We start from the raw sequence: 62169 nt of genomic DNA on the forward strand, positions 1-62169 counted from the left end.
GGAGGCAGAATCGGGAACCGAGCATTTTGGTATCGAAACGACGACGTATAAGCTGGAAAGCGGAAAAAGAGAGAAAGAGTGAGAGAGAGAGAGAGAGAAGAAGAAGGTTGTTGAGATGAAATGCGATGAGAGGCGACAGAACAGGTTTAAGGTTTGAGGTTTGTGAGAGTGCAGTACATGTTATTATGTTTATTATTATTATCGCTTTCTTTATTGTTAATTGTTAATTAATTAATTAATTTAATCTGGTTTTAATTATGGTGGTGTAGATGGATAGGATGAGGCGAGCGACATGAGATTCTTATCGGTGCTAACTATGCTTTGCTTTGCTTTGCTTTTATGACACCCAATCATGCACCATCTTCTTACTCCTTCTTATTCATCTATCTACACAACATCTTCCAATTCATTTTCAATTCATAAATATATATATATATATACTGAAAATACCCTTTTCGAATTTAGAAGGACTCTATTAGTTACAAATATGCTACTTTTATTTTTATTTTTATCTTTTTAACTTTTTTCTGATTTATCAAGAATTTAATTGTTATGAAGTTGGATTTTATCGTAACAGGTGTCGTTTACCAACAAAGATATCTTGATGCTCATATTTTTCTGCTTCTTTCCGCAAGATAGCAAATAGTTTGGACAGCCAAATATCTTTTTTTGTTTCTTACCGTATTTTGAATAATAAGTATTAATATTAAAAAATAATTATATTAAGTACGGAAAATATTATTTATAATACTTTTATTTAAGAGTAAAGCAATATGTCTAAAAGTAATTTATATCCAATTTGAAAATTAAACTCCTAACTAAAGAATACAATTGTAAAATCATTTATATTATGAAATTTGATAATTCAGATTTATCTTTGATGCCAAGTACATGCCCCCAGAGCATATATATATATATATATATATATATATATATATATATATATATATATATAGTTAGGTTTGGTGGAAGAAAATTGATACTTGATATAGGGTAATAGGAAAAAGCATGTCTAGAGTTCCAAGAATAGATTCGATTTCATTGGCTATGCTCGAGGTACCTTAGGCTGCTATTCAGAATTTAATTAACATTTTCTAGCAAATAAAGCATGTCATTTCCCCCTCTTTTCATGAAAATATTCTTATAGAAGATTACTCATTATTCCCATCAAATTACTTTCAAGTTTCAAGTATCTTTTCAACTCATTTTCTTAAGACAACTTTCATGCCCAATGGATCAATATTATCCCATGTTCATAATTTCACTTCATTTTAATCCTAACTATTCACCGTCCCACCTTTTCATTCTCTAGGTAAAAAAGTCTTTTAATCGGTGGTAACAAAGTGAATGTAAAAAGAAACATACGAAACAAAAGAGGTGGGGCAAAAAAAATTGTCAAATTATGATAGATTTTTTAAAGTCGAACTTGACCTACTTTTCAAAAAAGCTATGGCTTAAGTTTCACCCGTTTATTTTATACAAGCCTTTTTATGGCTTATAAAATTTACTTTGTAATAAGCTTTTATGTAGGTAACTTTTTTAAAAAAATAGATTAATAGACCTAAACTAACATGTAAATTAACTAATAAATAAGCTAATAAACGTATAATATCAAATCATTTCAATAAAAATAATAATAATAACATCAACAATAATAATACTATATTATGTGTACATAATAATGGTAATTTATATAATATATAAAGCAAATATTTCTTTTCATAACTATATATGTTTAGTTTCCACAAATTTTGAACCATTACACCCTTAATTATAAAGAAAAGAGAAAAAAAATATATTTTTTAATTATTATTGACCAACTTTTTGAATAATGCTCAATCTATTATATTTTATTTTTTTAATCAAAAAATTTAATTTTAATATCAATTAATTATTAATCATTGATTTCGGTGATATTTTATTTCTTTATATAATTTATATATATATATTTAAATTTTTCTGGAGGTGAACCTATCAATCAATCATAAAACGGGTTGGATTAATAAATTGAAAGCAACTCATTTCGGCCTGAAATATATACGCTGTGACGTTAGAATTTGAAGCATGTTAGAATAGAGATGCATAAGAATTATTAGCTTCATGACAAACAGTACTACCCCGAAAGAATTTCAGGCACATGTGAAGAATGTAAAGATTCTCTTCAAACCTTGTGTTTCTTATTTCCACGTACTACTGAATTATTGGACCTTTGTTTCCCGTTCAAAAAATTAAATCACATTGTTGTAAATTTACTGCAAACTAATTATAAATTTTTTAATTTTTATACGTACTTTTTTTATCGTCTATTTTTATAGTGATTAAAAAATAGAATTTATAAAACTATAATTAAAGAGGCAAAACTAATATTTATAAAAATTAAAATTAAATATTTTTAATTATAAAGACTAAAATGTAAATTCTGTTAAAATAAAGATAATTAAACCAAACAACCTTTACTCATTAGTACAATTTTACAAAGTCAGAACTGACCTCAACAAGAGTCTTACCAATTGTTCTTATAAGCGAGTGAACAAAGCAAATTATGTTCTTAAAACCAAAGAATAGCGAATTTAGAAAATAATTTTATGGAAACATAAGAGAATGCTTCATTATCAGAAGCACATGAAGTCCAACTCATTAGTGGAAGACAGTCTAAATACAGAAAATCACAATCCACACAATCCACAAATCGGGTCGTTGACTGGTTGATGTCCTGGCAAAAAAATCTATTGTAGGATGATTGCGGAGACAGAGAACATCAGAACATGACCGAAACCTTCCAAAACAATTAAATCAAACTAAACAACTCATCAATGTAAACAAAGAAAAAAAAAATATAAAGTTGCTTAGAATAATACTACAATCGATTTTCTTAAATAAGTTCATTAATTCGAGTATTGTAAATAAAAAGAAAATAGCTAAGAGAAAATTTTCATTAAATGTGATCAGTCAAATTCTTTGACAAAAATTAATTATCAACAAAATTGGTGAATAAATTTTACTAATAACATGATTAAAAAAACACACAATGAAAAAATGGTTTAATTTTCAATGAAATGATTTTACTATCAACTAATTAAAAATTACTTTAACTACATAAGAATGACTTTTAAGCAATTATTAAAAAAGACGACAATTTTACCACATAGCAACATATATTATATGGTAGAATAAAAATATTTTACAGTGTCGGTATATAAATTTAATTAAAAAAATGTCAATGACAAAGGTACAAGTTTCTGTTACATTTGGTTGTTTCACAGACAGTGAAGAATGACATCTGCAAAAATAACATGAAAGAAATGTTCCTGTCATTTCATACACATGAAATTAAATTTAGACATCAACCAGAACAAATCTGAATATGATGCAACTTCCATCAGTGACTTACTCCTTTTGTGGAATTGATGATCCTTACGCATTTCTTGTTATTAATTATTTTAACATTACAAATTGGGTAGTTAGACAGTGATTAGGCGCAGATAATCACTATAATCCACATGAACATGAACAAAACTAGTGTTCAGGATATATTGTGTATAAAGCATATGTACATTATCATTATCAACCTCATTACAGTATGTATAATATCTTTTCTTTCTTCTACTTTCATCTCCTTACAATAGTAGGCAGTGACACAAGTATAAAAGGGCATACTACAAAGTACAAAGTACCTATCAAATTCATACTTGATTGATTTACACTGCCATTGGGTTTCCAAAAGCACGTGTCGACCTCTGGCCATGGAATTGCGCGGCGACTGTTGACCTACAATAAAATCCAAATAGTATATTACAAAAATGATTCAAGGCACCAACCAAAAACAACAAAAACATCCATAACAGTACCCAGGGAATGAAAGGGAAATACTTACGGCTGTTGGTGTCAGTTGAAATTTTGAAGAACATGAATGGGCAACAAATCTCTTCACCTCTGGCCTCCTAAGTCACAACACTTTGACTGGAAGGCAATAATGGGGACACCCATGACTAAAATCCTTCTTACATGATGAGCATGAGAAGCCAAATAGGTTTAACCGAGGATAACAAGGGTAAAATTAATCCTTTTTACAATCTTAGTAGATCTCCATGAGGGGATAAACTAAATATATTTGAAATGAGGACATTAAATCTCATCTTTCGTCGATTAAAAAACTACACCTCTTCCTCTGGTTCTGTTATTGGTACAACAAGGAAGCATACAGCTTCACTCCCAAATGTCTGGGTACCAGAGACAACCCCGTTTGTCATACATGTCAAAGACACCCTTGAGGCAGCTTTAACAACTTGATAATCACATATGTTTGGAAACTTTGACCAGAGTAGAGACAAAGGTCAAGTGGAGTTAAACCATCCTGAGACAAACAACAGAGAAATTGCCATTTACAAATCAACATAAAAGAAATGGCCATCATTAACCAAATAGACAATGAAATTGAACACTCAATCACTATTCCAAGGTTTCTCTACAAGAGTACAACAACTGAAATATTTGAAGATGCAAGCAAAGTACTCCCTCCGAACTCAGATATAAGCAAAAAACTAATTCATTCTAATTTTCCCAATGTCATTTAAAATTGAACTTCATTTCCTAAACTACCTTTCATGCTAATTGATGGAAGTATTCAAATTTATGAGAACTTGTTTCAAATGGAAATACTCTTTCTACATTTTGAATGCTATGTGGTTGATATCACAAGAATCAAAGGGGATATTGCAAATAAAAGCTGACTTAAATAAAAGGTATTTGGTGGATAATTTCATTAAATAGGGTTAAATAGTTAAAATTGCTTATATTTTAGACCACCATTTATGATTTTTTTTTTGCTTATATTAAAATCCTTAAGGAACATGTAACAACTAACAAGTTGCATGAAATTCTAAACATGGAGGACATTAAGCAAAATTAGAAATTCCTCAACTACAGCAGCAAAATTAATCATACCTTATCCTACTGAGGTTGACTACTTAACACATCACACTCAATAAAAAACCAAACTTTCAATTAAACCATTATTCCACCATGTAATAAAGATTTGACAAAACTTTGTGTTAACTTGATTCAGGCTAGGGACCAGCTACGTAAAGTTTAGCAAACAAACATTAGATTGCCAAAGTTTAACAATCCCTCAATTACTTTTGATAATTTTTCTTCAACAACTAATAAATTGTTAAAGGCTTTGGAAAGGTTTCCCTGGTATACAGGCCAATATTAAATTATCTCAATTTCTAAATTGAGAATCAGGGTTTGGATATCACAATAACCTTTATTCAAATCACCTAACTAGTTCATCTGGCAGGGACAATCGGTCTAAATAGCAACGGATGACAGCTGATATTTGTACCAATGATCCAGTAAGTTATAGCATCTATATTCAGGTAACATTATGCATAACATCAAGGTTCTTTCACATTTATGGATCAACGCAGTAAATCAGTAGACAGTTACCTTGTTTCTTAATGTCTTATTGGCACCTTTAAGCAGCAGAAGCCTTACTAAATTTGGTCTCTGAGTTTGAACAGCAAGATGTAATGGTGTCCAGCCATCCTTAAAATAGAGTAAATGAATTATCAATTATATTCTATAAAGGTACTGAAAAAGATTACATGGTAGATATGCTAAATATGAAAACAATTATCCATACATTGTCCTGAAGATTTATATCCACATTATTCAATAAGAGTAATTCAATTGTCTCAGTAGAAGCTGTTTGTACGGCATAGTGCATCAAGGTAGCCCCCTCCTGTTTCCAGACATAAACAGCAAATCAGACACATAAAAACATCAGCAAGAAGAACTTAAGCCAGTGATAATAACATGCTGTTAGATTATAATGGAATGATAACAGTGACAATTTCTCAATGGGAGCAGGAAGAGCAAAAAAAATAACTTAGAGAAGAAACACAGCAAGTAAAGGCTCACATATGCAACTAAAGCAATTAAGTAAGTTTTTACTCACTTTGTCCTGTACAAAGGGATTAGCTGAGTTTCTCAGGAGATAATTGGTTATGGCCTGCTTTTTGCCAATTGCTTTATGAAGGACAGTCAAACCATCCTGGAAACAAAGTAAATCACTATAGTTAAAATCAATGACCCCTTGCATTTTATTCTTCCATATGAAAATTTAGAATTAACACACCTTATCCACAGCATTGATATCAACATTATGCTTCAACAGAGAATGTAAAAGGTAAAATTCTCCGCATGCAGCAAGAGTGTGCAGAGGAAGCCAATTACCCTGAAAACAACATCAGTATTAGCCAAAACTATTCAGATTATTTCACCAAATGCTATAAGGAAGTAAATCAGAACACCTTTCCCTCCCAATAGTTCTACCATGGTTCTGAGACAGAAGGAAAATGCAACAAGGTTATTTAGTCTCATCAAATAAGACAAGCGACAATGACTAAGGGTCTGTTTGTATAAATTTCTCAACAAGTTCTTCTAAGAGAAGATAAAAAGAAGAAAAAAATGGAATTAACTTCTCCATAGGTTAAACTTATTAGCTTATACATAAGTTAAAAGACATATTTAGGAAAAACTAACGAAAAGCATATCCATAAGCTAATTTTAGCTTTTGAAGAAGCTCATTTCATTTTTTTTTTATTTGTTTTACTTAGAAGTACACATAGAGAAGTTTATCCCAAAATAATTTATATATAAGTGATTGCAATTTGTTCATTAGTCAGAGAAAACTCACTGAAGTAGCAGCAGCCAAGTCAGGCATTGGCTTGTTTAACAAGAACATCTCCTCCTTAGTAATAGTAAACAACTTGCGACGACCTATCCATTCAGTGCTCAAAAAAATTAGAACGAAAATGGAAACACTCAAAAAAGCCATATATTTGTAACAAACAAATGCAACAATCCGTGATTCAACAACAACAACAACAATAATAAGGCATGAAAATAGATAGGCACCTTCATGGGTGATGTTAGCACTGGGGTTGTAACTCCAACTATTGAAAAAATGAATAACATCCTCCAAACCCTTCCCATGAACAACCCCTCTTGGATTCTTAGGCTCTACACGCTCACCCTTGAAGTCAGGTTCCGGAACCTTATGTTCAACGGGAAACGTAGAAGGGTTTTTGAGAAGCAGAGGATTGAGCTGTTTCAATTTATCCTTTTTAGAAGCCTTGTATTCATCCCAATTTATATCCCTGAAGGGTTTCGACCCTTTTTTCCCCTTATTATAAAAATCGAATTTTTTGACGTCCCTTAAAGGAACCAAGTCTCTTCTCTTATTCTTGCGCCTCTCATTGACGGTGATGATGCTCTCTGCCTGCGCCCTTCTCCACTTGTCCGGAACCAAATTCTCGCGCGTATTCAGCACCGGTTTTTTCTTTGGTCTAGGTTTGGGTCTGTTATCGGTGTCGTTTGGGAAAACGGTGTCGTCTTCGAAAATGCCTTCCTCGAAAACGACGCTGTCGCCGATGTTTTGGGAGTGGGCGTTCCATTTTGTTGGGAATTTGAGGAAATGGCGAGGTGTGGTAGCGGAAGAGAAGAATTTGTGAGGAAAGAGAGTAACAGTGGAAAAAGGGAAGATGGTAACGGAGCCTTCTATCAGTTCCATTTCTTCGCTGCTGCTACTGCAAATGCTAACACGCAACGCTTTGGGTCTAATTTGATATAAGAAAAAAAAACAAAAAACTATAAGAGTTACTATTTTTTTTAATCCCTCGAAATCATAATAATATTCGAACTTAAAATTTAATTTTATCTTAACCCTCCAACTCTATGTCAATCCTAGTTGTACTTACAACCGGCACTATCTAAAACAATTGAATATCTACCTATATTTATTTAATTGAACATCAATTTATTCCTTAAATATTACTATCTGTCCTAAATGGTATCCAATGTAAAAAAGAAAAACACTACATAAGTAATCTTTCAAATATTTCCAAATATTAAAAACTCTTCGTATTTGAAAGATTACTTGTGCAATTAATTTGCCCAATTCATGTTCTTAGCCAATCTAAATAACTGTGGTTTTGGAAGAACAGAGTTTATACTTGATATAAAATAAAATAAAATTACTAGGCATGTTTGGTGCATTGTTCATTTGAAATTTAGATATTAAATCACATTATAATTTAATTATTCATTTGATCTTTATACTTGCACAATATTTACATTATAGACTTCTACTTTCTACACCTCGAAACTACTTGTTATAATTTTTAGACATTCATTATTTTTGTTTGCATCAAAAATATCCTTCAAACATTAGTTATAGAGATTGATTCTTTTCGAGACTTAGAGATAACACAAATAAATTTTAAATTTAATGCTTTAAATTTAATAGTGATGCATTATTAGCATAAAAAATTCCACACTATAAATTAATCACAAGTGATTGTTAATATAACTTATTTTTATTGTAAAAGTCAATAAACTTATATAAATTATGATTTGTAATTGAATAATAGTATTCATCACCATTAAATCCATAAATCTTCCCTCTCAACGAAGTCTTCTCTACACATATATAAAAACATCATGAAAACCGTGGATAGTATTTCAAGAAATTTCATTGGATATTCTTTTGATATATAACGCATTTGAAATTCAATTTTTAATTCACATTTTAAAAAAATGGCAGCCCAATTTTCTTTCTTTTTTCATGAAAGCATTCCTATTTTCCTATCATATTCAAAATATACATTTTAATATAGTACAATAGCGTAGTTGTCCCAAAAATTTCCATACGACGAAAGGATGCTAACTGTCATGCAAAACTTGGCAACGGCTAGTCATTTGTTGGTCCAAATCTCTCAAAAGTGGTATTGTTTCTTAGCCCCATTTGTCATACTGATACAAATCTAAGACTTCTTTGAGGCTTCTTAAACAACTTGATTAGCTCATATGTTCTGGCACTTTGACCATAGTAAAGGCAAAGCTCGAGTGCAGTTAATCCATCCTGAGATAAACAAAAGAGAAAATTCAATTTTAAAATCAATGTAAAGAAATGGGAAGCATTAAGCAGCTAGACAGCAGAAATTGAACACTTAATCAGTAATGCAAAGTTGCAAGAAAGAAACACAGGACATAGGAGATATACTAAGCATAAATTAAAAATTCCTGAATTACAGCAACAATAACAAAATGCTTATATGGATTACTGTTTGGAGCTGCATAACGCAATGTACATTGGCAGGAGCATACTATTTGTATCTTTTGCTCCATAAGTATGTTCAGGAGCTTTCAAGGTTACACAAACATGGTAAAAATCAATCATGATTTATCATACTATGGTCAGCTACTTGACAAATCACGCTCAACCAAAAACCAAATTTCAATGAAACCATTAATCCATGTCATAAAGATTCCACAAAACTTTGTTAGTTTGTCAAGCATCTAAATTCAGCTAAAATTATGCAAGACACAAGGTTCTTTCGCATTGATAGATTAAAGTAGGGAATCAAAAGAAAATTACTTTGTTTCTTAATGTCTTGTCAGCACCTTTAATCAGCAGAAGCTTCACTAAATCTGTTCTCTGAGCCTGAACAGCAAGATGTAATGGTGTCCAACCATTCTAAGACAGAGCAAATGAATTATGTTCTCAAACAGCTCATCAGAAAAGAATCAAAGGAAGACAAAGTAACCAAGAGAAGAATTAATCATACATTGTCCTGGAGATTTATATCCACGTTATATAGTAAGAGTAGTTTAATTGTCTGGGTAGAAGCTGTTAGTACAGCATAGTGCATCAATGTGGCTCCCTCCTGTTTTAGGTACATAAACAACAAAATAGATGGATAAACATATCAGCAACAGGCAGCTAAGGCTAATGAGAACAATATGCTGTAAGATTAAGATAGAATGACAACAGTGACGATTTTTCAATGGGGGCAGGAAGAGCTTAAAAAATCAGCAAGTAAAGGCTCACTTTATCCTGTACAAAGGGATTAGCTGAGTTTCTCAGGAGATAATTGGTTATGGCCTGCTTTTTTCCAATTATTGCTCTGTGAAGGGCAGTCAAACCATCCTGGAAACAAAGTAAATCAGTAAAGTAAATAGAGGACACATGCATTTCAATCTCCGAGAAAAGTTAGAATTGAAATACCGTATCCACAGCATTGATATCAACATTATGCTTCAACAGAGAATCTAAAAGGTAAAATTCTCCACATGCAGCAAGAGTGTGCAGAGGAAGCCATTTATCCTGAAAATAATATTAGGATAGACCATTAAAAGAGACATTTAGCATATTCACCAAAGGCTACGCACAAGTAAGTGAATCAGAACCCTTTTCCCTCCCTACACCTTTATCATCATTCTCACACACACACACAAAATGCAACAAGGTTTCTTAGATCCAAGTATACAGTCCAGGAAGACCGAAAACATCAGCATCAACTGGGAATACTGGATTACTCAACAACATCATTGGCGGAAAGCAAAATCACAACGAAACCCGATGATGGAGAGCAAGCGTTTTTCTTTTCCAACAATTATAAGCATTCAACAATGTTTACAGATAAAACTTACTGAAGTAGCAACTTCCAAGTCCGGCACTCGCTTATTCATCAAAACCTTCTCCTCCTTAGTAAACAACTTCCGCTTACCTATTCATGCAGCCAAAAAAGAATTAGGACGACAACCCCAACACTCAAAAAAGCCACATACACACCATGAGACAAACACAACAATCAGGGAACAAAATAATTTATTAGATCATGACGTAGCTCCTCAGCCCACGTTGCCATTCATTAACTACCACAAGATGAAGCAATAGTGCACCAACCAGATAGTTTTCAATGCATTATCTCATGTTTCAATTATCAAAGAAGCCCAAGTTGCCTGTTTGTTTGGAATTTCATTCTTGAACAAAAAGCCAATAGACTTATTTGAGGGAGGGTTCCATAGGTGTTCATCCGGTAGGAATTGAACCTTCGAATTCGCCAATTATGAGTTGGAAACTTTGACCATTCAGCCATGAACGCTTAGTAGCAATCCTCTTACAAGGTTAATAACCAAATTTCAAGTAAAATCTTTCAAATAAATCAATGCAATTTAGAAGGATTCAATGAAGGGCATCAATTCAAATTTCAGAAGCACTTATAAGAGAAGAAAATAGAAAGTTAAAATAATATTAGTTTTATCATAAGCTAAAATTAACTTAGTTTATGTATAACTACTTTATAAAAGTTATCTTATATCAGTTTTTCCAAAAAAAAAAAAAAGTTTTTTTTTTCTTATTTTCTTCCTCGCAAGTGTTTTCTAGAAATTTATCCAAACACATCGTATAACACAACAATCATATCAATCATCAACATCCACATAAGTAAAAATACAATGGCAAACGAAAATGGAGACAAAAGGGCATAAATGAAAAGAAACAAAAAATCCATGTTACCCTGAGGAGTGTTAGAAGAAGGGTCATAGTTGTCACTATTGAAAAACTCAGTGACATCCTCCAAACCCCTTCCATACACAGCCCACCTTGGATTCTTGGGCTCTACACGTTCACCGCCGTTCAATTCAGGTTCAACCCAAGGAACCACTTCACCATGGTTCAATTGAGGTTGAGTCTCAGGTACCTCTTGGTTCTGGATAAAAGTAGAAGCGTGAGGGAGAAGTTTCATCTGCGCCAATTTGGCCTCCTTAAAAGCCTTGTAGTCATCTAAGTTCATATCCCTAAGAGGAATCAAGCCTCTTCTCTTCTTATCAACGGTTCTGTTGAACTCGATTTCCCTCGCTATCTTGCGCCTCTCCCTCTTCGTGATGTTTATCTCTGCCTGAATCTCTCGCCACTTGTCCGGAACCAAATTCTCGCCCCCAGTCACCTCCACTTTTTTCTTCCAACTGGGCCTGGGCCTGGGCCTGGGCCTGGGCTTGGGCTTGGATGTGGGCTCATTGACGGAGAGAGTGTCGGAATTATGGAAAAGGGGGTCGTCGAAAACGCCGTCCTCGAAAACGAGGCAGTCGCCGATGACGTGTTCGTCGGAATCGTGGTAGTGCGGCGGTGGCGAGAGGGAGGGGAGAGTGGGGAAATGGAGAGAGAGTGAGCGATGGAGGTTGCGGGAAGAAGGGAAGTGGAAAATGTGAGGTTGGGGATTAAGCAAAGCAATGGGAGAAACATGAAACATGGTCATGCTTCCTTTGCTGCTTCCAACACTCTATTACCTCCTGCTTCTCTCTTTTATAATTTTATTCCTCACATATATATATATTATCATGTTTTTGGTGGAATTATCCACACTTGGAAATCAATCACAATATTAGACAAATAAATATTAAACAATTTTTATTTTATAAGTCAAATTTGTAAAATTAAATTAAATTTTAATTAAATTCTTTGAGATAATACCATAATGTATCATAGATCTATCGATTATTAATTATTAATAAATTTATTAGATCATTTATCATCAAATTATTATTATATTATTTATAAATATTTAATCTTATAAATTTTACACTTACTAACTTAAAATGTGAGGTATTATATCTTTGTGTATAATTTTAAACTATATTTTAAATAGTTAATCAACACCATTATGATTTTTCGGTGTGTAAACTATAGAGTGGCAATAGCCCTTAAATTATGGAGTTTTAAATAAAAATATAAAATTTACATTTTTTTTAATTCACATACATGTTCGGGTAAAAATATCAATTTCAGCTATTTAAGTGCATAAATTATCCAGTTTTTTATTATTTTGGTCTTTAAATATATCTCAAGTCACATTTTTGTTTAATTTTGAATAAAATTGTTCAATGACTTATTTTAAAAAATATTTTTAGAGACTAACAAGAAAGTATTATACACTTTCAAGAAATAGCATGATAGTTTATTTATATTTTAACTCTCCGCTTTTGTTAATAATAGTATAAAAAAAATTAGATTTAAAATGTGTTGTTTATTTTCTTTTACACATGTGTTGTTTAATGTTTGTACGATAATTAAAAAAATTAAAAGATGGAGAACAATCAGACAAGCAAGTTTTTCTTGTATCCGATAACAAGGGATTTGAACATTAGTTATGTCCCAAGTTTTTATATTTTTTTATGAATAAAATAGTAGACAAGAGATTTCACTTTAAGATTATCAACTACAGAGCCGATGACATTCTTCTAGTGCAAAATGATTTTTTTGAATAAATATATCTATTAAAATAATATTTTAATGATAATTATCAAACTCGCATCATGTGAAATTTAAACTTATATAATGTATTAACTTTCTATAAATATTTAGAAGAGTTTATTGATAATATACTGATTTTATTTTTTTTAAAGGGACTAAATTTATGTTATTAATCAATAAATTTATCATATATAATAATTTATGATAAAAATGATATAAAATTATTTTATATTGTGACAATGTATAGCCTATTTTCACTAATTAGAAAGTTTGATAAATTTAGTTGATAATGATAAATTTATAATATATAAAATTAAGATCTTGTTTGGGGGTGTTTTTTATTTTTTATTTTTTAAAATGCATTTGCCAATACAGAACTGATATATTTTCGGCTCAATTTCAAAACACGTTTATATTCATTACTAAAACCAAGAAGAAGAAAAAATGTTCATCAAGTTTGATAGGGAGTTAAAAACATAATAGCTAGAAAAGACAAAAAAATGTACTCAAAAAGAATATTATTTTAACATTTTTTTTTACAAATTCTATTTATTTCTATTACGTCAAAAACCTTTAATATGCTAGCAACTATTGATATATGTTCTACTTATTTAATGTCACATTATCTCTAACATTAAGTTAACTTCATAAATACAAAAATATATTTTATTAACTGATTTTACACGAAAATAGTTAAATATTACGAAACATATGGCATAGAGAGAGTTCTTCGTATCCATGAAATCCAAAGTTAAAAATATTAAATTTTCATGTTTAGTTTGTTATTTAAAAATTAATCAACATTCTAAGAAACAATCTTTCCTAGCAATATATTTTAATACAAGTTTCTCACAAAATTTGATAAGAAACTAATATACACAAATTATAAATAAAATTTTAATACAATAAAAATGTCACATTAACTTTATTTATTTACTCAACGCTAAAATCTTTGAACCCCAAATTTCCAAACAACATTTATAAATATTTTCAAAAAAGTTTATAATTAACCACATTTTAATCGTTCCTAAATCATTATTTTTAAGATTTGTGATCCTTATAAATCATGATTCTCACACATGAAATAAAACTTGGTGTACCAAACACCCCCCCTTAAATTAATGATCAAATTTTAACTTAACAAGATTCAATATAGTAATCAAATCATAAACAAAAGTAGATCACACGAGCATTGAAATTTAAATTTTTAACAAAGCCAAACTTAAACTTAGAATTTTACTCATTTAATAAATGATCCAAACTTGGGCAATGTTTTCTTTCTTTTCTAAAAGTCAAGCTTGATCATCAAATGCTGACTTGATCACCATCTAATTTTACACCCCTAAACTCCCTACCCCTTGCGATATTAGAAAACGTATAGAACTGTAATTTACTCAACATTTAGTTTAGTTTGCAATTTGCACCTGTTCATTTATCAGTACTAAGAAACGAACTTAAAAAAAGATCAGAGACAAACGGGAGCTCTACCAGAGTACTAATACGGGGTCTTGTAGAACCATTTGACCATTAGATTATGAATTGTACAAATACGGAATAAATACAAGTATATAAGAGTGCAGACTACTTCCAAAACACGGATACAAACTGATACATACTATGACAGAAGTACAGTTTTTACCTTTCCACAACTTCAAAGATGAAAGCGAGCTAACAAAAGACATCACCTAGATCCACGAGCATACCTTCTATCTGGGCTACCATATGGAGAATAAGGAATTGACCTCGACCTCTCTCTCCTAGACCGTCCACCATAAGGTGAGTGCCTTGGTGAATAATCTCTACCACCTCGATATGGTGAGCGCCTTGGTGGAGACCTACGGTATCCATAATCATCACGACCAGATCCACCTCCTCGATACCTTCCACGGTCGCCACGATATCCTTGAGACAAACAAGTGGAGTTCAGTAAATGATTTCATAAAACAAACACAGAAACACTAAAGACTAGAATCACCCCATTCAAAAGACACTGTCCCAAAACTAACTTACCGTAGTCTCTAGTACTTTTCAGACCAAGATAGTGTCCGGGTGTAGGAGTTCTTGGTCGCTTTCTTCTTGACTGAAATAGAAAACAGAAGCCCACAATCCTTAGAATTGATTTGATAAGAAACAAATTGCATATATCATCCATGTACCACTGGAAGCAAAACAGCTTGAATCTCATGATATCATTCTTGCCATGGTAAATTGTATTAAGACTTGCACATGATTAATGTTTCATCAAGATAAACAGCCTAGCTTATGAGAGAAGAAAGTTATATCCACAATTATGACTGATGCAAGGCGTGAGATACCATAAAAGCCAGATTAGAAAGTTGTTGATAATGTCCGTTGATTAGTTGAGTTGAAAGTGAATGCTGAGATTGTAAAGTTGTTGGACAATATAGTTGCTATGTTTAGTTGATCAGAAGCATTTGATTAGCTGTTTAAGCTTGCCATTGATCAAGCTGTATCACTAAAGTTGACATGTATGAACTGATCATCTTTGATTGCTGCCAAAATAGCTGATGCAATGTATATTCTGAATATGACCACAAAACCTTCAAGTTAAGAAGGAAGAAAAAGAACAAGTATTTGTAGCAACTACTAATAAACAGAAAAACAAATTACCCGCTCAACAGTGATGTAGCGTCCCTCTAAAACTGATTGATTGAGATATTTGATGCAGCGGTTTGCATCCTCGACAGTATCCATTGTAATAAAAGCAAAACCACGAGAAATTCGTGTCCGAGGCTCCACCACAAGAAAACATGAAGCAACCTAACAAAGATGACAATTATTGACATATCCATTCCAAGATATGGGGCTCGCCAATGAGTAAAACTGACAATTCAATGAAAAAGGAGAGAAAATCAAATATGATACTCACCTTTCCCTCCTTAGAGAAATGCTCCTCTAGGTCTCTCTCAGTGACCCTTGAAGATAGGCCAGTCACATAAAGTGTAATCCCACCATTTCTAGACTCAGACCTGGAACATTAATTGAAGACATTATAAGAACCTGACCCATCATTAAACCAGAAAACTTGTTCCCTTCAGAAATACTGCAAAAATAGAAATTATCTTTCAATGAAAACACCATGACCAGATACAAACAAAATGGAAAGTGACTAACCTTTCGTTGCTTCTTGATCTTGATCTGAACATGACAAAATCATTCAGTTCAAAACATAGTAAAAAGAGGAGACACAAAAAGAAGTATTAGGCCCATCAAAAAGTATATAATGTGAAAGAAAAAGGGTTGCACAGTCAACAGTCCCGACTCTTGAAAGATACTATGTTTGGCACTAACCTGCCATGACTTCTGGAACGGGATCTTGGTCTTTGCTTTTCAAAAGATCTTGACCTGGACCTAGACCTATGCCTAGACCGTGACCTGGACCTTGACTGCTCCCTCCACGGAGAAGGGGACCTTGAATTCCTGAAATATTCAAGCATCACCAAAGGGTCAAATGGCTTCATTAAACAATAATCTTAGAGTAAACTCCACATTCTTTAAACCGTGAGTTTGGACTCAGTATCTTAAAAAATATTATCTCGTGTACAACAGTACAAATGAATTCTAGTGTGAAACTATTTCTGGATGACCCAATTAAGAAATTTAATTATTGACCCTCTTGCATTTGGGCCAGCCGAGCATCTGAGCTAGACCTCATGTCACCCCAATAATTTCTCCACAGTCCTTTCGACTATGGCTTGGAACTAGGAGGGCTATGGACCAACCCAAATTTGGGCTAAGTGTCAAAGTTTGATCGGAATTCTGCGATCCTTAGAGAATCTCCAGTGATCATCCTCGAGTTCTCGCCGAGAGTGACGAGATCAAACTCCAAATCAACAGCCTAGGGCAATACTATCACAAGGTCAAATAGCTAGGGTAAACACCGAACACAACAGGACTAAATGCTTCAGTCATAGCCTAGCTTCGGGACCTACCTCCTGAGGTTAAACTTTGACTCTAAACAATTCATTAACAAGTAATTTCTAATGTTTAATTTCATTGTGACTAATAATTACAAACACATGAACACAAACGAAGATGTAGTCAAATGCGAAACGATGATCGTGCACCAAAAATATTCGATTAACACGATCACCGTAATCCAAGAGAGTTATGGAGTTTACCTTCTCGGCGGAGAATCGGCCTGCAATATAATTGAAAATAAATTTAAAAAAAAAAGGGGAAAAAAAGAGCATTAGAATATCTTGGTGAAGTCGTAGAGAATAATCTTAGTGACGGGAATGGATTAAGACAGAGAACTTGCCATTTCCACGAGCGACGATCTTCGAGTGTTGACTTTGTAACGGAGATGGAGAATCAAGAATAAAACGACCCAGGGTAAGGGTTTTTGTCGAGTCCAATCGCTTAAACGAATTGACCCTCGATTTCATATAGCGACCTGTCATAAGGGTCGGGTCGGGTCATTAGGCCCATCTAATAAAGATTTTTGGTCTACAATGGACAAAAATATTTACGGATCCATATTTATAGGGCCAAAAGCCCAAAAGCTAACACTCCTTCCCGGAGTTGCGGGTTCATGATATAATCCCACAAATACTAATACTAATGAAAAAAAAAATTATTAAGAAAATATAAAGGTTCATTGCAATGTTTTTTTCAGTGAATATAAAATAATCAATCACGTGGCTATTACTCCACACAATACTATTATCCTATCTCCACGTACAAGCTTCTCAAATCCTCCCAAAATTGTTTATATTCTCATATATTTTTCCAATTTTGTCAGCCTATGTGAAAAAAAGAAACGGTAAATTTCTTGTCCTATGATAAAGTTATTTCTTCTTGATTCCCTTTATTCAATTCCTAAACTCATCCTCTCCTTGAACCACGATAAGGATGAAAAATGAACTCGAGTGAGTTATTATGGCACAAGAAGGAGTTTTGGTAAAGGTTCTAAGTTGACATCTGAGACTACCAAAAATAAAATATTCATAGAAAAAGACTATTAAAAATAAAATTACTTCTGGCTAAAGTAGAGAAACAAATGGGAGAGGCAATCCAAATTAGATATTTAGATTTCATAAGATTAACTACTACAACAAACTACCTTGTTTTGATACCCAGTATTTTTGGTAAAATACAAGATTTTTTTGCTTAGTCCTTTATTTAGTCCACGTCCTCTTTATTTTGTCTTTGTTCCTAATTAGCATAAAATGATTTTATTAGGTTATAATTATATTGTTTTGTTATATTGAAATTGTTCAAAGTTCAATCACATCAAAATGGTTCCAAAGAAAGTATAATAATCTCACACAAACGAGGGAACAGGATGGCATAACCAGAACGTAAGCAAGCTATCAGGTGTTTGGGGAGGGATAATGTTAGTAATGGTAGAGTCTAGTGATTCTTTTAGTTAAAAACTAATCTAATCTAGTAATTTTTATCCAACAACTACATTAAACCATTAAGTGTTCTGATTTTATAATAATAACTGGTGCTCGAGTTTGTATAATACACAATAAATATTTATTTAATCTTTTGTAATAAATAAATTAAGATCCGTAAAAGTACATAAATACTTTGAACATATAAATTAACTTTTAAATTTATAATGAACAATTTATATTTATATTATAACAAAATTATAAAATTATCATTAATTATTAAAAATGTTAAAAGATATAAAAATAAAGTTTAATACAGTATATTGAAAAAAAAAGCTTAAAAAATTCTTAACTACACTCTTCAAAAAAAATTTTTAAATAACTCTTCAATTCCCTAAAATCTTTGTCTTTAAAAATGTTTTTTTTTTTTTTTATCTATAAGAATTAAACTTGGTACTAGATTTATAACACACCTTATTTAATCAACTGAATTAGACTCTTATGTCTTTAAAATATACATTCTCGTGTCTCTATGCATGTACTAATACTCATGAGGAGATTTTGCTACTTTATAGAAGGGAATATAATTCAAAGGAAAAGAATAACAATCTATGAATGTAGACTAGATTAAAAAAACAATAATAAAGGACAAGTAATGGACACTAACAATCTATAAACTGGCGATCCTATCAAAATATGAATCAATATCGTGTGAAAGATTTACAAATGAACTAAACAATCATTTATAATTACAGAAAGCTACATAACTTCACCCCCGATTTTTTTTCTGTCCTCTTTCTCAGGAAGGTGCAGGCAAGACATCACACAACAACATGAATCCAGGAGTTTAAGTTGTTAGGATATCTGGAATTGTTGTGGAGTGAGCCCCCAATATCTTACCGCCAGCATCGGGGAAATTCTCACATTCAGGTAGGGATCTAATCTTCCCATCGGAATCTACCTGTACAGGATACTTGAGAAGATGTCCTTGCAGAAGTGAGAAATCTTCAGATGCAAACAATTTCCAATTATTGTCTGCAATTGTATTCACTTTATGCACACATTCCAATGTCTCGGGTTCCTCAAAAATTTCATCTACCATGTCAAGATGCTCTGCCCAAAGGGACATTCTGTAACCATAAATCTGCAGGAACAAAAACCATCAAATGTAATTGTAATAAATACAATATCACACCGTATATTGGCACATAACAGCTAAGAGGTTCACACCATTAAGGCGTTGATAATTTTCTCCCAACAGACATGGTACATGAAGGTACAAGGGATACTGAGACACACAGGTGGAAAGTCACACTATCAATGATTTTTATTTGGTTACTTATCCAAGAGATCATCTAGTAATTCAATAATTTGGGAGGAAGTCATTCACATTCAGTAGGAGATAAGGGTGATTTCCAGGTCTACTTGTGCCTATCATCCAGTAATTTGATATATCTGATAAAATATAGTCAATTAAGATAAGATACATGGTTTCCAACTCATTAGAGAGCCCAAGTTGTAATATCACATATCATTTGCGGCTGGACAAAAAGAGATTTACAAATAGAAAAATTACTATAAGAATTAACAGCAGGAGAAATACAAACCTGGCCACGTGGATGTCTTTTCTTTGTTGACCATGTGTAATGGGGTTGATATGCACCCATAGCTATCTCAGTATCTTTAGTACCAGCCATAGATCTTTGGTTTATATTAGCAGATCCAATTATAACATACTCATCATCAACGATCATCCCCTTAGCATGCACATAAATCATAAATCGGCGATATTTATATGCTCCTGAGACCTGACAAGAAAAATAGACTCATAAGCAACCATGTATATATGGTGTTAATATGTTAATAAACTACATTTTAAAGAAGCTCAAAAGAAAAAAAAAAACTATGATATACTGAAGGTGTAAACATGTTAAAAGATGGATATACTACATTAGAAAATCACCTGTGCACCATTCGTGCCTGAACTTTCTTCATTAAAGTGTTCCCGATTACCAAGGCAATAAAAATTGAGGTAATCTTGTGGGTGCACATCAGTAAGTTGCATTGATTTCAATTCTCTAGCAACAACATCATACATCATTTGCATCGTCTGGCCCTGTATACAGAAAACAGAATTGAGAATAAATATTTTCTTTTTTTTTTGGGTAACATTCATGATCTTTTGAAGCCAGTTGCAAACCTAACTGTATTTCAGGGGGTGCAGCTGCACTCCCAACTTTAAGGATAATACAAGTATGTGTCTTATATTATGTTTTTTTTGCTCTCCTAAATTTATAATTTGTAGCCAGTGCTCTAAATTTCTAAATTATTGTTATTTTTTATCCTTTATTGGTTAGTTTTTTATTTTATTTTATAGTTCGGTCATTTTTCGACTCAATTTTCATTCCAAATGAATGTTTCCTCCTTTTTCATGTAAAATTTATGATTTTATTTTCATATATATATATAGAGAGAGAGAAGAGAGATCCACTTACTCCAAGAGTAAGTTTACTTAAAATTATTCCACTTAAGAACTCATATTCTATATTAAATTTCAACGATCTAACTACTGAATTAAAAGTCCTAAATACATAGATTAAATCTATAAATTTTAAAAAAATTTAAAAATTATTTAATACTCTATTTCATTAATTCAAATCAATGTATAAAATGTTTTTATGATTATCCGTCAATTTGAATTAATGAAACAGAATATCAAATAGCTTTCAAATTTTTTAAACTTTACAAACTTAATCTATGCATTAAAATTTTTTAATTCAACAGTTCGATCATTAAAATTTGATGTAAAACATAAGTTATTAATTAAAGTAAGTCTAAGTAAACTTTCTCTTGGAATAAATGAATCTCTCCTTGTACATACATACATATATATATATATATTAATGGTTATTATTTAAAATAAATTGCCTCTACCGACTCAAGGTCTTATGTCCGCCACTGTTTGAAGCACTAAACTCTAGAAAGATCCTCTAGCGTGGGGGGTGCACTTTAGAGAGTAAAGTGCAGGTATGTTAACCATAGATGAAAAAAAAAAGATTGATATAGATAAGATACAACCACATGGAAAAACAGGCCAGTATTTGACAGGCCCATCAGTGAGGTTTAATTTAGTAGGAAAAGAAAGAGGTTACAAGGAATGGAAAATGGGCCAAAGGATGTAGGATCACGAGTGAATGAGAGGAGGGAACATATCGCACGGGGGAAATAGTGGGAGTGAGGATAGAAAGAAATAACAGAATTGACATGTGGCAAAGAGCAGGGCAGAAGGGGATACGGGAATCAGAAAGAGGGAGAGAATGATTATAAAATGTGTGTGGTAACCAAATAGGGGGTTTGAGGAAATTGGTATTAATATTGGCTAGGCTGGGCGAAGAAGCTGGTTCTAATTTCTGTTTTTGTTTTCTACTGTTCATCATACCCTAGTTTTCATTTTATATTTTCTGGGATTGCAGCATTGTAACCGAGGTTTATACTTCATAGTTTATACCTCTAAATAGTTCTAATTCAATACTAGTATTACGATAGTTTTATTATTCCTATTCTGGTTCCTAATGGTATTTGTGAGAACTCACTCCCTTGATTTGCTCATCAACAATTATTTACCCTGTAATCTTTAAAGTGCACTTTAGAGAAGCAGAATCCTTAGACTTCATATTCATTTTTACTTTTTTTGACAGAAAGACTTCATATTCATAAATTGTAAATTTCCAATTGGACAATAAACTTCAAAACATTAGACAATCAGATACCTGCCAAAAGAGGATTTCTTGCATGGCCCCAGTTTTAGGATCACCTTCTGGCCACATTGGTAAAACAATATAGACAGCAAATCTCTCCTTAGCTCTGATTTTACTAGCAATTTTCAGTGCCAACTCCATTGGAATGAGATTATCAGCCCCTGAGCACACAACACAAATGAGATATCTCATCATCTTTAATTTTTTTATTAGGGGTGTACATGGATTGAATTTTTGAAAAATCCAAACCAAATGGAACAAGTCCATTTTATAAAAGTGAATAGATTAACTGGTCCATTTTTTTTATAAAGTGAACTAGTTTAGTTTTTTCAAAAGGTTTAGTACAATGCAATTATCTGTTTTTCAAAAAAATCAAACCGAACCAATCTATTTTATAAAAATGAGTTGGGTAACCAAATTGGTTTTATAAAGTGGATCGATTCAAATTTTTTTCTCAAAATAGATCGGATTTTTTAATATGGACCGGATCGATTTGATTTTTTTGCATACCCCTATTTTTTATTCTTTTTCTTGTGCAAACAAAAGATGTACAGACCAAGGAGTTTGAAAGTATATCTTATGAACAAAGATAGCAACAAGTCAACTAGTTACTAGAGCAAATAAAAAAAATACTATAAAATGTTATATATTTTTAATAAAATAGGTTTTTAAAGACAAAGAGAAGAAGAATAGAAAGAGTTGGGAGAATAAGAGTTCTTTCTGACTAAATTAAAATAAATACAATAACATTATTATCATTTAATCAGTTTTGAACCTAATTCACACCATACCAACAATTCTTTTCTCTACCTGATAAACTTCTGAAAAGGGATATACATTTTAAAGACATACGCATTCAATTTTTTTTTTCTTTTCCCTAAGATCAATGTAATCAAATTTTACAGAATATCCTTTTTTGGAGAACAGAGAAAACCACCTCACTAAAATATAGACAACTATCTTGCTTTTCAAAACCATGAATTTAAGCCTAACCTGCATCTTTATAAGATGGCCAAGCATAGGAAGATCCAATGAAGTATTGGTTTTCAATATAAATAAAGTGTTGAGCAGATCTGATCGCTTGGATGTATGCAGTTTGAATGCTTTTGTCTATAACCAAACTTTTAGCACAGATAAGATTCTGCATCCAAAACTATGTTAATTAGAAAATGCAGAATATGATTCCAATCAATTCAGTATATAAGATTATAAACTCTTTATACTGTAGATAGGTTTGGTTTGCAAGCAAGTAGTACAGAGTTCACTCAACATAGTTTGAAAGTGTTCTGTACAGATGAAATAGGATGAACAAGAAAGTAAAACGCTAGTTGTTAAACCTGAGAAAGAGCAACATCAACACGTTTGGGAAATCCTTTCAAGGATCCTGAGTCAATGGAGCGGAAGATCTGTAAGAGATGGAAAACAATGTAACGCAAGGAATTATCTCCAAAATCAAGAAAGAATAGCAGGCAAGAAACATTTGCTCAGAACTAATCTTGCATTGTCCAACCTGAACATGCCAGTTTTCAGGATCATCTTCATCAGAAACCCTTACTGAAGGGTCATCCTCTGGAACAACAGTATAATTATCCTTTGATGTAGAAGTGCGAGGACTTAATATCCATGAGATGCGTTCTATTCTTATTAAAGCATCATCATGCCATTGAGAGGATTTTTTGAAAAGGATTGCAAACTCTTTCCACTTAGTTGCTTTTCTCCACCGCTGCTCAAAATTAATGAGAACATCAAATGCAGCAGGTCCATCTATTCTGCAGTGTAAATCATGCCATGGTTGTCTAGGAACCCTTGTTCCAGCCTAACACAAAAAAAAATAAAAAATACAACAGTGGTAAGAAGTGAGAACTAACAATAAATCTGATGATCTATCAATTTTTTGGTTGGAAAAACAGGAGAGAAAGAGAGAGAGAGAGAAAGAACAGCCAAAGTGTTACAAACAACATTGTAATAAAACAAATATTTCCTACAACATGAAGATAGCAAAACATAATTGGCTTTCACACTCAATAATCCATAAATATGCAATCTACAATAAAGAGAATTACCCTATCCTGCAATAATGATGTAAGACAACTCAGCCCAGTAACTTGAGGCTTTCACCAAGACATTATCAATAATATTAAATATTAAATATTACATAATATAAATTCCATTCAGAGGCTACTATGTAAATAGAGGATCCACACAGCAGTTTTCATTCCAACTGAGGGCTCCATCAAGACTTGACAGATAATATAACCAAAAAAATCCCATTGAAAATAGTTAAAACAGGACAGTCCTGATTGCTAACAAAATGGAAGAATAAGCGCGAAGCTTAACAAAAAATAATATGCCTAACTGGGCTGAAACTTACAGCAAATGTAGGATTGTGGAAATCACCAGAAAATACAGTGTCAAGATCACGAAACAGACGATGCTCAGGTGTGTCATACCGGCCATCACATAGATCAAGACCTCCTATAAAAGCAGTTATCTTTCGATTATTACCAGCAGCCTGTGTGTCCACAATCACACATTTCTGGTGGTGTGTGAAGACTGTCCCAACAACCTGTACAATACCATATCAGAAACAATTTCATGACACTGTTTATCTCAAAAGACAGGACATCATCAACATTAATGAATAATGTTACAGGCATAAGTGTGAGAAAAGAATGAATAAATGGAACTGTGTCTGCTAACTTCAAACAGAGAAATCAATAAAAGGTATATCTCCCATACTAAATTTTGCACCTACAAAATACATACCCACTGTTTAGAGCTTAGGCCACAAAACACAAGGCATTTCACATTTGACTCCACTGAAAACTAGCTCACAAAGAATCCTATCTCCTGACAACATACAGGAGGGACGTATCAAGCCTATGCAACAACAAAATACAAATCCACTAGAGAGCAAGAGAAAAAACACAAGGCAATAAGAATTGACTACATTATTACTACATTATCTAAGACCTTGTTTGGATACAAGCTTGAAAGAACTTTTAAGAGCTGTTTGACACTAAATGTAAAAAACTTTTTTTGGTAGAGAAACTCAAAAACTCTTTTTAAGTTTATATCTAAACAGACTCTAAATCTAACAAGCAGCCACCATCAAGTCAACATTCACAGATTGCCAAACTAAAAATTGAGGCCTAGTTTGTTTCCTAATTGCAAAAACAGTTTTCTGTTTCCTAACATTTGGAAGCGTTAGTTCCTACTTCCTAGTACAGTTCTATTTTCTAAAAGTTTGTCCACTGTGCACCTCGGAAACAATTTTCAAAATTTAATAGATTTTAAATGAGAAATACATTAATTGTTTTCAAGTGAAACGCGAATCAAACCCTGAATCACCCCCAACACTTGCCTGTTGCTTCAAGAAGCTCATCTTGCTGCTAGCATACCGAGGCGCCAGAACACACATTACAGAAGAATGCTTAAAAAACTTCCTGGTTTCCTCATCATGAGTCTGCATCACTCCAGTCTGCACCAAAAACAGCACCCATCAAAGATGATCATCGATTACAATATGCAAAAAGCCAAGTAGAGAGTAAGCAAACCCCCACTCACCGTCTTCAAGAAAACCTTATCATGCGAAGTCTTGTCATCCCAAACCAGCAACAACACTCTCACACCTTCTTCAGACTTATACTTAAGCAACTCACCAAGAGTCAAATCGCCACCTCGAGGCAATTCCCTAGTAGCCTCTCTAACAAGCCTCACCTTGTGGTAAATCGACCAACCCACCAAATACACCATGTGATGAGCCTCGGAAATAGCGTAGCAAATATCCTCCCAACACTTCTCATGCCTGTAAACCCTTCCACCGTCAAGCTCAATCTCCGGCAACTTCCCCTCGCCGGAATCGGGACAGTGCGCGTCCTGGTACAGCCGCACCGAACTCCCCTTCCTCACCGGAAAATACGTGTGCCGCACGCCGCCGTGCTCGGGATCCGCCGCAATGCCGCGCCGGTAGAGCTCGTTCTCCGTCACCGGCGTGAACGTCATCTCGATGTGCAGCGCGGTGTCCGGCTTCGGCGGCTTGCCGGAGGCGCCGAGGATCGGGAACCAGCCGGAGATCTTCTCCCCGGCGGCGATCCGCCGCGCCGGAATCTTCACGGTCCCCATGATCTGCGCGCCGAAAACGTCGTCGTCCTTGACGCGGAATTCCAAATCCACGAGGGGATGCGCGAGCGGGATGTGGAAGCGCTCGTCCCAGTAAGGGTTGGGCGAGTTCTTGAGCACGCGCGTGCGCGCCACCGTGGCTTGCGGCACGGAGACGGTGACGTAGGGGTCGCTGGTGATGATCCTCCGGTGGCGGTGAGTCCGCGAGCGCTGGCTGCCGGAGTCGTCGGCGTGGTCGGAGTGGAATTTGATAGTGTCGCAGGCGGTCACGCAGCGGCGGAGGCGCTCGGAGAAGATGTCCATGTTCGGCAAGTGGCGAGCCTCGATGATTTTGAGGTCGAGGTCGCCGTGGAGGTAGATTACGCCATTGTCGTCGCCGGTGGAGTCCGCCATGGGAGGGGGAGCGTTCCCGTGCGACGAGTGTAGGATTTTGAATTTACGCTCGAGGCGTTGGGATTTATTAGTGTAAAGGAAAGTTTTGGTATAGCGTGGAAGGGAGGGAGTGAAGTCACGTGGTTCGAACTTCGGAGTTTCAAGTTTGAAGAGTGCGGTTTTTGTCAGTTTCTGAATTTCGATTTCTTTGCGCTGCGTGGCGGGGACACGACAGAGTGTTCACGTGATTCTATGTTTTAATTTCGTAACTGCACGGAACGGAATCGTCACGCTCCGTTATTCTCAGTTTTTTACACCAACATGTAGAGAAAAAGACTTTACGTGTCTCAATTATAAAAATAAATTTTAAAAAATTATTAATTTATATAAATATAAAAATCAAACATATTTATTAGTATAGATATATTTTTGTTAATATGAGATCTTAGCAAAAAAAAATAACCAAATAAAATAACTTAATTATGAAATCTTTATTTCGTTTATAAAACTTAATTCTGAGATCTTTGTTAAAAAAATCAAATCCAATTTGATTCTAAAAAATTGTTCTTCGAAATGGTCATTAAATTATTAGCACACTTTTCCTCGTTGTAGTTATTTATTTTAATTTAATGTAATAAATTCTTGATTCTTGGTGAGATCTTGGCTATGTAACGTGGCACCATTTGTTGGTGTTGAAAAGTTTCATATCATTTTCATCCGCGGTGTGTAGTGGACAAGTTGATGTAGGTAGTAATAGTATCTTATCATTTTCCTACGAGTCAGTGGGCCATGGATTTCAACGACACTCAACTGCTAAGTGGGCCCGTACTTGGGCTTGGATTCCATTACGAGCAAATCGTGTTCCTCGCGGATATCATAATCATTCATTACTTTGCATTGTTCAAAGATTTTGCATTTTTTGATGTGATTAAAGATTAAAGAAGTTGTTCTTTTTTCTTCTTTTTTTTTTCTCTCTCTCTTTAATGGGATTAGACTGTATTTATAAAAATATCATGCTTTTCTTTTCTTTTTTGGTGGGATTAAAGAGTCAAGAAAGTATGTTTTTTCATAAAGTGTGTTTTTCATGAACTTTAATCATTTTTAATAGAAGAGTGCTAATAATTAATATACTCTAACAAATTTCTCTTAAAATAATTATTTTATTGGTTAAAAAAAATTACGAAATTAGAAGAAAAAATCATTAAATATGATATAACACTTATTAAATTTTATGTTTTTTAACAAATTTCTATTATTTAAAATAGTGTGTTAAAAGATAGAAAGCGTGTTACTATTATTTTACTTTTTAATATTGTAGGAAATTTTTTATTAAAGAGTTGCAGTTTCTTTTTACACCAGAGTTACACCTGTTTACAATTATTAGTTATAAATTATGTGGTTAGCGCTTTTCGTAATATTATTATTTTACTATATTCATTATTTGATTGTTTTGATACATGAATAATCTTATAATTAACAAAAAGACAACGTTTTGTGCAATTTTACGCATAAAACCAAGTGATCCGATTGCAAATGGGTGGTCCTTTTCAAGGCTTACTTCATTCATATAGATAATATCGTAAAATTTGACTTACCAAATAAAACCACAAATTTTCAAAGTGGGTCCGCGTGTTAATGACAGACAACCTAGCTGGTTATTGATTTTGATGTGTAACCTCCATACGCCACTGTTTTTTTATCAATTTTTTCTTTGGAAATAAAGGAAGACAAACAGAAAGTATTTGATGATGACTAAAGTTAAAGTATCTGGCAATTCATAATGTATGTTATACTTAATTAGAAAGGAAGGGAAAAGTATGTTTACTAACTTAGCATATCCTCAACTCAAGGAACTAGGAAACTTTCATCATGCAATGATGCAATACGAAAACCATATTCTGCATACGTAGAGTCCTAAGCTTCCATTTATTTTAAAGACAAAAAATAATAATAATAACTTGCCAACGAGGTTTCCAAGCATTTAGGATTTAGTATTTAAGATTTTAATATTAAAAAAAATACAAAAAGCAAATTCGACCTATGAGGAAGTGATGACCAAGCAATGGCCTTGGGTTCTATTGTCATGTGCCTAGCTCGCTCAACATCATTAGTGAGCAAAGCATTGACAACTATTTTCCAAAGCAAATTTGAATCCTCTTAGACCCAGGCCAACACCAAACTACTCTAAATAACGAGTCACGCTCACAAAATAAATTTTGTGTAAAGCTAACATAAGCTTAATTAATCGAGAAATCATCATTGTTTGTTCCTTTCCATGATAAAGAATCAGCTCTCCTTGAAGGGTGAGGAGGCGGAATAGCTCCGATTGCTCCAACACCCTTGGAGGAAGATAAGGACTAAAAGCTACAAAATTCTGATCACAATTAACTCCAACAAAATCACCAACCTTTTTCAACAAGCTAGCCAGTGGGAGTGGCTTAGATTGCCTCAAGAAGCTTATTGTGCCCTAGCACCTAGATATCATTCCAAAACGAAACCATTTCACCATCCCTAATATGTAAGAAAAACATGTCAAGAAGATCACACTTTATATGTATATAAAATACTAATTTAAATGATACACTTACTTGTTAAAGACATATTTAGATGTACCTTCGATGTGTTTTTCATTCGCTGCACAAACCTTTGAAATCGAGAAGTCAAGTCTTTCTTTACCTGATCAGACACTAATATTATAGGTTTTCAATGGAGCAAACCTTAAAAAGCAATTGTTTGTTATCATGATGACAAAGGGGACCTAGACACACTATTTAATTAACCCTAGGTACCTCCCATCATGGGCCTTGAGGTTAGGATTGCATTGTTTTCTGCACATATTAGAATTAGGTGCTCAAGGCCTGTTATATGTGATACATCATTAGTGGATTTAAGTATCATCAGATGAATCATAATATCAGCTTGTTTTTGACAAAAAAAAAATTCACAATTGATTATAGCCCACAAGAATGTATAAGAAATTCTAACATTCTCCCACGCAAGCAAAATCAATTGTGAAGTTCATAACTATGAAATTTTTTTGAAAATGCTCTTGAGCTAATAACTCACAAAATATATGATCCCAAGATACAACACTTAATTAAGATTCCATCCAATAAAATTCATGAAATATCGAATCATAATGGCAACTACATCCTGTAAGAAATTAATGTCTCATGTGTGTGGCAAATGAAAGGATATGACTTTTGGAAATATATTATTCAATTATTTTGAATGAAAGGGTATGACTTCTGGGAAGGAGTTATTATGTTTTAATGAAGGGGTATATTGTTTGATGGAAACAATATATATATATAATAGAAGGACATGAATAGTCCCTATCTCTGCCTATGAAAGTTTGTCTCTTAAAATTACCATCAAGAAATAAAGAGTACAAAGAAAAGATAAAGAGAAAGAGATAGAAAAGATTCTTCTTACAAATTCTACAAGATTCAAAGTCATCAATCTCATCATGGATCAAGGTTAGTGTTTCTATCTAATCTTATATGTGAAAACTATGAATTCTAAGATCATATTTGCTCATTCAAATATTATGTGAAATTTTACATGTGGTATCAGAGCATGTGTTTGAGAATTTATAGTTTTCCATTAATAGTAATTTTAATAATTGCATGAATGTTTTCCATCAAGAATTTGATAAATAATATTTTCCACTGCATTATTGAATTGATTTGTATATGAATTGAGAAAATGAAACATTTTTTTGAACTTGTGTTTTAAAAATCAAATTTTTCTGGAAAACGTTTTAAAATCACAAGACCGTTATTTTTTCCACTAAGTACGAATTGATTTCAATCTGAAATCATAAAAGCTTTAAAATAATATAAAGAATGGAATGTTTGAAGGGAGAATCAATTGCTTGGTTTCCCACAAGCAACAAAGGACTTGGCCTGGATATAAACCGTAAAATAAAAATAAAAATTGTAGTATCCAAAACAAAGCATGATTTTTTGATACGATATCTGACTCAGGGGCGAACACCCTTTTTTATGCCCGTCGCCTGTGTTGAACAAGATAAATTACATTACAAATGAATCTTTTGAATGGGAACCATGTGTTGACACCCTTATTGGGGGATGAACTACTAGTTAGCGAGATTTGTGCATTAGGCCCAATTATACCCAGGGGCAAGCAGCGCCTAGCCAATTTCCAGAATGTAACTTGAATTGAGATTTTAGATTTCAAATAATATATATATATATATATATATATATATATATATATATAATTCAAACCAAATGTTGAAATCTTTTCTAGTTTTCCAGTCACGTCTCTTTTAATTTGAAATTATAGTTTATATGTATGAAATGCTAAAATTATTTTGGAATTGCAATTTATATTTACAATTCCGACATGATTGGAAATTTGAAAGTCTGTGATTGTATTTTATATTTAATTGATTTTACAATTGAAAGTAATTTTTTTTTAATTGTCGTGATTTATTTTGAAATTAAATGTATGAAAGATTTGTAATCACCAAAGTGGTCAAATCTTTATGTTTTATTTAATTTCAAACTAGTGACAATTTTATTTCAATTATCCATAGCATGGACGCTAACTTATGAATTATTTGTTTATGGATATATTGAAGTTCATTATTATATGATAGTTAAGAATCACCCAAAGGTTGATTATTTGTTCTTATAATTAATAAGCATAAATGTTGGTAGTGTAAATGCATTATTAGTTATATTTATATATCCAAAGATAATAGGTATTTCTAATTAATTCATATATCATTGCCAAATTATGTATATTTTTTTTTTTTGCATCATTATGCCAAGTATGGTATATTGATGGATTGCCCAAAGGTGAACATCAATATGCAATGTATGTAATTATGTTCTGAATTTATTTAGCATATTAGTATGTAACTCAAAGCATTAATATTTTAAATCTTTATTGTTTGCAGTACCTTTTACTTTGCATTCGCATTTCTAATCTGTTCCAAATTTTAATGGACTTAATTTCTCTAAATGGAATGAGCAAATTCAATTTTACCTTGGGGTAATGGATTTAGATTTGGCTCTTCGTGAAGAGAAACCAAGTGCTATTACTGATTCAAGCACTGAGGAAGAGAAAGTTCATTTTAAAAATTGGGAAAAGTCAAACAGATTGAGTCTAATGTATATGCGGATGAGTATTGCTGATAACATTAAGTCCGCTCTTCCTAAAACTGAAATTGCAAAAGAAATGATGAAGTTTGTGGAAGAGCGCTCCCAAACTGCTGATAAGTCTCTTGCCGGGACATTGATGAGTACTTTAACCACCATGAAATTTGATGGTTCTTGTATTATGCATGAACATGTTACCGAAATGGTAAACATTGCAGCAAAACTTAAGTCATTGGGAATGAATGTGGATGAAAATTTCCTTGTGCAATTCATATTGAATTCATTACCGTTTGAGTATAGTCCTTTCCAAATGAACTATAATACCATGAAAGATAAATGGAATGTGCATGAATTGCATAGTATGTTAGTTCAAGAGGAAACTAGACTTAAGAATCAAAGAAATCATTCCATTAATTATGTTAACCATCAAGGAGCTAGAAAGAAATTTGGCAAGAAACATGACAAGAAAGGGAAGAGACTCCTAAAGATCAATGAGGCTTCTTCCTCTCAAATCCACAAGAAGGAACATCATGGCAACAAATGTCATTTTTGTAAAAAGGATGGGCACTTCCAAAAGGATTGTCCAAAACGTAAGGCTTGGTTCGAAAAGAAAGGTAAGCCTAAAGCTTATGTATGTTTCGAATCGAATTTAGCTGAAGTTCCTTATAATACTTGGTGGATTGATTCTGGATGCACAACTCATGTTTCTAATACAATGTAGGGATTCCTTACGACCCGAACCACAAAGCCAAATGAAAAGTTTGTCTTTATGGGCAATAGAGTGAAGGTTCCAGTGGAAGCAGTCGGGACTTATCGTTTAATCCTCGACACTGGACATCATTTAGATTTGTTTGAAACTCTTTATGTACATAGTATTTCTAGGAATTTAGTTTCTTTATCTAAATTTGATGTTAATGGATACTCTATTAAATTTGGAAATGGATGTTTCAGTTTGTATAAACATACCCATTTAATTGGTAGTGGTATATTATGTGATGGATTATATAAGTTAAATCTTGATAATCTTTTTGCTGAAACACTTTTGACCTTGCATCATAATATTGGTACTAAACGTGGTTTAGAGAATGAACGTTCTGCTTACTTGTGGCATAAACGTTTAGGACATGTTTCCAAGAAAAGATTACAAAGATTAGTGAAGAATGAAATCCTTCTGGATTTAGATTTCACTGATCTGAATGTATGTGTGGATTGTATTAAAGGTAAACAAACAAAACACACAAAGAAAGGAGCCACAAGAAGTATTCAGCTTCTTGAAATTATACACACCGATATTTGTGGACCTTTTGATGTGAACTCTTTCAATAAAGAGAAATACTTTATCACCTTCATCGATGATTATTCACGTTATGGTTATGTCTATTTGCTACATGATAAATCTCAAGCTATAAACGCCTTAGAGATTTACATTGAAGAAGTAGAAAGACAATTAGACAGTAAGGTGAAAAATATTAGATCTGATCGGGGTGGTGAGTATTATGGAAGGTATGAAGAAAGAGGACAACATCCTGGTCCCTTTGCTAAATTCCTTGAAAAGCGTGGCATATGTGTGCAATACATAATGCCAGGTACACCGCAGCAAAATGGTGTATCAGAAAGGCATAATAGAACCTTGTTGGATATGGTTAGGAGTATGTTAAGTAACTCTTCTTTACCTATTTCATTGTGGACTTATGCTCTAAAAACTGCCATGTATTTGTTGAATAGGGTTCCTAGTAAGGCAGTTCCAAATACTCCTTTTGAACTTTGGATTGGAAGGAAACCTAGTTTAAGGCACCTACATGTTTGGGGGTGTCCGGCAGAAATTAGATTTTATAATCCACAAGAAAAGAAATTGGATGCTAGGACAATCAGTGGATATTTTATTGATTATCCAGAAAAGTCAAAAGGGTATAGATTTTACTGTCCAAACCATACTACGAGGATCACTGAAACTGGGAATGCTAGGTTTATTGAAAATGGTGAAGTCAGTGGGAGTGAAACACCACGCAAAGTGGAGATTCAAGAAATGAGAGTGCAAGTTCCATTAACTTGTATCTCTAATAAAGTTGTTGTTCCTCAAGTTATTGAACCAATTAATAACCATGAAGAACAACAAACTGATGATCCCATTACTCACAATGAGGTTGAAGTAAATGAACCTATAGTAGAAGAACCACAACAAATAGCATTAAGAAGATCACAAAGAGAAAGGCGATCTGCTATTCCTAATGATTATGTGATTTATCTACAAGAGTCAGAAAATGACTTAGGAATTGAAAATGACCTAGTTACATTTTCACAAGCCATGAATGGTGATAATGCTGAGAAATGGTTAGATGCCATGAAAGCTGAGTTAAAATCTATGGAACATAATAGGGTTTGGGACCTTGTTGAGTTACCAGAAGGTTGTAAGAGAGTTGGTTGCAAGTGGGTCTTTAAGACCAAATGTGACTCTCATGGTAACTTAGAATGTTACAAGGCCAAACTAGTTGCTAAAGGATTTACTCAAAAGGATGGCATTGATTATAAGGAGACATTTTCACCACTCTCTAAGAAAGATTCTCTCAGAATTATCATGGCATTAGTAGCTCATTATGATTTGGAGTTACACCAAATGGATGTGAAAATCGCCTTTCTAAATGGAGATTTAGAGGAAGATGTATATATGGATCAACCAATGGGATTCATAAACAAAGGAAAAGAACACGTGGTGTGTAAACTTAAGAAATCAATATACGGACTTAAGCAAGCTTCCTGACAGTGGTATCTCAAGTTCAATGATACCATTATGTCCTTTGGATTTAAGGAAAACATTGTTGATCGATGTATATATCTAAAGGTCAGTGGGAGTAAGTTTATTTTTCTAGTTCTGTATGTTGATGACATCTTGCTTGCAACTAATGATCTTGGTCTTTTAACTGAGACTAAGAAGTTTCTCTCTAGAAATTTTGAAATGAAAGATATGGGTGAGGCAAGTTATGTGATTGGAATAGAAATATTCCGGGATAGGTCACAAGAATTGCTAGGCTTGTCTCAGAAAGCATATATTAATAAAATTTTAGAGAGATTCAGAATGGATAAATGTTCAACATCTCTTGTTCCAATTCAGAAAGGAGACAAATTTAGTCTTATGCAATGTCCAAAGAATGATTTGGAACGAAAATAAATGGAAGAAATTCCTTATGCATCTATAGTTGGGAGCTTAATGTATGCTCAGACTTGTACGATACCAGATATTAGCTTTGCAATTGGGATGTTGGGAAGATACCAAAGTAATCCTGGTATAGACCATTGGAAAGCTGCAAAGAAAGTTCTGAGATATTTGCAAGGTACAAAAGAGCACATGCTTACTTATAGGAGATCTGATCATCTTGAGGTGATTTGATATTCAGATTCAGACTTTGCCAGATGTGTAGATACAAGAAAATCTACATTCGGTTATTTGTTTATGTTGGCTGGAGGAGCTATCTCATGGAAAAGTGCGAAGCAGTCAGTCATTGTTGCATCCACTATGGAAGCTGAATTTGTGGCATGCTTTGAGGCCATGGTTCAGGCTAAATGGCTACGGAATTTTATTTCAAGACTTAGTGTAGTCGACAGTATTGCCAAGCCGTTGAAAATTTATTGTGATAATTCTGCAGCAGTCTTTTTTTCTAGAAACGACAAGTATTCTAAAGGTGCTAAACATATGGAATTGAAATACTTTGTCGTTAAAGAAGAGGTTCAGAAATATAGAGTGTCAATAGAACACATTAGCACTAGTCTTATGATTGTAGATCCTTTAACTAAAGGGTTACCGCCCAAGACATTTACTGGTCATGTCGTAAATATGGGTATTATGTTAGTTAGCGAATGTTGAAAATTATTGTAATGTCTTGTATGTTTGATACTCTGAGTTCACTAATGAAAATTTTTCTGAATATTTTTGTTTTCAAACTTATGTGCACGTGTATGAATGTTAATATTGGAAACAATTTATGTCTTTGAAATTGACATTATTGTTATCCAAATTATGTATTTCCTATTAAAGTTTCATGTTTAGAAGAAGGCTAATATAGTAGTACATGGAAGGGACTATGTCAAATAAGTGATGTACAACCGCCATGACTCTTATTAGTTCTTGTTCTAAATTATGACTTATGATATTATAAATGTATCATTATGTTTAATATTTATCAAACTATGATGTTGTATTTTGTCACATGAGCCAAGTGGGAGAATGTAAGAAATTAATGTCTCATGTGTGTGGCAAATGAAAGGATATGAATTTTGGGAATATATTATTCAATTATTTTGAATGGAAGGGTATGACTTCTGGGAAGGAGTTATTATGTTTTAATGAAGGGGTATATTGTTTGATGGAAATAATATATATATAATGGAAGGACATGAATAGTCTCTATCTCTGCCTATGAAAGTTTGTCTCTTAAAATTACCATCAAGAAATAAAGAGTACAAAGAAAAGATAAAGAAAAAGAGATAGAAAAGATTCTTCTTACAAATTCTACAAGATTCAAAGTCATCAATCTCATCATGGATCAAGGTTAGTGTTTCTATCTAATCTTATATGTGAAAACTATGAATTCTAAGATCCTATTTGATCATTCAAATATTATGTGAAATTTTACACATCCCTCATTGGTACAATATCTTTCATGTTTACAAATATTACCGACCCTACCAAATAGTGGAGTATAGCAAGAAATTAAATGACATGTCAATGTGATCAAATAGTCACACTATCATTTTCTCCGCCAGCCCTCAATTTCTCTCCAATGCCTAAAAGCCAGAGAAATTACATGGTTTACTATCGTGCCTCAACTCCAAAGTGTCGTCGATTACATGCATAATAGTCCTTATGACACCGAGCTTTAAAAAATAAACATGTCTTAGTCCAACATAGGGTCGACCATCAACATAGAGGTCCTGATAATATTGAGCTCCAAATATTATGTATTAGTTTTAATATGGTGTCAACAATCAACATAGTGGTCTCATTGCCATTGAGCTTAAAAAGAATTATGCCTTAACTCCAGCATCGTGTTAACCACCAACATAACAATCTGAATGACATCAAGCTTAAAAAACATTATCATGTTTCATGTATTTATATGACAAGTATATAATGAAAAAAAAAAAAGTATTACATGAAAATGTCACTAGAGATTCAAAATTAGAAGATTTATCAAATACTGGATAAGACACACGTAACTCATACTTTCACTAACTATGCACATCATAACAATTCATATTTCTCATGTTCTCATCATATCACTCGCCAACCAAATGATGTAAGTAGCATGTCCCAAAAGTAGTAATGTGACACTACATTTACCATAAAACTTTTCTTAGATAAAAAATAAATATCTTTCAAAAATAATTCAAATCTTGATTCTAAGAGCAAACAAACATCTCTCCCAATTTCACGTTACTTAAAAAAACATTTTTATCATGGATATTCCCTTAGAACTATGCTTCACAAAATATGATCCCTTTATAGATACATAACCATATGTTGTAGAACTGTTATCCTCCCGCTAAAAGCTAATAAGAACATAATAAGGTATCAAAGAGGTCAGTATAATAACACATTCACCTTTGGACAAAATGTACAAACTAAGGTCACATCCTCAACCAAAACCTCATATGTTTGTTATCATGATAATAAAGGGAGCCTATCCACACTATTTAATTAACCCTATACATCTTCTATCACGAGCCTTGAAGTTAAGCCTACACTTTTTTCACACTTATCAGAATTAGTTGCGCCCAAAATCTGTTATACTTAATCACATTATTAATAAGCTTAAGTATCATCATTTGGATCATAATATTAGCCCATTTTTAACAAAATAAAATTTACAATTTATTGTAGCCAAAAGAATCTATAGAAAATTCTAACACAATATTTTAAGAGATAGAATGAGAGAGATACTGTTACACATTACAAGCCCTTGTCCAAAGATTGTTTTTTTCAATAAAAGGTTTAGCATGCTAAGCATCAACTATAGAACTAAGACATTTCAACAAGGTTGACATCCCAAAGTCTACCACTCATTTACAACACACTAAAAAAATTATAAAAAAGAGGAAAATAGTAATAATAACATAGAGGGACTATATCAAAACTCATGTAGAAATCAACAAAACAAAAGAAGGTAAATCACAACGTTAAGAAAAAAAAACCTCTCAAACAAAAGAAAGCGGAATAGATCACCACTTGTAAAAAATTTTATGCTTTGAACCAAAATCAGCTAGTTTGTCTGTACATTAATTTCCCTCCCCATAAATATGAGAATAAAAAAGATGCATATGTGAATAGAGTGAAAGACAATGCCACCATACCACAAATGTTTCAACGAATAATTTAAGTGTTTCCAAAAGTGTCCAAAATAAACTTAGAATCACACTCTAACCAAAGCTTATGCCACCAACATCATGCACATGTTCAATAGCATACATAACAACAATAAGTTCAGCATGCAACACAATCTTTATAGTAATATAAGATACAAATCCACCCAAAAAAAAAACTTTTGTTACTATATCTAAAAAGACTACCACAAGTAATATGAACAGGAAAGCTTTGAGCACCACCCTTTTCCAAAGATTAAAACTTGATATATTCTTATCAATAAGTGGGAGAATAGACTCCCTTACAACTATACTTACGATGAACAATTTTAACCCAAAAAACATCCTTTCAAGTACACAATTTGCACCACACTTCATCGTAAAGTCTTGACATCCCAAATAATTTGTATTATTGAATTGAGTAAATAAAGAGTTTAAGTTATTAAAAAAATAAATTTTAAATATATATTTTGTTTTAAAAAAATCAACTTTCTAACCTTTATAATCTATCCTAATTGGTCATTTCCGTAGGTTGAAGGAGAAAAATTATTAAGTGATATTAACCCTAAGTTTTAGCTTAAAGCTTTACCTTTAATTAATAAATCGGTTCACTCAGAATTAAAATGACATATATTTGATTCTTAAGTTAAATTAAAGATTAGTTTCAAGCTAAGTATGATATTATACTAAGTTATCCATTTAAAATCTTCAATTTATAAGTTATATACACCTTAAACTTAATCGGTTTATTTTTAGGTAACTACCTAGATAATGTACAACTTATACATCTTAAATAATTAACGCTCAACTAAAATTCAATTGACTGAGAAATTAAAATTGTGTAACTTTATAATAATTCTTTTATTCATTTAAAACATTCACCGTTACAATTTAGAAACTCCTACATTATACACATTTATTAGTTATCGTTGAACCTTTGACATAAACTGTCAAATAGCATTAAATTAAAAATTAATAAAGTAAGCTTTATACGAAAGGAGATTAATTGCTTTAAAGAGTGTGGTCAAAATATGAACCAAAAAGTTCTTTTTATAAAAGTGACATCCACATATAATAAATCAAAAATTATTTTCATTTTTTTTAAGATATATACAATCCTGCAACCTAAATTAATAAAATTATTATAGATTTTGATAAATTTTGTCACATCTTTTTCATATTTAAAAAAAAAATTTAATTTAAAGTAACTGCATCTATTAAATTGTGCAACAATGTATCAAGCGGGAAAAAGATGTAGCTGTGTATGAATCATCAGCCCTTGACCATCTACACAGCAAGGGGCTCAATATTTTATGAGAAAAGATGTAGTTAAGCATGTAGCATTGGCTCACATAACTCTTTAATACAAATATAATTTCATAATATTCAATCGCCCATCTCCACAAATGGCATATAATTCCTAACACTTGTCTATATAAAAAATTCAAGGCAAAAAAGAATGTTCACCTATTAAGTATCTGTTAAATTTTTTTAAAGAGATTATTTTTTGTGGGGTTCAACAAAAAAAAATACTCTTTGGTAATGAATTCAAAAAATGGCATATAATTGGCCAAAATTGGAAAAGGATAAAATATACATACAAGAAGAAGAATTTATACATAGCAGCACCAAGGTTGTAATTTGTAAAAGTGGTATAGGGGCCACTCCATCGATCACACCAAATCTAACATTCAGTAAGAAGATCTCAAACCATTTCTTACAATAGAAATAGCAGGGCTCAGTACCTTTGGCCATGTATGGGCATTTGGGTATAGCCGATTAATTGTCTTAGCCTAGTGACGTCTTTAGCATATTGAAACCTGTATTCTGGCAGATACCCCTCTGAGCGCAACTCATTTCCTGATAAGCCTCGTGTTAAGAAACATAAGTCATAATGCATCAAAGAAAATTTTATTAAAAAAACGTATTAATTCAATTGGACAAAAAGAAATCACCCAAGTGAAACTCACTGCATTGACTAAAGGATTGTCAGCCTCTTCTCCAAGGTACGCTAAAGTTGTTCCAGAATCAATAATAGTACCTTTGTTGTTTGATGTAGTGAAAACTACAGGATAAATTTGCAAAATTTAGCTATTGACAGAGATGATGTGCAGATTTAAATAGAAATAGGACCTGAAATATTTGCCAAGGAAGCAATAAGTGCTCCGACTCTATAACTATTATAGCTTTTAGTTCTTCATGAAATAATTGGTAGATTGCAACCCCGACACCCAGTATATTTAACATTATAATTGACTTTATGAGGTTAACCCTTTGTTCTGCATAAAAATGACAACCGAAAGAAAAATGCTAGATGTTCCGAAATCCACACATCGAATGATCCTCCAACCCATTGAAAGTTTAACATCTGTCAATTTATTTAATTTAATATTATCAATTTTAACGGTCGGAAGATAATTTGACGTTTAAGAGGCGGAGGCGGTAGCATTCCTCCAACCAAAAAGATCCATGAACTTACTTTCAACTCCATTAACTGATTAAAGGCATGTTTGAATAAATTTCTCCAAAAATATTTTAAGAAAAATTAAGAAGGGAAATGTAATAAACATCTTCATAACTAAAATCAGTTTATGCACAACTTAAAAATAAAGTTTTAGAGAAATAAATAAGAGATAGATTCTATAAATTAATTTATGCATAAACTAATTTTAATTAATAGAAAATTTTATTTCATTTTTTTCTTTCTATTTTTCTCTTTTAAAAGTACTTCCGGAGATATTTACCGAAACATACCTTAGTTGACTTTGGTTTGGTGACTCAATTGAGTCAATTCCTCCCATATTCACAATCAGAGCAGAGTCTTTAAACCCATAACAAAACTGAACCAGAATGGTAGCACCCAAAAGGACCTTAACAGCTCAACAGTATAAAAATTAACAAAATAGGAACAAAATCACAAGTACGCAACAAACTTTGTGAAACAAACACCATCAGCAGCACAGGATAGAATATAAATAATTCATTCAAACCTGGTGTAGCAGAATATAAATGTTTTGTAGCAGTCACAGAATCAGCAACATTGTTTTGTCTCTGCACTAATTTAATAGAACCAAAAAGAGGAAAAAAGATCAGATATGAAAATTAGGGAGAAAATAGAGTCGAAATTGCACCACAAACAATGAAAAAATCTTTGATATGAGAATCAAAAACAGAATTGCACACACAATCAACAGAAAATCACCACAAAATGAGATTAGGGTTCAAACAATTTTGAGTGTATGAGAGTCGTGAGTGAGAATCAGATGAACCGAGATGAATGAGTGATATGTTTTTTTGAGAAAGAAATGGATTTGACTGGACCACTAGCAGCACCTCACTAAATTGCATAATCGGTGCACCGAGTTGTTGTTGCAAGTGTCAACAAATAGAAACCTTTCCAGCTAAAAAACGATTTTGATTAGGAATTTAACCAAATCTGAGGCCTATCAAGAATCAGTGAAGTCAAACCAGAATGATCGCCAATCTAGGAGAGTTGGTGTATGTATATATAATCATCATCATTATGTCTGGCACCAAATAAATTCAAACCTGCAAGTCTGCAAGGGTAACACAGATATTAACATGTGATGTAGGTTAGATGGACTACAAAAGAATATCTAAATTACGGTCATCCACTGATGTCTGTTCATCCACATTCCACCATAACATTTCATTAAATGTTTAATGGAGGAAATTATCAAACAATGCATTAGGAATTCAGTTTACCTTTTCAATGTAATTCTAAAGCTATGAAGGTCTGACCAGGTTGTGGGTACCTCCAATCATAAAATGTCGAAAGCTGATTTCATGTCATATATGTTATATTGATCCCTCATGTGTACAGCTAAAGTATTCAATATAATATGAATATTTTCAGGTCTCAGCTTTGCCGGATCATGCGACAGAAAATGTTGTATTTGATTTTGCACTTCAATCCAGCTGCAACCAGGTTGCTTTCCAGCTCTTTTGTCTCTCATTAGTATCCTTACTCTTTCAACCTCTTCCCATCTACCAGCCTCTGCAAGCATGTTTGACAAGGTAATGTAATTGGAGGCATTATGTGGTTCAAGTTCGAACAGCCTCTCAGCAGCAAATCTGCCAAGTTCCAGGTTTTTGTGTACACGACAAGCCCCAAGCAGTGATCCCCATAATCCAGCATTTGCTTTTACCTTCATCCCCCTCACTGTATTGAATGCTTCCTCTAGCCTACCCATGCGACCAAGCAAGTCAACAAGGCAGCTGTAGTGTTCTGCCAAGGGTTCAATAACAAAATCTTCAATCATGCATTTAAAAAAATCCAAACCCTGATTTGCTAAACCAGCATGACTACATGCTGACAACATCCCAATAAAAGTAACCTCATCAGGCACCACTTGCTCTGATAACATTTGTCCAAAGACCTTAAATGCCTCATTTGCATATCCATTCAAAGCATAACCCGAAATCAAGGAATTCCAGGAAATAAGATCAACATATTCAATATCACTGAACACTTGTTCGGCATTTTGTACCCTTCCACATTTTGCATACATGGAAATCAGGGCATTGCTGACAAATAAATCATTCATATAACCACTTTTCAGAATGTATTCATGAAGTTGCTTGCCTACTTGCAAAGAAGCTAGGTTAGCACATGCACTTACGGCACATGCAAAAGTTGATTGATCAGGTTTCTTTCCTTCTTGCCCCATCATAACCAAACTCTTAATAGTTTCCAAGTATAGATTATTTTGTAGGAAACCTGAAATAAGAGAATTCCATGAAACTATATTCCTCTCCTCCATGGCCTGAAAGACCTCAGTTGCTCTATCCATTTGTCCTGCTTGAGCATATCCGGAAATCATTGTATTCCATGAAACAGCATTCTTAATGGGCATTTGTCTAAATAAATCGAGAGCTTCATCCATTCTTCCACTCTGGGAATAGCCTGCAATCATGCTGTTCCAACAAATAACATCACGTCCACCAATTTGACGAAACATTTGATTAGCCTCATCTATCCTTCCATTTTGTATTAATCCAGACATCAATGCTGTTTTTGCTGCTATGTCTTTGCAAGGCATCCGATAATATACTTCCCGTGCTTCATCTAGCTTACCAACTCGAATGTACCCATTAATTATTGTAGTCCACGATACACTATCCTTGTTTGGCATTTTCATGAACAACTTAACAGCTTCATCAATTTGTAAGTCTTGAACATAGGCTGCAATCATTGCATTCCAAGAAACCACATTCTTACTAGGCATCCTGTCAAAAAGTCCCCTGGCTTCTGTAATCTTTCCATATTTTGCAAACCCACACAACATTGTAACCCAAGAAACAACATTAGGATTTGGAATCTTTTCAAACAATTGCCAAGCAGAACTCAGGTCACCAGCGTTAACATACCCAGCCACCATCAAATTCCACGAAACCTCATTCTTCTCGGTCATCCTGTCAAAAAAGTGCAATGCTAAATGCATTTTCCCATTTTGTGTATACCCAGCTAGCATTGAGTTGTAAGAAACCAAATCCTTTAGCGGCATCTTCTCAAACACTTTCATAGCATCATTGAATTTGCCCTTCTTTGCATAACCAGCTATCATTGCATTCCAACATGCAGTGTCCAACTTATCAGGAACCAACTCAAGCAGTTCTCTGGCCTTTTCAAGTTTCCCTTTACGCGTATAGCAAGTTATCATCAAAGCCCAGGAAAAATTGTCTCTTTCAGGCATTATGTCAAACAAGTGACGGGCTTCTTCAACCATATTGTTGTGAAGATATCCAGCAATCATGGAGTTCCAAGAAACAAGGTTTCGTAAGGACATTTTATCAAACAGTTGCCGAGCATGACTAATTCTAGCATTTTTGGCTAAGACGGATATCATGGAATTGTATGTTACAAGGTTTTTGTGGGTCATGTTAGAGAAGATTCTGATGGCCTCTTCAACTTTTCCCATTTTGCCAAGATGAATAATCTGGCGATTATGGTTGAAGACATGTTTTCCTCCTTCACCTATTGATCCAATTCCAAGCTTAAGTGACATTGAAGCTCAGTTGCCTGAATCAATGGAATGGGCTTGGATTCTTTTACCCAATCATATGCATATAAGAAAAATAGGACCTAATGATTCAATAGTAAACGCATTCTAATAATTTGATTTTCATCGATATACTAGGTTTGACCGCAGTCTATATGTAATTAAAAATTATATTTATACAATTTTTCTGAATTTTAATTTTTGTGCATCTTAATTATCGATCAATAAAAAAAATTATATTGTAGCCAGTGTCTAAATCAATAGATAAAAATAATAATAATAAATAAAAAAGTTATAGTAAATACAACTTTTAAAATCATAATTGTAAATATAAACAATTTTTATATTTCAATTTATGATTCTCAATAGATAGATTACTTATTCATCTTTCTATATGATATTTAAGGAAATATATTTTTTAATATAAAAGTGTGAGAAGGAAATGGAAGAAGAGTACATAAATGTATTAAAATAAACTTGTTTGGTATATAAATTTATTTTAAAAGTTTATAATATATTTTGTTAAAAAAAAGAAAAAGTTATCTTCAAAAATTTACTTGAAATCCTCTTTTACTCAAATCATTTAACTTATTTTTTCATTTTTTCACTTTTATTATAAAACTATTTTATGTCATTTTATATTTATCATATAATCTTACTATATTTTCAATTCAACCATATACTTTTTAAGTGTTATTTTGTTTCTAGCTTATATTTTGTAAGTTTTCAGAAATATTATAAATTAATTGTACTAAATACATCATTAGAAAACTAGAAATGTACAAATTAAACGATTAAATAAAAGTGTTCAATAAAATTAGTCAACAAATATAAAATAACATAAAAGAAAATAGTTGATTATTTAAAATTAACTGATGAAAATAAAATATATAAAAAAAATAATTTATAAGTTAACTTATTTTGTTAGTTGAAGTAACCATTCTATACACTCTTTGCAATAATAACATATGTGAAGATTATCAAACACACACTATGCACTAATATATGTGAAGATGAAAAAAAAAAGAAGAAAAAAAAAAAGGAAAAACATTTCATTATTATTCTTGAGCACAGGCAGTGAAAAGTATGTAACATTCATGTTTCTGCAATTGTAACATGAAAATCAGACAGTGATCCTCTCCCACTAGCAAATTTCTTCATCGTATTCAAGGTGGGAGCTTCCACTGTGCCTGATGCCTTCTCTTCCAACACCTTATCATTATGCTTTCGCCCCTCCTTATGAATCCAAAGCAGAATCTTATTCTTTTCACCTACACACTCACTCTTCTGGGCCTGGGACTGGGCCTGGACCTGGGCCCTTTTCTGCTTCCGGGCCTTCCTCTTCTTCTTTCCCTGAACCTGACCCATGCAAGACACTTTGGGCGATGTGGGCTCTCTGGCGCTAAAGCTTTCGCCCCTGTGCTTCCTTCGCGCTTCCTTCGGAATTATCGAAACCAAATGTGCCGGTGATCGACAAGGACTCAACGTTGGATTCTGAAACGCTACAACTAAATCCACTGGTTGTTTCGACAAAAACTTTAGGAAATTGGTTTTAATCCGAAACAGTTTCTCCATCTCAATTCAGACACTAACAAGTAACAAGTCACAAGAGCATATGATATCATGTCAATACATATATTAAGGACCGTGTGAGGTACATGAAAAGGGTGACTCATGATTACAAATCATCTAATCAGAAAAAACAAAAATAGGGGCGAATTAAAAAAATATTATGGTTGACCTTGAATAAGTGATCGTACATGTGTTGCGTGCAATTGTAGTTGTAGTAGAGTTAACTAAGAGTGGAAGAAACGGTTATTTGCAACATGCTTAAGTTGCCGGCACAATATAAAACTATATGAAGCTTGGATTTGGTCATGATTTCGTAGATTGATGCGTCATTGTGACACCAACGTTGTCCACTTGTTTGGAAGTGAAATTTTTTATTAAAGTATCAAATGATCTTTTCCAACACCAGGTTTTAAATTTTCGATTTCGTTTGGGTATGATTCTTTGTTGCTTCTTTTCTTCCTTTCCTTTTGTCTTTTGGGAAGTTCGTACTGTTCTGTTTTAATATTGTAAGAATATAAAGTAATAATTTTAGTTATTGAGGAATGTCAGGAGGTATGAAGTACTGTTCCTCTAATTGAAAGTTAGCTTTTCTACATGTGATCAAGTGAATGTTTTAATTTGTCATAATTTTTTTGAATTGAATTTATAACAGTTATGTTCTTTTAAAAAAAATGTAATGGGACCAAATATTTCAAGACCGAAGCAATAAACTTTAAATTATGTTTACACTACTAAAGCATAAATGTGAGTTTGGTATGAGTTCCGCAAGGATTAGTCAACAGTTCATGAACTTCATGCCAGATGGTGGTATCTGGTAAGTTCAGAGTTTGGTTCGATCCCCTCCCAAAATTAACTATTCCTTAGCCGACTTTCAACTATTTAATGCCAAATCAAATAGAAGTACGTATCCTCCGTTGAAAATTCAACAAATTAAAACATATAAATCAAGTTTCACACATTCCATTTTTCTTGATTTAAAGCTCCCCACCAAGGTTAAGATAGTTCGGAGGAGTGATACGGTGAAAATAAGGTATTTCAGTGGTGTAATTTTCACTTTTCAAACATGTTTGGCGGTTTAAGTTATGTTAGGTTAGAAGACACATTTTAAAATAATATTAAAATTTATCTTAATATTTTCAAGTTCACCCACTATTAAGTTGATATTGGATATACATAAATATTTAGTCTTATAAATTTTATACTTTTAATGTCTAATTTTGGATAAGATATGAATTGAAGCTTTAATATTAACTAATAATATAAATAAAATAAAGTATATAAGTAGGAATAATTCTTACTTTATATAGGAATTCTTTTCATTATTTGTGTGTTCTCAAATTTTGAAGGAAAAAAAGTCAATTTTCACAAAGAATAAGAACATAAAAACTTCGTTAAAAGAGAAATGGATGAGATTGACAAAAAGAAGCTCATTAAATAAAATGCAAGATCTAAGATTTGTATTCTATAATAAATTTCAACAAATGAAAGAATGTGATAAACATTTTGTGTTGCTAACATTTCAATTTTTTTGTTGATAACATAGTTCTCCCAAAGTTGACAAAAACTAATCTAACAAAATATGATAAATGCATATATGCATATAGTTACTTTTTAAAGTTACCTTTTTTTTTATTAATATTCATTTTAATCACTTACAAGTTATGAATTAGTATGCATTTTCCGTGGGATAATCAACTCTCAACTCTTAAATGTTAAATGTTATGATCTCTAATGAATATTATTGCTTAAATACCACACTTTCTTAAATATGTTTAGATAAAAGATTTTAATAGAGTAATTCAATTTTTTGAAAATTTTCAAATGCTTTAGTATGAAATGTTTTCTTTAAATGAAGAATTTATAAGAAAATTTAAATTTTAAATATTTGAAAAATTTCTTAAGAATGTTTGGATGGGATATTATAATGGAGCAACTCAATTTTTTAAAGAAATTCAAATTCTTTTAGCATAAAATATTTTATTTGAATAAAGAATTTACAAAAAAAATTAAAATTTAAGTATTTGTAAAAAAAAAATTAATTATAAAATTTTAAATTTTTCCATAAAAAATAAAAAATTAAAATTCTTTTTTGTCCCTCCTATCTCTCTCTTCTCTCTTTCAAAATCGATATAAAAAATATTGACAATTTTTAATATTATTTAATATTTAAATTTATTTTTAAATTATTAAATATTATCTAGTAATAATTTTTAAATTTATTAGTTTTATAAAATTCACTAATATTTAATTTTACAAAACTTAATTTTAAGAATTTAACTTTATCTATAGTAAAAAATAAATTATCCTATCAAAACTAAAAGTTTTAAATTTTAAATTTTAAATTACCTTTTCCAAATAAAAAATTTAACAAATGATGAAAATTGAAATTAAAAAAAAACTTAAATTCTATATTTTAAATTCTTTAAATTTCTAAAATTCTTCGTTTTAAACATACCCGGTTGTTACATACCCGATCATGATGAAAAAATATTATGTTCTACATTTAATAAGATCTGATTGGAGATTATTTGATATTATTAGAAAATTAAGTTGAGTGTAGAAGTCATAAATTAAATAAAACTGCTTAATAGCTTTATGACAATCAGTTTTTTTTTTTTTTTTGTGCCTTCGGTGAGCTTGTGTAAACTGTCTTTTACCACGCCATCTTTTTTTCACATTACTTTGTGTGTATATGCAGCGCAACGTAACGAGTAGTTGAGCAATCTAAAGCCTCTAGTTTTATGATTGATCAATTAGTTTAACAAATTTCTTAAGTTTGAACGTTAAGTTATTTTCATCTGATAAAAGCCTGCCCTAATTTTATACTTGGTAGTTTATGGTCAAAACTCAATGTCAACAACATGAATATAAAAACCATGATTGACGTCAATATACTCAGTTTCACGTACTAATCCGAAATCCTATGAAATAACCTTTGCATAAAATAGGCTCCCATATTTAGAGAAAAACAAATTTAAGATAAACCTGAATATACCATTTATTTTATAAGTAGGCCCGGATATCGTTTGTTCAACATCCGTACCAATGTTCAGTAAATATTTTACAGTCATCAAATATCATCCTCAACTTTACATGCACGCGTTGAATAATCTTAATAAACAGTAAGACCTAATCACAACCCATGCTTAAAAAATGTTCAACTCTAAAGCAGAATTTGAATAACAGTTTGACGTGCTTTTCAGAAGTTATTGTTAACAGGGACACAAATATCAAACTAAAAGATCTTGAACAGCTCAATGTCTCATTCCAGCAGAATTTAAATCCTCTGTCCAGCCACAAGTTGTCCTGAACATTTTCACAGGACTCAGATACTTTTCAATAATGCTTAAATTCAAACTTAAGGATACAGTCTTTTTCACAGTTGTATAATCCAAAACCTAAATCATTTCAATCCTCCCACCCAAAAATGGGGGAAAAAAATCATATTTCGAGAATTATCGAATCTAATAATCATGTGAAACCACTACAATAAAAGAACTTTTTAATACTAAACCCTTGGTTCACTCTTCAAGTAACGGACATCAATTGCAAATTTTCCTGAACGCATTTTGGCCAAATAGACAGTTCACACAATTTTAACCAACAGAATAGAAAGATGGAGAATTAAGATATCTTTACAGTCAACAAATGTTTCTTGTTAAGAATTTCTGAACTACTTATATCGTAAAATACTCCATCCAATAAGATAAAAAATCAAAGTCATTTGCAGTTTGCTTCAACATATCTGTTAGTTTACCTCAGCGAGTGCCTCTATCATCCTTGTCATTAGTTTGTGGAGTGTACTGACTGGTTGACGATGGTGAGTAACCAGGTTGACTTGGTGAGTAACCCGTACTGGGACTGCAAATGATCAAACAGAATGAAAAAAACAGACCGTGATCAGCAATATGCCTTCCATACAATTAGTAGTTAAAGAATGATCCGTATATGTGCATACCTAAATTGGGGAGAACTTGGGCTATAGTCTGGGCTCACACCAGAATTATATGGGCTAGAAAAAAGGAGGAAAATGAACAAGTCACATAAATAGCCCAAAGATTAACAAATAACAACACGAGAAAAGATAAAACAAAAATCTCAAATTCTACTGCTGTTCTTATCACCAACAACATGAGATGGAGTTAACTTACCTGCTGGGACTGTATGTTGGGCTTGATGGAGAATAAGATGGAGATGTCGGTGAATATGATGGCGATGTCGGGCTGGAAAATAATAAATTAGACATATGCTTGGTTTAAAGTGACTCAATAAATATGCAATTGAGAGACAAAAAACACAGACGAGACTTTATTCGACCACCCCCAACAAGCTAATCATTGAACAAAGAACAATTTGAAATATACCAAAGTAAAATAACTTCTATTACAAAAGGTTGAGGATTTTCCTCAACAAAATTCTTAACTAGAAAATGAAGGGAATGAGATTCAAGTTTTTGTGGCATATCAGTGTTTAAAGATTCTGTGTATCGCATTCCGTACCCAAAATAAATATTAAAAAATCCAGAGAATTACTCACCTATAGTTTGGAGATGTTGGACTATATGGACTTGATGGAGACAATCTTGGACTGCTTGGAGAATATGCTAATGAAGGACTATACTTTGCTGACTGTGGATTGTAACTAGGGGAAGTAGGACTATACGATGGAGAAGTTGGGCTATACGATGGAGATGTTGGGCTATATGAGGGTGATGTTGGGCTGTATGAGGGTGATGTTGGGCTGTATCCAGGAGACGTGGGGCTGTATGCAGGAGATGTGGGACTGTATGAGGGTGATGTGGGGCTGTAAGAAGGCGAGGTTGGACTATACGAAGGTGATGTCGGGCTATATGATGGAGAAGTAGGACTATATGCAGGTGATGTGGGGCTGTATGCAGGAGAGGTGGGGCTGTATGCAGGTGAGGTGGGGCTATAGCTGGGAGATGTGGGACTATAGCTCGGTGATGTGGGACTGTAGCTCGGTGATGTGGGACTGTAGCTAGGGGACGTGGGAGAGTAGGATGGACTGGTAGGTGAATAGGCTGGACTTGTAGGACTGTATCCCGGAGAGCTGGGACTATAAGTTGGAGAGGTAGGGCTGTACCCAGGTGATGTGGGGCTGTACCCAGGTGATGTGGGACTGTAACCTGGTGAGGTGGGGCTGTACCCAGGCGATGATGGACTATAGCCTGGAGATGATGGACTGTAACCAGGAGATGAAGTAGGAGAAAATGCCATCCCACCAACATAAGGTGAAAACTGGGCATCAGTAGTAGGAGACAGACGTAAATTTGGGCTCAACAAATAACTGGGAGACATCAAGCCTTCATGGTATGGAGTTCCAGATATTGGGGAGCGAGCAGGAGTCATGCCAAAGTCAAGACCATCCATATAACTAGGCAGTTGAAGTTCAATAGCATTCTTCAGCATCTCATCATTAAGATACAAGGCACATTCACCGGTGCCGATTGGGGCAAGCTGACCTAACATTATGTTTTCAGTGACTCCCCTCAAATAATCAGTCTCAGCATATACAGCGGCATCAAGCAGAATATCAACCGTCTCTTCAAATGAGCATCTCATCATTGGCCCAGTATCATTCCGATTGATACCATGACGTGTAATTGCCATCAAATGCCCCCGATAAGTCATGGTATCACAAAGAATAGCCAAATGTCTGTAATTGACATAAGATCCATCAAAAGAAATGACAACACGCAATTCATCCAGAAGAGCTCGCCGAACTGCCTCAATACCAAGAACTTCAATAACCTCAATCAAGTGGTTGCTTGTGGTCCTGGTTGCATCAACATCCTCATGGCACATCACAGCTAGAAGGTTGACACCTTCAGTATCAAGCATCCATTCCTCATTGGGCTTAAAACCTTCATTCTCATCAAACTTCTGAGTTTTTGTATTTTTTATAAAAACCTTGTTGATGTCTGCGATACCTCGTAAGGTCATTTCAGTGAGCATGTTGCTTTCTATTTTCTTTAAGAAAACATCATCTTCTGCAGATTCATCCTGAATCTCACCTTTGGGTGCTTCATCATTCATAATACGTATACGAAGTATAAGTTTTTCAGCATTGTCATCATTAAATATACAAGTCAAATCATCATCAAATTCAAGGTTAATCTTCTCCGCAATGTCAGCCATACTCAACTTCTTATCCACCATCATTTCACGATTTAGCTCAATCCGAAGCAACCAAGGTGAGATTTTTTCAAGAGCAACTTCTTCATCAGGCATTTCATAGTAAGACTTCACAAAATCGACATCCTCTTCGATTATTGTACTCATCGGGTCCGGATCATACCACACCTCTGTAGCTTGAGTCACACTCCTGAGAGTGGTATATTCTAAAGCACACTGAACACTCTTGGCTCTCTCTTTAGTCTTGCCAACTTCAGGATTCAAGAAGACAGACAAAGAAGGTGTTTTAATTCTCTTTGCCACATTAATGATTTCCCTTAACCTAGGAACACCAAGAGTAACATTCTTTGCACTGACACCAGCATAATGGAAAGTGTTGAGAGTCATCTGAGTAGCAGGTTCACCAATTGATTGTGCTGCCACACAACCAATCATTTCTCCAGAGGCTACAAGCGACTGCAAGAACCTTGATTCTATTTCTCCCACTACCCATTCAAATGCCTCACGAGAAAGCCTGTATTCCTCCAAGACCCTTTTACTGGCAAAAGTGCTGCGGAGCAAAATATTGAACAGGAGAGTAGCATTCTTCTGTGCTTCTTGACTCAAGAGATCTTCACCAGGAACAACCTTAAGCCGCTCCTGGAGCTTATCAATGGCTTCCACAATTTCCATGGGATGCATATCAGAAGGCCTTCGAAAGTCAACCTTAAATGTCTTCTGAGCATTCCAGATAAGCCTCTTCAGGTTAACAGGTAGTGGCAGAGAACTGTCACCAGTAGTGGCTATCTCAGTTGCAAGTTGATATCTATCAGCTTCAAGCTTTTGAACTTCAGCCTCAAACACATTACGGAACTCTCTGATGGTTTTTAAGTCTTCCACAGGCTCTTCAAGCATATAAGAAGGCTTCCAGTTTTCATCATCAAATTCATACCTAAACCCCCTATCAAATTCTGTTTTCTTCATTTTAAGGGAATCTAACTTCTGCGTTTCAATCCAAACAGCATCCATACCATCTTCTCCATAGAGAAATTGTATGACATCTCCCAAAGAGTTTCTGACTGTCCCATCATATTTAACCATGATGTCCTCCATAGCCTTCACAAGACGCCTCTGAATGTACCCAGTTTCAGAGGTCTTCACTGCAGTATCAATAAGACCTTCCCTACCACCCATGGCATGGAAAAAGAACTCTTGAGGGGTCAGTCCACGAAGATATGAGTTCTCCACAAAGCCACGACTTTCAGGCCCATAATCATCTTTTGTGAAGTGAGGCAATGTACGGTCAATGAACCCATAAGGAATTCGCTTACCCTCAACATTCTGTTGCCCCACACAAGCAGTCATTTGAGATATGTTGATAAAACTTCCTTTGGAACCAGCTGTCACCATTGCTTTCAGATTGTTGCTCTCAGATAAACTTTTCTGAGCACTATTTCCAGCATCATCACGAGCTCTATTTAGAGTCTGAAATTATAAAAATGATAATTCATCATATTCAACCAAAATAAAACTTTAACAAATATAACAATATGAAAAGCAATGCAACTTAAGTACCTGATTCACTCTATTTTCAAATGAATCCATCATTGTCCGACCAGGTTCAGCCTCCAACTTCTTCTCTTGAGCATCCCTGATAAGTTGTTTCACTTTCTCCTTAGCTGCTGAAATGGTTTGATTTATGGTTTCCATAGTAGAAGCATCTGCAATTGTATCACCAATTCCAATGCTAAAAGCATTCTGCAAAAGCCAGTAGTTTACAAGCCACTGAGTATGACCAAGAAATTTCCGAGCTGCATCAGGGCCAACCTCTTCCCTGTATTCAAATATACATTCAGTTAAGTAAACAAAGAAAGGAGTTGATTAAAACAGTTTCCAGTACTACTAAGTTTCACGACAATTATCAGAAATCACTGCATAACAATATAAAATTATTTAACAAATTTGAGAGTTAGAAGTTTTGGATCAATAGAAAACAACTCCTCTCCTTTGGAAGAGCCTGTAAAGGTCGATTGACCATTATATAATCTAATTCATCCCACAATGTCTAGTATAAATATTTATATAATTATCTATAGTATATAAAAGCCGTCCACCTTTTCACTGTTACTGTAAGTCAAATCCATACACAGTAACATTATTTAAAATATTGTCCAGCCAATTACTTTCTTGTATGTATAATAATATATAATTATAGCTTAATATTTAAAGGATATTTTATTATACAAGTTGATATTTTACATAATCCTATACTGGATGTCCGAGAGATCACATTGATGGTATATATAATGTTATAAATAATTATATTAATATTATAATACCTGAAATATTATATATAATTATATCTTAATAATAAAAATATTTAAAATATGCACTAATAATTTATAATAATATTATAAAATGTAATTATAAAAATAAACTTAATAAAAAACCACACATAAAAATAATAAATTGAGGGTAAAATAAAATATTATCATAATAATCATAGAAAATATCCTATAAAGGTATTTATTAATATTTATAATTTAATATATTATTATAATATTTAAACAAATTTTAAAATATTAAACAATAATAAAAAAAAGTAACATAAATAATTCTAATGAATAAAAGTGAATTGATATTGTAATCATAACAAAAAAATATATTACTACAATACTAATATAATACTATTCTAAATTCTAAAATAATAATATTAAAAATAGTATATAAATATAATAAAAATTACATATGATAATAGGTTACTTTAATTATAAATATTTTATAAAATCAAAATTGAAAATATTAAAAAGGAAAAAGATATATTTGAACCCATGCAACCCCGGGTACTTAAGTCTAGTTATATTATATACTAAGGCCGAAGGAAAGCATGGGTGTAACAGTTAAGTTGCTGCCATGTGACTAAGATGTCACATGTTCTAATTGTGGAACCAGCCTCTTGCAAATGCAAGGTGAGGTAAGGCTGCCTGAAATAGACGCATAAAGGGTCCCAAACCTTCCCTAGACCCTGTCACAGTTATAGCACTAAGTAGCACATACAGAAGCCGCATACCATATCACATGAATGAGACTTCCAGTAGATGTTCCAAGTGTCTTTTTGCAAAGTGTACCGGTAAGTAGTTCCCCTTTTTCAATTCTGACCATGGTATCCCCAGGGGTTATGGGTCCCCTTTCACTCTCATTGTGCCAGCTAGAATATCTAATTAGATTTATTGGTTTAGGAATGATGAGATTGAAAACTTGTTTCCCTGTCCACAATGGTTCTGGCTTCAATATAGTAGGAGCAGGAACTTTCCCATCAAAATCTTCCCACCACATCAATATGTTCATAAAAACATCCTGGTTAAAAGAACATAGAGAAGTTTTTATCACAATATCACACTTCTAAACAGCCTGTACAAGAACCGTGAGGCTGAACAAAACAGCAACAATAGAAAATTCAATCAATATATAACCTTTGAGATGAAAGTATCTCTCTTCGTGATCTTTCTGCATCCTAAAAGTGTATCTTGGACAATTCCCATAACTGGCCTGTTTGACTGAGGTGACACAATGCATTTAGGCACCATCATCAGCTCCAACACCTCAGCTCTGGTTTCAAAAGACTGAGGAACATGCATATTCATTTCATCCCCATCAAAATCAGCATTATATGGTGAAGTTACAGACAAGTTAAGCCGGAAAGTAGAATAAGGCATGATTTTGATTCTATGCCCCATGATAGACATTTTATGAAGACTAGGCTGCCGGTTGAAGAGAACAAAGTCTCCATCATTCAAATGACGCTCAACCTAAAACCATGACATCAAGAACTATTAGAAGGCATTAAGAGAAAACCAAAAAGAACAATATCATCATTGTTTAAAAAAGTACCTTGTAGCCAAGCTCCAAATGGTGATCACTACTTTTCTTTAAATATCTAAGATCAAGTCTTTGTCCATCATCACGAATAATATACTTGGCACCAGTTTTTCCAGGTGGAGGATGGGGTCCATACTCAACAAGTTCCTTCAACCTGTTTTTTTTTCATTTAAAAAATGTTACAAATTGAAGAGAATGCAACAATAGCAACCAGAAAAGCAAATTAAATGACAACCTTTCAATGTTATATGGAGTTACAGTCTCCGGGTATGTTAAGTTCAACGCGATACTCCATGGTACTCCCAGTTGATCAATGTTGATTGTTGGATCAGGTGTAATGACTGTTCGAGCAGAAAAATCAACTCGTTTACCCATCAAGTTACCTCTAATCCGGCCTTCTTTTGCCTTGAGCCTACTACATATTGATTTTATGGGCCTTCCAGATCTTTGAGTAGCCTGTGAATTAAATAAACAAATAAATAACAATTACTCTATGCATTATCAAAAACTCAAAATTCAATGAAGGTTTAAAGGAAGCAATTGTATAATTATACCCTTGGCAATCCAGGCAATTCATTGTCAAAATATGTTGCTATGTGAAACTGCAATAACTGAGCAAACTCAGAAATAATATGTGCAGGAGATCCATTCCTCTCCTGTCTCTTCAGATTCTCATTGTGCCTGATGATCATGGCCAGCTGATGAGTTAAATCATCCTACAAGCAACAAAGACAAAAAAAAATAATAAGTAAGCAAATAACACAGAATGCTTTCCTGCAAATGATATCAGTCAATATGATCAGTAGGAAATCATTATTAAATAAAAAAACTTGCAAAAATTGTAAAGTCCGAGAACATGTAAAACAGTGTCAAAAACACTTGCCTCGCTCCTGGAGGATGTGTCCATCATTACAGAAGGTCTCACAGGTGGAGGAGGAATTGGAAGAACTTGTAAAATCATCCAGTCAGGACGGGCATACTTAGGATTCAAGCCCAACAACTGACAGTCCTCGTCACTTATCCTTTTCAGAACACCAAGAACCTTCAACAGGTGTAACAAGTCACCAACTACATCAGTTTCTGTAAGGATAAACATAAAATTGCTCATACTACAACTCTATAAATTCAGGGTTCAGATCAATCACCCTTTCTGCAGAAAGTGTTTGTTTCCTTTCCACAGGCTCAGGAAGCTGTTCTTGGTCATCACTTTTCTTCCTTTGAGCTTTATACTCTGCAATCATTTTCATCCCCTCAATAGTAATTTTTGGCTGCTGTGCACCACAGCCACCACGACTCTTTTTAACAGGCTCCTCGGTATCTTGACCAGGAATGTCAATCTCATCTCCCCCTTCACACTTGCTTTTGTTTTTGCAAGCATCCAGAATTTTTTTCAGCCTATTTTTAGGATTCCTGATTCTTAAAGCTTGCTTAAACTTGTGATCATTCTGCATAAAAAACAACCAATTTAAAAATATAAAAAAAATACATTACGTTTAAACAAAAAACCACATAACCAAATTTCACTCTCCTTCCTTCTATTAAACTAACTCAAACAGTTCAACATCCAATTGACAACTAAGCACGGCCAATGGAACTCAGATTCTCATATTCTCACAATGACATGAACAAGTAGTCCATGTTTGGATAAGATTTTCGATAAGTGCTTATAAAAGAAGAAAACGAAATAAGTTTATATCGTAAACCAAAATTAGCTTATACATAACTTATAATCAGCTTTTTGGAAAAACCAATGATGTTAACTAAGCCAATTTTGAGAAGCTTACCTACACAAAGCCCTAACCTAGTTGTCACTGTCATCACTATGCAAAATTCACGGGTAAAGTACCTCATCAGCTAGAATTTTGGAACAGTTGAAGCAAACACATCGCATTATAGTTAAGACGGTCTTCAAAAAGCCAATGTGAAACATGGGCTTAGCAAGCTCCAAGTGGCCAAAGTGGCCAGGGCACTCAGCCATACTAGCCGTACAAGTCTCACACTTCATCTTTCTGTCAATAGTTCCAAGCCGAGGGTCACTCAATCCTCCAATCTTTGGCTTCCCTCGCTCCGTTGTCTCACCGTGCTCGATTTGCACCACAGACATTTGCCTCTGAAAAAAAAACAAAACCAATCAACAAGACGCCATAGAACGCGAAAGCAAGAAAGAAAGACTCGTTTCAATTTCCATTGCAGAATTTGAATATAAAGAAGCAGATAGCAGCATAGGGAAAATTACGATCTCGTCGGGGCTGAGTATTCCAAACTGAACCATGCGGACTTTGGCGACCTCCGCCGGGGAGAACGGGAATCGGATATCCATGGCGGTGGCGTACGAAGTTCTAGGGTTTCGGAGGGAAACAGATATTAAAAGGTAAAATTCAAATTAAACTTAAAACGAGAAGTAACAGTTATGTGTTGTCGTGACTTCTGTGTTCGCTTTCAGTGATGTGCTGGTTCAACAGGAGATCGGCTGTAAGAACCTTCTCTCGGGGCAGAGGATTTCTCCTCGAGAAACAAGAACACAAAATGGTGCCCTAGGTCTCTATTTATAGACGGAGAGCGCTCGTATCGTGCGCAGGTACGCTATCGTGCACTGCGTGCGTGCTTTATGATCAATCACGCGCCTTGTAAAGGATAAAGGATGGACTCTTGTGTGAGGCCTAATTTTTAGAGCAAAATTATTGTGATGAATTTTATTAAAAAAAATAATATAGTATACTCCGGTCCCGAATATAAAAAATAAATAAATCACGATAATTAAAAAATATTGTTAATGTTATGTAGTTTTTTAATCATATTTTTTAAAAATATTTTTCTAAATTATTCTTCCTTAAAAGTTGATATAAAAATAAAAAATTATTAAAAATATAATATATCAATTAAATAAAGAGATATTTTGGAATGACAATATTAAATAGAGTAACATTAATAAACATGAATTTTTTTCTTAGAGTAATTTGTAAAAGGTTTAATTATATAATTTATATTCATAATCTCTCTATTATTATAATTATATAATTTTGATTTTTAAAATTTTAATTGAATAATTTTAGCCTTTTAAATATCATAATTTTATGATTTTGGTCTTTAAATTTTAATTCATCAAGTATAATAATTGTACTATTTATCTCAAGTATCACAATTATACATTTTTACCTATTTAAATTACATATATTATTATATTTTTCATTCAAGTATTACATTGTATATTTATTATTACTAAAATTACTAATATATATAATTTAAATAGGTGGAAATTTATATAATTATGATATTTAAAAGATTAAAATCACGTAGTTACAGTACTTTAAAAATTAAAATTGATTAATTAAAAATTAAGAGACCAAAATTGCACAACTACTATATTTAAATAACTAAAATTGGTCCATTAAACGTCAAAGTATTAAAATTGTCTAACTATTATCCTAAACTAAAAAAGCATTTAAGCTTTTATAAAATGAAAATAAAAAATATATATTTGTATAATTAGCTTAATGTAAAGATTATTAATGAAAATTATATTATGAAAAAGTTGTTTTCACTATTATTTTTCATTAAAAAGAATTGTAATAATGATAACAAAATTTGAATCTATTGTTAGAAATTTTATTTCTAATAAATACTGTGGACTACATATATTATTTGTAGTATTTATATTAGTTATTTACATTTAGTTGAGCTCAATAAAAGTGATCTAATTTTAGTGAGCATTTAGACAGTCAACAGGAAAAAACTGATATGGGCCCAAATAAGTGAAAACCAGATTTGGCCCGTTAGGGGTTAATGGGAACCCTAATAGGTTTAAAATCATAAAGATGGTCATGGTCCCCAATATGCCAAATCAGAAACACACGTCTCTCTGTCTCCCCATCAGAAGAGTAACATCAAGTCTCATCAAGGAATCCAGTGATTTGGCTTAGGAAGATCATTGCACCAAAAGACTATTCCGCTGCAACCTTTTGATCAACGTCAATAGATACAGGTACGTGTTATTATCATTAACTCTGTAATCTGAGACAACAGTTTTTAATATTGATAAATGGAAAATTTCTATTTGGCTTAAGAAATTTATCCCAACAAGTGGTATCAGAGCCGCCATTGTTATTAGGTTATGGGGTTCTAAAGCGTATTGTTACAATTTTTTTTTTCTCTTCATTGATAATACGTGTATTTGAATGCGTTGGTCATTTTTTTTTTTCTTCTTCAATTTGGTTTAATTGATTATACGGATAAAGAGATCGATTAAAAATTGAATTTTTATTAAAAAGAATTTTTGTGAAATTGTATAATTTTCTGTGAATGTTATAAATTTGTATATGTAACAATTTTGTAATGATCCTGAAGACATTGTCAAATGTATAATTTTTTTTTATTTTTTAATTTTCTCACCGGAAGTGAGATAATTGAGCAACAATGCAATAAAGGAATATTTTCTCACCAGAAGTGAGTTAATTGTGCAACAATGAAATAAAAGAATATTTTTCCCACCGGAAGTGGAAAAATAATATTATGTTTTATCCTTTGAGTACCACCAGAAGTGGAATTTTTTTTTGTTTTTGTCAAAATCATTGTTGTTATATTAGATGATATTTGGGAAAATTATATGATTAATATATTGAATTCCACTTTATCGTTTTTTTTAATGGCATTCGCGTAAGAATTATTTTCTTGAAATTTAAATTGATATTTTTTTATATATATCAAATTTGAGTGCAAATGTTGGCAGATTATAGACCCTCTTTATTAATTAATTTGTCTGGTAATTTTTAATTAAATAAATTGATGTAATATATTGCCAAAGCAATCCCTATTATAGAAATTAATTTGATTAAAAATTACAATAGATGTTAGTATGAGATTATTTATACAATTTGTGCTCATCCCAAAGGAAGACACAATTTGGCCAAATAATAACATGTCTGTGATGATAAATATGTGACAATTATAAAGTTACAATCATGTGAATAATAGTCGGTCCAAAGAAAGGCTATTATTTGACAGAATTAATTGTCAATATTTGATCGTTGCATTGAGAGTACCACTAACAAATTAATTTGTATGTCCAAAAATAAAGAATTAATGTTGTGCTCGGTATCTTGTAATGGGTCTATTATGTAAATAATCTGCATGTTTTATTTATTTTATTTTACTGTGAGCATGTAATTAAATTAAATTTTTTTTTATGTTCTATTACAGTTGTTGTTGCTAGTGCTGTTAACTTATCTGCTCAAATTAATTGTATACCTATGCTTAATGGGACAAACTTTAAGGCCTGGAAGGAAGCAGTTGAGATAATTCTTGGTTGCATGGATCTTGATCTTGCACTTCGGGCTGAGAAACCCACTCCAAATCCGGAAAACCCGGATGAGGATAAGGTTGAAAAGTGGGAACGCTCAAACCGAATGTGTTTGATGATCATGAAGCGATCTGTTCCAAAAGTTTTTCGGGGCTCTATTTCTGAGAGCCACAATGCTAAAGGTTTCCTTGATGCCGTTAAGCAGTATTTCACCAGTAATGAGAAAGCTGATGCAAGCAGTTTGCTTGCTAAACTTATCTCTATGAGATACAAAAGTAAAGGAAACATAAGGGAGTACATTATGGAAATGTCTAATCTCGCGTCAAAACTAAAAGCACTAAAGTTAGAGTTGTCTGATGACTTGCTCGTGCATCTAGTTTTGATTTCTCTTCCTACACACTTTGGACAATTCAAGGTGAGTTAAAATACTCAGAAAGATAAATGGACCTTGAATGAATTGATTTCTCACTGTGTGCAAGAGGAGGAAAGGCAGCAAAGAGAAAAGACTGAAAGTGCTCATTTAGCGTCAAGCTCTCAGAATAGGAAGAGAAAAAATAATAAGGATGTTGTAGAAAGGACTTCTTAGCAAAAGAAAGTAAAAAAGGATGAGAACACACCTACTTGCTTCTTCTGCAAGAAGTCTGGGCACATGAAGAAAGAGTGTCCCAAGTACGCCTCTTGGCGTGTAAAGAAAGGTAATTTTCTCTCTTTTGTTTGTTCTGAAGTTAATTTAGCTTTTGTACCACGTGATACTTGGTGGGTAGATTCCGGTGCTACTACTCACATTAGTGTATCCATGCAGGGTTGCCTTTGGAGCCGACCACCAAGTGATAATGAAAGATTTATATATGTGGGTGATGGAAACAAGGTCACAGTGGAGGCTATTGGAACATTTAGATTACAGATAAAAACTGGATTTCATTTGGATTTATTTGAGACTTTTGTTGTACCGTCTTTTAGGCGGAATTTAATTTCTATTTCTAGTTTGGACAAATTTGGTTTTTCTTGTTCATTTGGAAATAATAAATTTAGCCTCTATCAAAATTCAAATGTTGTTGGTTCTGG

The 62169-nt window shown here is 33.1% G+C and overlaps 8 protein-coding genes and 1 pseudogene across 29 annotated transcripts in view; 1 reads left to right on the forward strand and 8 right to left on the reverse strand.

Moving 5' to 3' along the window:
• LOC109800729 (Wound-responsive family protein) overlaps positions 1-310 on the reverse strand; it is a 2999-nt gene extending 2689 nt beyond the window's left edge. The window contains exon 1 of the mRNA XM_020361582.3: positions 1-310. This exon is cut by the window's left edge and continues 240 nt beyond it. Within this exon, the coding sequence (XP_020217171.1) occupies positions 1-25 (25 nt within the window). The 5' untranslated portion in view covers positions 26-310.
• Positions 311-3507: 3197 nt separating this feature from the next.
• On the reverse strand, positions 3508-7631 carry LOC109800728 (ankyrin repeat domain-containing protein, chloroplastic). The gene is made up of 8 exons (XM_020361581.3): positions 6922-7631; positions 6701-6783; positions 6140-6238; positions 5960-6055; positions 5645-5743; positions 5449-5547; positions 3875-4354; positions 3508-3768 (listed from the first exon to the last, which is right to left on the reverse strand). The coding sequence occupies exons 1-7, from the start codon at positions 7574-7576 to the stop codon at positions 4256-4258; spliced, it is 1230 nt and encodes a 409-aa protein (XP_020217170.1). The 5' UTR covers positions 7577-7631; the 3' UTR covers positions 3508-3768; positions 3875-4255.
• A 915-nt stretch (positions 7632-8546) lies between these two features.
• Positions 8547-12150, reverse strand: LOC109800660 (ankyrin repeat domain-containing protein, chloroplastic). 2 transcript variants are annotated; one of them, XM_020361475.3, is made up of 7 exons: positions 11366-12150; positions 10498-10574; positions 10073-10171; positions 9896-9994; positions 9633-9731; positions 9469-9541; positions 8547-8926 (listed from the first exon to the last, which is right to left on the reverse strand). In XM_020361475.3, exons 1-7 carry the CDS (start codon positions 12102-12104, stop codon positions 8868-8870), a joined length of 1245 nt encoding a protein of 414 aa, XP_020217064.1. In that variant the 5' UTR covers positions 12105-12150; the 3' UTR covers positions 8547-8867. The 2 variants fall into 2 exon arrangements, with proteins under 2 accessions (XP_020217064.1, XP_020217063.1); XM_020361474.3 differs by having other exon boundaries at positions 9443-9541; positions 11366-12149.
• A 2457-nt stretch (positions 12151-14607) lies between these two features.
• On the reverse strand, positions 14608-17520 carry LOC109800607 (RNA-binding (RRM/RBD/RNP motifs) family protein). Its single transcript, XM_020361391.3, has 8 exons — positions 17382-17520; positions 17242-17261; positions 16412-16540; positions 16235-16258; positions 15990-16089; positions 15731-15880; positions 15110-15179; positions 14608-15001 (listed from the first exon to the last, which is right to left on the reverse strand). Exons 1-8 carry the CDS (start codon positions 17382-17384, stop codon positions 14781-14783), a joined length of 717 nt encoding a protein of 238 aa, XP_020216980.1. The 5' UTR covers positions 17385-17520; the 3' UTR covers positions 14608-14780.
• A 1613-nt stretch (positions 17521-19133) lies between these two features.
• Positions 19134-26932, reverse strand: PLDDELTA (phospholipase D delta). The gene is made up of 10 exons (XM_020362611.3): positions 25788-26932; positions 25585-25701; positions 24592-24786; positions 23731-24036; positions 23558-23626; positions 23214-23361; positions 22233-22381; positions 20426-20578; positions 20070-20270; positions 19134-19606 (listed from the first exon to the last, which is right to left on the reverse strand). Exons 1-10 carry the CDS (start codon positions 26733-26735, stop codon positions 19310-19312), a joined length of 2583 nt encoding a protein of 860 aa, XP_020218200.1. The 5' UTR covers positions 26736-26932; the 3' UTR covers positions 19134-19309.
• An 8080-nt stretch (positions 26933-35012) lies between these two features.
• Positions 35013-35705, forward strand: LOC145953525 (secreted RxLR effector protein 161 pseudogene; annotated as a pseudogene).
• Positions 35706-39559: 3854 nt separating this feature from the next.
• On the reverse strand, positions 39560-44416 carry LOC109801528 (uncharacterized). 20 transcript variants are annotated; one of them, XM_029271748.2, is made up of 6 exons: positions 41927-44416; positions 41534-41757; positions 41191-41251; positions 40955-41070; positions 40171-40265; positions 39560-40060 (listed from the first exon to the last, which is right to left on the reverse strand). In XM_029271748.2, exon 1 carries the CDS (start codon positions 44227-44229, stop codon positions 41983-41985), a length of 2247 nt encoding a protein of 748 aa, XP_029127581.1. In that variant the 5' UTR covers positions 44230-44416; the 3' UTR covers positions 39560-40060; positions 40171-40265; positions 40955-41070; positions 41191-41251; positions 41534-41757; positions 41927-41982. The 20 variants fall into 20 exon arrangements, with proteins under 20 accessions (XP_029127581.1, XP_020218209.1, XP_082922429.1 ...); XM_020362620.3 differs by having other exon boundaries at positions 41191-41256; XM_083066303.1 differs by having other exon boundaries at positions 41403-41757.
• Positions 44417-45259: 843 nt separating this feature from the next.
• On the reverse strand, positions 45260-46356 carry LOC109799924 (uncharacterized). The gene has a single exon (XM_020360581.3). It carries the CDS (start codon positions 45796-45798, stop codon positions 45319-45321), a length of 480 nt encoding a protein of 159 aa, XP_020216170.1. The 5' UTR covers positions 45799-46356; the 3' UTR covers positions 45260-45318.
• Positions 46357-48768: 2412 nt separating this feature from the next.
• On the reverse strand, positions 48769-58330 carry NRPB1 (RNA polymerase II large subunit). 2 transcript variants are annotated; one of them, XM_020361976.3, is made up of 15 exons: positions 58045-58330; positions 57655-57918; positions 56954-57253; positions 56692-56850; positions 56363-56524; positions 56044-56264; positions 55821-55962; positions 55403-55738; positions 55000-55286; positions 53505-53763; positions 50332-53414; positions 49947-50018; positions 49754-49807; positions 49553-49656; positions 48769-49101 (listed from the first exon to the last, which is right to left on the reverse strand). In XM_020361976.3, the coding sequence occupies exons 1-14, from the start codon at positions 58126-58128 to the stop codon at positions 49554-49556; spliced, it is 5526 nt and encodes a 1841-aa protein (XP_020217565.1). In that variant the 5' UTR covers positions 58129-58330; the 3' UTR covers positions 48769-49101; position 49553. The 2 variants fall into 2 exon arrangements, with proteins under 2 accessions (XP_020217565.1, XP_020217566.1); XM_020361977.3 differs by lacking the exon at positions 48769-49101 and having other exon boundaries at positions 49316-49656.
• Between the last annotated feature and the right edge of the window lie 3839 nt (positions 58331-62169).

The sequence above is a fragment of the Cajanus cajan genome, chromosome 11, assembly GCF_000230855.2.
Source record: "Cajanus cajan strain Asha chromosome 11, NIPB_CcT2T_4, whole genome shotgun sequence".
In the NCBI taxonomy this organism is placed as follows: domain Eukaryota; kingdom Viridiplantae; phylum Streptophyta; class Magnoliopsida; order Fabales; family Fabaceae; genus Cajanus; species Cajanus cajan.

Excerpts from the sequence above, each read along its gene's own strand:
- LOC109800728 (XM_020361581.3), bottom strand. The coding sequence starts at position 7,576 with ATGGAACTGATAGAAGGCTCCGTTACCATCTTCCCTTTTTCCACTGTT. Across the intron at positions 6,784-6,921 it reads TGCTAACATCACCCATGAAG|GTCGTCGCAAGTTGTTTACT; the intron begins GTGCCTATCTAT and ends CTGAATGGATAG. Across the intron at positions 6,056-6,139 it reads ATATCAATGCTGTGGATAAG|GATGGTTTGACTGTCCTTCA; the intron begins GTGTGTTAATTC and ends CTTTGTTTCCAG.
- LOC109800660 (XM_020361474.3), bottom strand. The coding sequence starts at position 12,104 with ATGACCATGTTTCATGTTTCTCCCATTGCTTTGCTTAATCCCCAACCT. Across the intron at positions 9,732-9,895 it reads ATCCCTTTGTACAGGATAAA|GAGGGAGCCACATTGATGCA; the intron begins GTGAGCCTTTAC and ends TACCTAAAACAG. Across the intron at positions 9,542-9,632 it reads ATATAAATCTCCAGGACAAT|AATGGTTGGACACCATTACA; the intron begins GTATGATTAATT and ends GCTCTGTCTTAG.
- LOC109800607 (XM_020361391.3), bottom strand. Across the intron at positions 15,881-15,989 it reads ATTTCTCTAAGGAGGGAAAG|GTTGCTTCATGTTTTCTTGT; the intron begins GTGAGTATCATA and ends CATCTTTGTTAG. Across the intron at positions 15,180-15,730 it reads GCTACATCACTGTTGAGCGG|TCAAGAAGAAAGCGACCAAG; the intron begins GTAATTTGTTTT and ends TTTCTATTTCAG.
- PLDDELTA (XM_020362611.3), bottom strand. The coding sequence starts at position 26,735 with ATGGCGGACTCCACCGGCGACGACAATGGCGTAATCTACCTCCACGGC. Across the intron at positions 24,787-25,584 it reads TGAGCTTCTTGAAGCAACAG|GTTGTTGGGACAGTCTTCAC; the intron begins GCAAGTGTTGGG and ends GGTATTGTACAG. Across the intron at positions 20,579-22,232 it reads AAGAAATCCTCTTTTGGCAG|GGCCAGACGATGCAAATGAT; the intron begins GTATCTGATTGT and ends TTCTGTATACAG.
- LOC109801528 (XM_029271749.2), bottom strand. The coding sequence starts at position 44,229 with ATGTCACTTAAGCTTGGAATTGGATCAATAGGTGAAGGAGGAAAACAT.
- LOC109799924 (XM_020360581.3), bottom strand. The coding sequence starts at position 45,798 with ATGGAGAAACTGTTTCGGATTAAAACCAATTTCCTAAAGTTTTTGTCG.
- NRPB1 (XM_020361976.3), bottom strand. The coding sequence starts at position 58,128 with ATGGATATCCGATTCCCGTTCTCCCCGGCGGAGGTCGCCAAAGTCCGC. Across the intron at positions 55,287-55,402 it reads GAGATACTTTCATCTCAAAG|GATGTTTTTATGAACATATT; the intron begins GTTATATATTGA and ends TCTTTTAACCAG. Across the intron at positions 49,808-49,946 it reads CCAACATACAGTCCCAGCAG|CCCATATAATTCTGGTGTGA; the intron begins GTAAGTTAACTC and ends CCTTTTTTCTAG.